This window comes from Pectinophora gossypiella, chromosome 2 (assembly GCF_024362695.1).
Source record: "Pectinophora gossypiella chromosome 2, ilPecGoss1.1, whole genome shotgun sequence".
In the NCBI taxonomy this organism is placed as follows: Eukaryota; Metazoa; Arthropoda; class Insecta; order Lepidoptera; family Gelechiidae; genus Pectinophora; species Pectinophora gossypiella.
The window spans coordinates 18,159,153-18,231,241 of record NC_065405.1 but is presented as its reverse complement, the minus strand read 5'-3'; the positions used below and the strand labels follow the sequence as shown (position 1 = coordinate 18,231,241).

The 72,089-nt window shown below is 43.6% G+C and overlaps 4 protein-coding genes and 1 long non-coding RNA gene across 5 annotated transcripts; 2 read left to right on the top strand and 3 right to left on the bottom strand.

Moving 5' to 3' along the window:
- The first annotated feature begins 24,127 nt into the window (after positions 1–24,127).
- Positions 24,128–34,045, top strand: LOC126375900 (Down syndrome cell adhesion molecule-like protein Dscam2). Its single transcript, XM_050022992.1, has 18 exons — positions 24,128–24,441; positions 28,842–29,019; positions 29,102–29,223; positions 29,442–29,603; positions 29,799–29,924; positions 29,997–30,114; positions 30,181–30,394; positions 30,475–30,709; positions 30,794–30,947; positions 31,161–31,312; positions 31,429–31,519; positions 31,597–31,793; positions 31,942–32,087; positions 32,287–32,422; positions 32,491–32,805; positions 33,178–33,328; positions 33,593–33,744; positions 33,864–34,045. Exons 1-18 carry the CDS (start codon positions 24,330–24,332, stop codon positions 34,043–34,045), a joined length of 2,943 nt encoding a protein of 980 aa, XP_049878949.1. The 5' UTR covers positions 24,128–24,329.
- Positions 34,046–34,161: 116 nt separating this feature from the next.
- Positions 34,162–34,609, top strand: LOC126379132 (uncharacterized). Its single transcript, XR_007568265.1, has 3 exons — positions 34,162–34,251; positions 34,375–34,445; positions 34,524–34,609. It is a non-coding gene; the product is annotated as an uncharacterized LOC126379132 (long non-coding RNA).
- A 6,110-nt stretch (positions 34,610–40,719) lies between these two features.
- On the bottom strand, positions 40,720–43,432 carry LOC126375892 (odorant receptor 4-like). Its single transcript, XM_050022980.1, has 9 exons — positions 43,253–43,432; positions 43,051–43,180; positions 42,782–42,980; positions 41,943–42,065; positions 41,729–41,851; positions 41,333–41,432; positions 41,158–41,262; positions 40,928–41,086; positions 40,720–40,770 (listed from the first exon to the last, which is right to left on the bottom strand). Exons 1-9 carry the CDS (start codon positions 43,430–43,432, stop codon positions 40,720–40,722), a joined length of 1,170 nt encoding a protein of 389 aa, XP_049878937.1.
- Positions 43,433–65,006: 21,574 nt separating this feature from the next.
- On the bottom strand, positions 65,007–66,939 carry LOC126375884 (uncharacterized). The gene has a single exon (XM_050022968.1). It carries the CDS (start codon positions 66,937–66,939, stop codon positions 65,173–65,175), a length of 1,767 nt encoding a protein of 588 aa, XP_049878925.1. The 3' UTR covers positions 65,007–65,172.
- Positions 66,940–68,686: 1,747 nt separating this feature from the next.
- LOC126375875 (uncharacterized) lies at positions 68,687–70,530 on the bottom strand. Its single transcript, XM_050022955.1, has 2 exons — positions 70,474–70,530; positions 68,687–70,023 (listed from the first exon to the last, which is right to left on the bottom strand). Exon 2 carries the CDS (start codon positions 69,998–70,000, stop codon positions 68,687–68,689), a length of 1,314 nt encoding a protein of 437 aa, XP_049878912.1. The 5' UTR covers positions 70,001–70,023; positions 70,474–70,530.
- Between the last annotated feature and the right edge of the window lie 1,559 nt (positions 70,531–72,089).

Genomic DNA, 72,089 nt, shown 5'->3' with positions numbered 1-72,089 from the left:
TCATTTGTAGTCTGACTGGGTTCTTTGTTCGGTCATCAATGGTGTATTTGGCTGCTATATCGGAATATTTTTGTTAAGATTTTTTTTGTTGTGTAGTCATAAAATACTACTGTTGGGTTCTTTAAACAAAATAAAAAGATACTTGAAGTAAGAGCCATGACAGCCCTGTTTCGGAGAACGTGTGATTTACATCGTAGTGTCACGGGTTTGAATCCCGGCTTGGGCTCTAAATCGCGGAATTCGACTTTATGAGTTTGAATTCAAGTTTGTATCATAGGTAATAATTCAAATCACGTGGTTTCTAGTATCTGTGCCCGGTCAGTGGCAATGGGCTCGCTCCCTATTACATGGAACTGCCGAGGAGTGGGTGTATATAGTTTATGCTATGTTAAAATATAAACGTGCATTATTACGTCCTGCACACAGACAGACTGTAGTTTGCTGTCATCTTTACTACTTATCAATGTAGGTATCTCAGGAAACTAACAGCGGCGCGAGGAGCCGCGTCCTGACGAGAGTGATCAATTAACGTTTATGAAAGTGACGTCACGAGCACTGTCGGTGAGGCTGGCGGTGACGGACGGTCCGAGCCCCCGACAGTTATTGAAATTATAATTTATGTGTGAAGGTGATAGGATTTTGAGCGTTATTATTCTTTTTTTAATCAATTGGGTTTGCTCTATTTTATTTGTAACAGTCCTTTTGAACGTTATTCATTAATGTAGTGTAATAATTTGAAGATAAGAAATGTGTTAAAGCTCAGATAGATTTTTTATCTATTGTAGAATTGCCTTTATGATATAAATTAATATTTAAAGGAATACCTATGTAACACAGACAATCTTAACCCGCACCTAGGATCGTTTTTGAGGGCATAGGAGCGGGGGTTGGTGTGTAGATGAAATGCAATAGACTAACTTTAATATTACAATATAATTTCCACTTCAGGAGTTAAGTCTTCAGAACATTATCCCGCTTCCTTTATTGTACCTGTTACGATCCACATTTCAAATAGTGTAAGTACCTTCCGTATAAGTGTATTTAAATTCCATACAATTAAAGTACATAGCTTAACATACGTCCCACTGCTGGGAAAAGGCTTCCCCTTAATCAAACGGGGAGGGTATGGAGCATACACCACTACGCTGCTCCACTGCGGTTTGTTGAAGGTGTTTTTTCGGTTAATAGCCGGGCCCAAGCGTTAACTATAAGTGCAATACGAAATATTCAAATAATATTTACCCAGCGCCCGCCGTTCCAAATAAACGAAAACAAAAAACAAGCTCTCAAATAAAAAGTAATACCGTCAGTTGAATTTCCATAAAGCTGCAGTTACAGCGTTTACAACCGATTATATCAGCGGTACAGCGGCGCTACACTGGTGCTACAGCGGAGTTGAAAACAAAGGGTCATAGAGTCGTTTGGTTGGGCGACGCGAGCCTACATTGAGCGGACGATCCAGGGACTACTCTAAATTTGTCTAATAGTGTTTCATTGTGTAATTATTTCAATGAGGGACATTCCAGGCTGCGTTCTTCAAAAAATAACATAGATGGCGTAGTCGAGATTTAACGTGATAATTACCTATTTGCCCATTACTCGGCTACATAACTATTCAAAAATACAATGTAGTAATAGAAGGATATATAACAATAATTGTTGCTTGATATTTGGATGACAATACAATATAATGTTTAAAATGATGTTGCTACCTATATCGCTTATCTTTATTTTGATCAAAATAATAATGGGTGGAACATGTAATTGTGCCTGGGTGTGATAAAAGGGTCATCCTTTATACCCAAAAACAAAGATAAAAGATGCATATACATATATTATGTTTTTTATCCAAGGAACAAAAGAAACAAATTAGAAGGTAAAGGTTAAGGATGGAAAATCTTTACAACGCCATTTATAATGTATTTGAGGAATGTAACCTGGAAAATGCCTCATTGAGTTAATACGAGTACCTAAATATTTTTAGTCATTCAATTTTTTTTCTTTGATTCTTTTAATGAAGATTATTGGAGTAAAACAAAATCGTAGGAAATAAAATACTTAATTTAACTATTAATATATAATACCATTATGAAACTTTAAGTTATTATATTATTTTCCTAAGTCAAAATAACAGAAAAATAACAGTTTACTTTTGTTCTTTCAAGAACACTGTTTATTATTTTGAAACTTTGCTTAAAGTTCTCAAAGTACGTATATGACAAGAACAACAACTCACTCGAGCAGTGGTCGGCCATCACTCCTCACGACATGCTTCACCACTCAGTCATATCAACTATTCACCAAGTTTGTTCACGCGCGAAATACTTTCCGCGTCGTAGCGTTACAGCTACGCGTTACGTCGTAGAGCGACCGCGCGACTACGCTGCTACACCACGAGTGACGGCCCGACCAATTCGGCTCCATACAGCGCGACACAGACTAATCAAAACCTAACACAAAATGTTCCCAACCCGCAGCTAGTCCACTGGACTACTGTTCATTAACTGTTCGTATTTAGTTATTATGTGCCCGGCAGACATACAGCTCATTACGTATTCGCGTGCTCCGGACATAATTGAATGTGAGCGGTGTTTTGCGCAGATTAACGCCCCTTTGTTTCGTTTCATTGTGAGAACGTCAATTAATAATTAAATTAGGTTCTAGTAGGCTGTTCATAATAACTACGCAGTGAATTTTATTCAATGAACGGCTTTTGTGTTCTAAGCATGAGCTGGACAATTAAATGTTAAATATATATTATAGTAACCGGTTACTGCAGCAACGAACGAAAATATAATATGAGATTTCAATAAGGAAAGAAGTTTCAAGTTTAAGGAAAGTTGAACATCAATTTGAATGTGAAGTGGAAAGTGGAGTAAAGTGCGGGTGTCAGGGGAGCAGTCAGTAGCACCCGCGCCGGCACGTCGCCGCCACCTGTTACTGAGTTATTATTAGCTTACTCTAAGTAAGTTATTTCTTTCAAACACTTTAAATTTAATTTACATACACAAGCAATTGTCCTAATATAAAAATAAAATAAAATTAAACTACAGGTCGTCGGAAACTTGCTTTTAATATTTGTGTATTATTAAAACAAAATAATGCGCAAAGAATGAGCGCATTTGTATATATAAAATATTTATTATATATGTACTATATATCGTACATAAGGAATACTGTACTTAATAACTAAAAAATATTACAGTATTCTTTATATACGTACAATACACCAGCTCATTATATGTTCATAATGCCAGTCAAGTACAGTGACCATGCCTGATGCCGTCGTGGGCGTGAAACAAACAGTCGTAACCGTCCTTACACATTAAATTAACAAAGTTACTGCTATCCGTTTAACCTTTCCCGCTCATAAACAATCTGCCGGCATCAAAGATCGGCAGAACATGATAACGTTAATATTTTACGGTGTGGAGTCCAAACTTTATATCGAGATTGTTTAATGTTGGTATACCGTAGGTAATGAAATGATAACAGTGGGTGCACTACATAGTAAGCGATTAGGCAGCACACGCCATGACAACAACTTCAATGGTACGTACTTTATCTTCGACTGTTATTCAACATTTAATTTCTTGTTCTGTAACTAGTATACTACGAAGGCGGACCACTAGTTTGACTGTCAACTTTGTTTTATTTCATCATCACACGTAATGTTTCTGCCCATCACTACCATTGTCGGCTAGCATGACATTTTATTTGTACACAAATAATGTCCTGAAAGACCTCTCCGAATAATGATCCATCATCGGCGAGTTCAATACACAGCTCATCAGCGGCCATGTTAATTGCCTTTTCACACACATACACGCGTGTTCACACACGCACACAGCTTCACAGACACTATTTACCCTCAATTGGAATGGAACGCGATATGTATTTGCTCTGCAATCGCGTCCATATTTCACGCTCGGACGATCATATCGGATAGCGACGCACTCGCCGGTTTATTTCAATTGATTGTGTTTACTAGAATTATTAGCAAATTCAATGAACTGTGAAGTTATACGAACGTTGAGTCAACCAAAACACACTTAAATAATTAGCCTAAAATATAACTCAGCAACAAGTTCTGTTGGTTTGTTCAATTCCCATATATTTAATTTCAAATAAGACAATTTTAAATGAAACAAGCAGAAATTTAAACTGCATAAAAGCGAACTCTGCCAAACTCTGCAATAGGTGTCGCTAAATACAAAGAGAGCTTGATTAAAATGAATACCACGCATGCACACATTCTCCTCGTGACTATGTGCACGAATAATTCCATGAATTCAAGTTTTATATAGCATGTACACACACATACAGCACACATATTCATACGACGTACCTTGTACGTAGGTAGTAAGTGCTAGTGTCTATTCTCAAGCATTCAGGAACCCGTACATCAATATTAGCTGGGCTAGGATTAGCTAGACTCATCGATATTCAGCGATTATGGCCGTGAATGGTGTAGCGCGGTATTAGTGGCGCTACGGAGTAATCCCACGTGGGACACCGGCGGGGGTGAGGCGTGAAGGGGGGATTATCATTATGAATAACACACAATATAAGTACCTAAGTGCTGTAAATTACCACGGCTCGGCGCCGCCCGCGCCCGCGCCGCCGTCTGACGCGGCTTATCCAATGCGGGTACTACTGACGGCACCATTGTTCTAAATACACAACTCACTTGCCAGAATTTAATTCACAATGAATAATATCTAGCTCGTACCAAGATAACATTATTGTGCAATTTAGTGTATGCACTGCTAGAAAATGAATATTTTAAATGTACAATGCTCATTATTTCGGGAGTTCGTGATGTAGCGACCTATAGTGATGTTATTCAGTGATTGAATATAAAGTTGTCAGTATTATAACTGGTCATATTTAACATCCAGTGTTCAAGAGAAACCTGTATTTATCTGGCTTTACACACTCAGCAACAAATACGGAAGTCACAACACCTATGGAAGAATAAAATATATTAAATCTTTGGAATGTCGACTCATCACGTTTACGCCGTCCGTGTTCCTTATTACCTTTGTAATATAGAACTGATGTCTCGCAGTACGTGAGACGCCCTAATAGTAGTTAGATAGTTCGCCGACACGCCGTCGGGTAGTCTGGTGTTCCCGCGGGATGACTAGGGCTGGAGGAATGTTTGAGATCTTCCTAGTTCCACACCGCCACACCTGATTTGATCAAAATAGCTCAACGTAAGAACTACGAACTATTCAGTGAAGAGTTCACTATTTGAGTACTTAACTGTCCATAATGTACGTCATTCAACATTCTCAATTTCAAATACAGCTCACTATCGAACACTACAGTCGATGTTGCGTCTGACCACCTGACACGTTGGTCTAATAAAGCTCAGTGAAACGCGAGTTCATCATGCTATAGCTGCGTGGATACCTTTAAGTACCCCATTTTTAGTTTAAATATATATTCTGCCGCGTAGCGTCTGAATACGAAAGAATATAATAAAGTTAAGAGATTATATATTTAATTTTCTTAATTCAAATAAAACATTTCATTTGGTAAATTATTTGGTGGCCCTTTTGCTCTACAGCATTGTCTTACCGATCAGTAATAGGAAATAGTTGTCAATATTGAATAGTAGCGTATTACTGTGGACACGTGGCGGTGACAATGACCACCCTGTGTCGGTGTATCTGCGCGGGAAGCGTGTTTGCGTCACTGTCTCCGCATCTTTACAAGCGTCGAGCAAATGTTTGCCGCAACCTGAAAGAGTTGTCCCGGGATTGTCAGATACGTTATTATCGAAAAATTTAACTCAATTCCAAGTGTCTTATTCTATCTTTATTTTGCAACTTCTTTCACTTTATTTTCTTTATTTATTAAAAGATTTATAGCCTGGTCTTAAGCAACGATGTGGTCTAAGGTGGAGCACGCAAACTCAAATAGGGCCTATTTGCGTATTTTATTACATATTTACTTTATTTCCCTTCGTCGTAAAATTTCCACGTTGGAAGTTACTTGACGTGATAATGTTTACAATATTTTCTTTCCTACATTGACCACACTGGAAAACCGAACCTGGTACCTCTATTTTATAGAGGATCAAAGAATCTTATAAAGCGACCTCTCGGCCCGCGCTACAGTATTGTGACCTCAGTACGTGCGGTGGCAGTCGCAATTAAATCGCTGCCGAATTTCCCCCGAGTACACGCAAAGCTCAGGCTGCACTTACGACGCCAATACTCGTCGGCGGAAGCCTCTTAACTTGCCATCACTTTGCTAGGACTTACTTCCAACTTACCTGCTCACCGGTGACGTAATCAGCACTCTCTAAGGAGTTACGTGAACTATGTTCAAATATAGTGTTTATATTGAATATATATTCAACAAAATGCCGAGAATCTGCAAAGAATGAAAAGTTGGTTCCTTATCAGTCTCACAATGCGGGCTTCATACAAAAGACATCAACGAGTTCCTTATTTTTCTTAGTATTTTTTAAAGATTGTCTAACAACCTTGAATTAATAGTAACAGTTTCAATTACATAATAATGTCTTAATAATACCCAATCTTCTACAGCCTCGGTGGATAAATATTAGTTACAAATAATATTGCATTTTCAATTAATTCTAGTTAGGTTAAAAGTTGGCATTTAGGTACTTATATAATATGATATTTGTAAAACCCAATAATATTGACGTGGTGTAACGTAATTAAATAAATCCGGCTGCAGCGCTCCAGTGCCGATGCCATCGGGTGCAATGGTCACGCGAGAGACGCGCGACGCGTGACGCGGACCAATCATGATTGCATGATTGTATTTACAAACCCGCCTACAACACTCTCCTCACTGTTCCCACTAAAATAATAATCAAAACGTTTACGTCAGACATACATTCACTTACACAATTAAACAATAGTATTACCACGTTTATTATTACTGGCAATACAAAAATATTTCTTCTAATTTAAACATATTATTTAATATATTTAGTTGCAGGATATTATCTGCGTAACTACTATTATAGTACCTACACGTTTTATTGATGAAAGCTGCCAATGAATACTCCAGTTCACACGGCCTAGTTACCGCGTTTAATCAATAGTTATTGCGTCGGGAGCACTGTCACGGCTGTGCGTGTAATTACGTGCGGCCGCCGGCCGGCTGCCGGGCCGCTGTCGAGATGTGCACGACACTTTTAATAACGTGACTTACTGTAGATTTGTCGCAAATGACATTAACTGCTTACTGAGGGCTCTCACTTAAAGAATTAATCGACCCTAGTGGCCGATAGCGATAAGCACTGAATGAGGCAAATCGTCGACCGCGCCGGCGGGGTCGCTGTTGGGGTTCTGAACTATTTGTTGTCACGAGCTGATTGGCCGCCTCTATGGTTAGAGTAATCAGGTCGTCAAGATTGTATATTACGTCCTTCAGGCGCCGATACTTTTCAGTGCGGTCCCTAAAGTGCACGACACATGTGTCAATTAACTTACGTAAAATCTTGTTAATGGAACTTCTGCTCAGGGAGTCAAACCCATCATATAGGACGCGACGTCGTGATGAAATTTTGCTTAATAAATACATCGTGGCAGTGCCCGACCTCGGGTCGTGTATTATTTGCATTGTCCCAAACGTAACTGGATACCTATATGTTTGCAGGCACGTTATGGTACATGCGATCAACCACTGCAGTCTACATTACGCTCAAACACCAGTTTTAATCGGAGATCCTACCAACATTTTCACATTTTCTTCTTCTTCTATCGTGCGGATTGTGAGGTGGATTACTAACTTCAGCCACCCTGGTGTCAGGGTTATTACTGAGTCTGACACGGCTCATGTAACATCTATACAACACATTCTCACACACATGCGTATTGCAAGCTATGTTGCGTCGGTGACGTCACAAACACGCTTCTTATAAGCTTCGAAAGGGTGCAGACGATGAGAAAGCGGAATAATGTATACAAGTCATGTCAGAGACATTTGCATAGTGTCCGCGATACGTGTACAGTTTGATACTGTCGCAACTTGTCGATTATATATGTATGGAGGAGTGTAGGGTTCAGAGGCTGGTGGTGTAATTGAACTAGTGGAATAATATTACCGCTGCGAGGGGGCGCGGGGGCGGGGTTGGACGACGTCGGCGGTCAATTTGCTTAATCTAATGATGTTACACCACACAGGATCCGAACGACAAGATAAAATTGCTGCGTCGTGATAATACGAAAGGTTATTTATTATGAACAGATAATGAGTATTTTCGAACAGTACAATCTGGATGTAAATTGAGATGGTGTTATTGTTTGGAAGATATTCATATAACGGTCGCTGCATGGCTGGTAGCGTATGTTCTTACTGTAGAGAATGATGTCGACGATGCTGTCACGGGGCTGGAAAGAGGTAAGCTGATGTAGTGCGCTCGTAATGCTTATCGGCGTGGGAAGGACCACAAATAGCTAACAACTGGCTATTATAGGTATTGGCTTCCTATAAGTTAGATTATGAAAAATTGCTTATTTTGATAGATTATCGACTTTTACGATGATAAGAATGTTCAGGATGATGGACAGTATGAAACATTCTTATATTTCTTAGATCATGTATTGATCCTGATCCTGATTAGGACTGCTATAGCTGTAGAGATGCTCCCAGAGTAAACACAGCGAGCTGATAAATGTAATATTAGGACAAAGGTATCTGTCCGCGCGTCTCACCTAGAAACGTTATTAATAATATCAAAGCCTTTGATGAGGAGCCTTTGAGGTGTAGTATGTGACATGTAGTGCGGTGTAGTATGTGACGAGCCCGGCCGGCGGCTATCAATCAGGACCCAGCTATATCCGCGGAGCTGCTTCCATAGTTTGTTCACTAGATCATTACCATGTTAACTAGTTCAGTCTCTTTAGCAACTACATTTTCTAATATTTTGGTGCAATGAAGTATATTTGAATTTGTACACAATCCTCTGCTCATACGTATGTATATACATAGCATCACGCGTGTATCCGCAAAAGGGTAAGCAGAGAAGTGTATAGTATACCCAATACTCGCCAGTTACTCATAAATGTGTTAGGGTTTGCATAATGTTTACATAGCTGTGGAAATGTAAAAGGTTTCAACAGCGTCTACTGCTGACTAGAGTTTAATGCACTGTTACGGTGTCGGGAAGTCGGTTTCGGTTTGGGAACTCCAGCGCGAGTGCAGCTTGAACAAACACGAACACCATAAACCTACAGCTCTTAATACGCTCCCGGTGCCGCCACCTCTGTATGCATTAAGATACGTATACATATGTATACAAGGGCACGTTACACACGCTAAGCAGCGCGTACGTGGTCAAGTGGCGTATGTCACGAGAACAAGTTTAGCATTACTAATGAAGGAAGTGTAATCGAGGTGATTGTTGTGTAATCCAGCGTTTACGCAAATCATAGTTCACAATGCAGCTCCTATGACGTCATACGGCACACAAAGCACACGTTACTCGGGCAGAGTCCGTTGAGCTGCACGTTACAGCCGCGTGTGTCCGCAATCACGCTGCCACGCTCCAGCGCTGGCGGTGATGCTGAGTGGAGCAAGTGACTAAAAGTGTCAATTTCACGGCATAAAAAGTTTATTCACATCTGGGGCTTCTAAGCTATAAACTTTGTCACAGTAGCATTAAACTATGACAAATATTATAAACGTGTTTTTGTAAAAACAAGTTCGTATATTCGTTCTTTATTAATGAACAGCAATTTGGAATATTTGCTGTGGCTGCATATTATATTTCCAATACCATAATCAGGATGCAGGGCGTATTTGCAATTATAATGGGCAGGTTATAATCCGCGGCGTGGGCCGAGTGCGGCCTGTGTGGCCAGCGGGGCGAGAGGGACGCAGGCGTAATTATCTGCTGCATTCGAAATGTTATTGATATGGATGGTCCATGCCCCGCCCCGCCCCCCGCGCCGCGGCCCGCGCTCTGTGATTGCAAGCACGATGAATTTATTGATAATATCACTCATACGTACTGAACAGTGGAAACGAACATTCGTAATTGAGTGGGTACTCCACTCGATACGTAATTTACGTGGATCGCTTTGTTTAAGTGGATATCGTACATTTGTTAATTTCACATTTCCATGACACCTGACCGAGTTAGTATGTATTTTTAAACACATATCAAGTACTTCAACGAACAGGAAACTGCCGTTACTTAATGTCGCCCCTGAAGAAACGTTCCGTCGGAGAAACTCCGCGCAGCCGGAGAATGCTTAGGAAACTAATTAATAAAGGAGGAGGGTAATCTTTAAGTCGTTAAGTGCGAACTCGTCGTGTCGTCGCCAACTTCCAAACAGTTTAATCTGCGTCTTACTAGTTCGTCATTAATTCCGACGAGGAAATAATTAAGCGACAATGAGCGGCATAGCGCGCCCCGCCCTGTGACGTCATCCCATGCTACTGCTGTTTTAGAAACATTGACGTGTCCAACTGCGGTGTAACGTCAACTACATGTTACCTGTACTCTGCTATGCAGCGCACGTGACCGTATGGTAAGTTTATCGCGAGCAGTTAGCAGTAACGTCGTCCGCAGTCGCCGCTCGCTGTAATCGCCGCGTGTAAAACTAAACGAGTGCAATTTCATTACAGGAAAGAGCCACAGCACCATGTACTTTAGTCTGTATACTGTGTACAGCGTAGTGGGACCAACTTCCAGACAGCTGTAAAGTATTTACGCTTGCCTTGTGTACACAGCAGTAATTAGCACTCGCGCCCCCGGGACTGTGCCGCCAGCCACCACTCCACAGGCACTGTACTGTCACGTGTGAGCTCCCACGCTCTGCTGACACCACTGATGTTTAGATACTATTTGGAGAACGTTGGGTTACACGACTACCTAGTATAACAAGTGTTTAAAATGTAAATGGTTTAGGCATTTACGAAAGTACGAGGTAATTAGCATAGCCTCACATAATTATGTCTTCTCCCACGTAGGAAGGTGTTTGTCGTAAACAATGAATTCAAATTAACAAGAAGTTCAGATTACCGCAACCGAACAAAACTCCTGCCACCGCCTTCTAAAAAGACGAGAAAATATTCCCATTTGAAAATAAATAAATCAAAAGTAAAAAGAAATGAAATGCCAGTGTCAAACACAGAATCACGACTTTATTCCGCCTGTTGTTAGTTATTCAATCTAATAATCAATAAATAATCATAACGGACACATGGACCTCAACGAAATCCCTGACTCCGTGGCAATCGCTTGCGGACCTTCCTTTCCCATAGCTTCTTGACACTACTGACACGGATTGATTGCTTTAGCGAGCTATTTGAACGCTGGAATTGATTACTTAGATTGTCTTTGTCTTATATCTATGTAATGGTGTGCCAATTAATGATATTATACGTAATTATATTGTGTTTCTTGTAGATAGGTGTCTAGTATGTACACATTTAATGTAAGTCGCCACTGCATTGAGTGGGTTCAGATACAATCAGCTATTAAGATGTCATTACTGATGTGGCGGATGTTACAATATGCCAGTTACCGTGTTACCCACATCATTGATCGATAATTGTGTGACGTTATTAGGAGAAGGAGTAAGTTATTAAATAAATAACAATAAAATACTTTATTACACCCAAATACAATGTAAATAGCGATTTCAAAATGAAGTACATATAAAACTAAAAATATTGTATAACCAGTGTCCCAGGTACGTCGGCCCGGGCCGGCGCGCGCGTTAGTGTCGAACAAACACGAAATAGAAATAAATCGTGCAACAAGTGCCGGCGCAGAACAACGCAAGACAAGGAAATATAAATCCGCTTCACGGTCCGCCGCATCGCTGTCTATTTAACATACTCATTCGGGAAATATGGGCTGTGGTAATATTTCTAGCTCATAACATACACAGCCTTTAATACCTCCCACTGCTGGGCACAGATCTCCCCTCTTCAGAACATCGAAACCTAAACCTTCTACTAGTACTAGAACTAGCCATAAAGATAAAAGAAATAAAAAAATGATTGTTATATACCGGTTATCGTGAGGTATCCTTCCGGACTGTCTAATAAACTTACCTGTGTATTATAAACAAACAATAATAATAATTATGCAAATGCAAATAGAATTCCATAGTCTCTGCTTACCCCGGTGGGAAATAGGCGTGATTTTATGTACGTATGTATGTGTGTGTCATTCTAATTATAGAGGTGGTTAATAAAAATGTAATTTCTTGTAATTGTACCTTAGTTACGGATGTGAGTTGTATGTATGTATGATGGATGACGTAGCAGCTGGTGTAGTCGTGTACAGCATGGATGTGATTGCGATATTGGCGGCACGGGGCCGGCAGCGAGATCACCGGCTAATTGAAATGGTAATCCTTTGTTTGCTAACTCGGCCCACCATCGTCGCCCGGCCGCCGCTCAATCAATACCTGCCAGAACTTGAACATTAATAGAAACGTGTTCTACCATCAGTTACGGTCTGTACTTGACGGCAATGCTGACTGCAGCACTAGCGCGCGAATGCTGGAGTCGAAAGTGGTTTGTAGTAACTGCCTTTACCAATTAAGCACAACGAGAATAGATAAGGTCATGGTAAGTTATAACGTAACTTTAATTATATTATAGTCAAATACATTACATACCTATCATTACACTCATAGACGTATATTTTTTACGCCTGCAATAAACTAAAAAAATTCGTGACATCGCCAATGGTATCTTGATTCTTTTCTGTTATCACTTGAAGCTCCATCTGGTTAAATATTGCAGAAACTTTCAACCCTCGAACACCAATTGGAAACTATCCCGACGACCCCAGAACTGTATTGCCAACGCCATCTTCACGCATGTGACAGAACTAACTCCCCCGCGGCCACAGGGAGGGATGCTAACACAAGTTGGGGTGCTATGAAGGTTTACGACTTTCCGTACGACTCCATAGATTGCGTTGCTAGCATGACTTTCATTGTTTCATATAAAACCAGTTCGGACTAATATCCCAAATGGAGTTGTCAGAGGTACATTTATTGCAAGATGAACTAAGTACCCACACCTCACCGAGCTTTTTGGTAGATCGACGTGATAGGTGGTGGTGGTGATCTAGATACACGAGAAACAGTATATTGTGTCTGCTGTTTCGACAGATCAGATGAACATACTGTTCATCGTGTGCCGGAGGGGGCAGAAATACGTATAGCTACTACTATCCACACTGCTCAACTGGGGTTCGTGTAGAATTTCCTTAGAGAATTTCATAGACCTCTGAATATGTTCTCGAACTTCTTCCCTCTGTTATTTATTTAAATAAGCTTAGAATTGTGCAATATTAACCTGGCACCATATTGTAGAAGTTAATTGGGAGATCACGTTCAGCCCGTGACCTCAATCGTTCAAGTGTCACCGGCCATAATGAACTTGTCGGCGGGAATAGATCCCTGACCAGCCCCGCCCCGCTCCCGCCCCGCCGCCGCCGCGCCCCGCGCCCCGCTTATCTCCTGAAAAATACTGACAGCTTTAAAAATACGACATTCCGAACGAATTCAGTCGACAGGTGCTATATACCTACGTAAGTACTGCGAATTTTTATTTTTGTACTTCTTCACATACCATACACATACCTTCTAAAATTATATATGTTGATTAATTTCTTCTTTTTTTTCTCGGGTTGATTGAGGGGAAGCCTGTGCCAAGCAGTGGGACTTATAAAAGCTGTTTTTGTTTATGTTAAATTTTATGTAATTTTCTTTTGTTTTAGATAACAAACTGTGTAGTTTACATTTAAATGTTAATTAGAAAACAATGTAGAGAAGCAGTTTCACCGAATATTTATTAAGAAAGAAAGAAAGAAAGTTACAAATTACAAAACAAATACAAATATTTGAGTAAGAGCAGCATTCGAAACAGTAAAGGAGCTACTGAAAATTATAGCCAGAAGACGAGAATATATTACATGTACCTCCAGAATATATTATAAAGCATTTCATCTGAATAATTCAGATTCATGTAAAATTACCACGACAACACAAAACCGTACGTAGAGTCAAATGTCAAATACCAACTAAAATAAGCTACAAACAAACTGCGGCGCAAAACAGCGGTCAACCGTCAACACAACAAAACGCAATCACTAATGAACCCAGCTGCACAGCGCCGCGGTCGCTCGCGCGGTCATTAATTATCATTTAATTACCGCGCGCGGGCAAGTGATTACTGCAATTAGATTGTTACTAGAATCAAGCGCAGCCCGTTGCCATGCGAGCAAGATATAAAGTAATTTTCTATTTAATTTTCTCTTTATTTAAAGGTGGTTCACGTTTACTTATTCCGGAAACAGATTGCATGTTAAATCAAATCACATGTGAAATAATATAATGTATTGTAAGCAACGAACTTGTTTCATATTGTGGATATTTTACAGCATAGTAGTGGTGGTAGGGGTGTCAGCTGTCTCGGGACGCAGTTTGCTGACCAGATTAATTAGCCGCTTGCAATGCACACGGATGTAGAGGAACAGACAGAAATGGAAGATATAAAATAGTTGCTTCACGCCTGAGTTTCAGCTAGTCGCGTGGAATTGTCAATTGTTTGACACCCTGGCGATGAATGACTGGTATTGTTTTTATTTAAATGCAATATGCTTAGGTAGGTAAAATCAAAACCACGCTCGCATTGTGGGTGAATTTGCACTATCTAGTATATCTCACCAAAAACACTGTCATGTAAAATAATAGTAGAGATCATGTCGATCTCAATGTTAAATACTTATCAGATCTGTCATATTATCATGATATAGATGGATTTCCAAATACCCTAAATGAAAAATACGAGCGGTCAGCAGGCAAATGTTCGACTCCGTACCCTCTGAACACCTAAGGCGTATGCCAGCTTTTGCTCTGCGCACCCTCTTATCGTCCTGGACGTGTTAGTCAGCAATTTACCAAAAGAAGGGCCGACTTCACCTTTATGCACAGCGACATTTAATAGCGAAGCGCTGTCAACCAAGCTACGGAGCAGCAAACTTATTTCTTCACTTCGTTCAATACAATTGTTATACAACTCGACCGCATTTATAATATTGTCTCTGTTGAAAATTCGAAAGGAGAATGGGCGAATCTGGTCCAAGAACCTCCACTGATGAGACTTATATGTAATGAAAGCTTATGCTTTCTCTATGAATCTGGCAAAGTTCTATCAGATTCTGTCCCGGGGTTCTTTTTTACGGCCATGTTTGTCCTGGCTAAAAATGTGATAAAATACAGTGGGAGCTAAAATCGGCTCAAGATTTGTTGCTGGATAACTAAGTCTACATAAATAATTATGTATCATATTGTATATCATTTTAAAGAGGATCTTTTCCAGAATCCGAAACATAAAAAAAAAACAAAAAAAATCTTTTTGTAAGCGAATTATAGTCAATTTATATCTGCAGCGCCATTGTTTCTCGGTAGCTAAGTTCAAGTTTCATGCCCTGTTTTACCCCTTCCAAAAGTATCTTACCGATTTTTTTTATATTGCTTCCGGAATTTGATCTGAGTGATAATAACAAGAAAAATAAATAAACACCTCTCCGATAGAGACCGGCTAAGCTATTGCCTATTGCAAGAAATCGTCATCATTAGCAAGTCATTACGGTATTGCATATTATAAGCTTATCAGCAACTTGGAACTTGGTCCAAGAACCTCCACTGGTGAGACTTGCATGTAATGATAGCTTATACTTGTCCTATGATTCTGGCAAAGTTCTATCAAACTCTGTCCTAGGGTTTTTTTACGGCCATGTTTGTCCTGAGTGTACAGTAGTGGACTGCAAAATCACCTCAGGATTTGTTGTCGAAAAACTATTTAACTAAGTCTATATACATAATTATATATCATAATGTATATCAATTTTAAAGGGGAAGGTTATCAGAATCTGAAACACAAATAAAAAAAATGCATTATGTAAACGACTTTTAGCCAACTCACGTCCGCGCGTAGCAGCATTTTTCTCAGCAGCTACGTACGAGTTTCGCGCCTTCCAACCTTTCCAAAGGAGCCCAATCATTTTTTTCCTTCTTCTGATATTGCATTCTTAACCTGACAAGTGACAACAAAGAAAAAAAAAATAGATACCATTCCGATAGAGGCCGCGTAAGCTATGGACCTATTGCAAGATAACGTACTCAAAGGCTAGTCATTATAATCCAACAGACGTAACATGATTAGAATGCGGCGGGACGGAAATGTAGTACATCGCCTTATGCGAAAGAGACGAAATATGTGTCTCTTCAACACTAACAGCAATACAACTATTCAACTATACAGCTTAGTACGAGAGAAACAAGAAATAAGTCATTCTAATCAAGATGCAATACAATGACTCTATTGTATACAAAAGAAACACATTTATTAAACAAGTTCAGGCAATAACTGGTGCAAAAGGCGGCTTTATTGCCAAGGTAGCAATTACTACCAGGCAACCTTACGTTTACGATACGTTTGTTGTACCATTCGGCATTGTTTATAAGACAAGATATAAGCCTGGATTAATAAAACAAGATTGTGGTGAAAGAAAACATACTGCATTTGCGTCCTCCCGCATTCTAATCATGTTACGTCTGTTGGATTATAATGACTAGCCTTTGAGTACGTTATCTTACAATAGGTCCATAGCTTACGCGGCCTCTATCGGAATGGTATCTATTTTATTTCTTGTTGTTGTCACTTAGTCTTGTCAGGTTAAGAATGCAATATCAGAAGAAGGAAAAAATGATTGGGCTTCTTTGGAAAGGTTGGAGGGCGCGAAACTCGTACGTAGCTGCTGAGAAAAATGATGCTACGGACGTGAGTTGGCTAAAAGTCGTTTACATACTTAATGCATTTTTTTATTTGTGTTTCAGATTCTGATAACCTTCCCCTTTAAAATTGATATAAGTACATTATGATATATAATTATGTATATAGACTTAGTTAAATAGTTTTTCGACAACAAATCCTGAGGTGATTTTGCAGTCCACTACTGTACACTCAGGACAAACATGGCCGTAAAAAAACCCTAGGACAGAGTTTGATAGAACTTTGCCAGAATCATAGGACAAGTATAAGCTATCATTACATGCAAGTCTCACCAGTGGAGGTTCTTGGACCAAGTTCCAAGTTGCTGATAAGCTTATAATATGCAATACCGTAATGACTTGCTAATGATGACGATTTCTTGCAATAGGCAATAGCTTAGCCGGTCTCTATCGGAGAGGTGTTTATTTATTTTTCTTGTTATTATCACTCAGATCAAATTCCGGAAGCAATATAAAAAAAATCGGTAAGATACTTTTGGAAGGGGTAAAAGACATGAAACTTGAACTTAGCTACCGAGAAACAATGGCGCTGCAGATATAAATTGACTATAATTCGCTTACAAAAAGATTTTTTTTTGTTTTTTTTTTTTATGTTTCGGATTCTGGAAAAGATCTTCTTTAAAATGATATACAATATGATACATAATTATTTATGTAGACTTAGTTATCCAGCAACAAATCTTGAGTCGATTTTAGCTCCCACTGTATTTTATCACATTTTTAGCCAGGACAAACATGGCCGTAAAAAAAGAACCCCGGGACAGAATCTGATAGGACTTTGCCAGAATCATAGGGAAAGCATAAGCTTTCATTACATATAAGTCTCATCAGTGGAGGTTCTTGGACCAAGTTTCATACAAAAGTGCCCATTGTCATTTTTGAATTTTCTTGTTGTTTGTGTACTACAACTAGCTTACATTCCAAATGTCAGCCTTCTAAGATATCTGAAAGTACCTTTTAATTATGATGATCGTTAGTAAGTGTGTCAATGAGTCAGTCCCCATTTTTTTTATATCAATAAATTCGAAAGTATGATAGCTATGCATTTGAAACTTTTAATAAGTCTACTGCCGACAATATATCATGAGAATTTTGTTTATCTGGTATAATTCACAGCAGAGTTATAAGTGTTCAAAAACCGTCGAAATGTATCGAGAAATGGTAAGTAGTGGCCTTACCTTTGCACTTCGCTTTGCTCGTCTTGGCGGGAACACTCCCGTACCCCCAAAACTGTGACCGTCGTGTCGGTACTGCAGTTATCACTCCACTTGACAGAGCGGCAGGATAATGTTGCAAATGTTGCACAGCTGGGCAAAAGACGCTGGCCGAAGTCACTGATGTTATTAACAGGTAAATGATATTTGTAGGTCGCTAAATAAATAGATAACACTTTAATCTTTAAAACTGCCCCACCCACACTTTGACAAAGGGCCCTGTTTTCTTAGATATAAAGGGTACCTCGTCTGGGGTGTTTTGTCCGGCCAAGTAGTTAATGCCATCTGCGGCAAATGTACAATAAGTCCCGTCAAAAAAAAATCGTCTGGGGTGCGCGGTTGGTTGCCCACTTAGTAGAGCTCTATCTCACAAACACCATGGTGTTAATACGTAGGCACAGTAACACGCGGTATGGGAACTCGAAGCTGTACGTGAAGTAAACAGCTTGCAGTGACTATTTAATTAAACAACAATAATATTGTAAAGTTACGATAACTACGGAGCCTACTGTTGGGGGAGGGGTTTGGGGTTGTGGAAGGTGGTGTAGGCTCCGCGAGGCCGCTGCTGCCCGCTCACAATATGTGTGCTACAGGGTTCAGTAAATTGATTTTGTTTTCTCTCACTTAAGTAAGATATTAAAAACTTTTTCTACGTAAAGCCTTGCACTAGGTGATTTTTTTTTCCATACTTGCTTGGCAATTTCAATATCGCACTGCTTTTGACATTATATTTTAGTGTTCCAGAAACATAAAACTAAATATTATGCTGATTTATCTAAAATCAAACACAGTGCATCTAAGGTTTTACAGTTTTTAGATTCTGTATATTTTTTGGGACACCTACATCAACCGTGGACCACACTCCCCCCTTCCCCCTGCTGCCCTAACCCCACCCCCGCCATGGACACAAAGGCTCCTTATCTGCGTACTCATAACTCGCCGGATTTATCCATTCCAGCGATAGCTTTCTTTGTACTTTCTGGTTTGCGTGCCATCTACATTGTGTTTGTGGACTCGCTCTGTGCTAACTCTATGGCCCAATGTCAAGTGTAACGAATCCTAAATTATTACGTAAGTACATTATTATAAAGTCACGGAGACTTATCAAAAGAAGACAATCTGCAACCGATGAAATGTTAAACCGCACGTTGCACAGGAGATCACCTTAATAGACGGTTTATCAAATAAAGCAGATGATCCATAGGCATACCCGCCATTTCCAAGATGATATTTCCGATGTACATATTATATATTCGGTTTTTTCTTTGCAACTTATTAGTTCAGCAAAGCAGGAAGTGTGTACTTTTTGTTTTATTATATTTTTTCCCTCAGAGATTGAATTGTAAGTATATTGTTTAAGAGCAGCTATTATTATATTAATAATAGCAAAACTATAAAAGCAAGTATATCAAGTAGAGCGTGCATCAATATCCGGTGCGCTCGCTTCCGGCGGAAGTAACGAGCGACTGTATTAGTATCTGCCCGCCCCCGTGTGTTGACTCGCCGTGTTTGCCATACATTACAACAACAACATAGCTTGCGATCATACCAGCTTATTGTTTTGATTACCTACATCTTGTTATTTCCGCTCCGTTTAATTCATATATCTTTCAATATCAGTTCAGCATTATATTTATATCAATGCTTCAACCCTTATTAATTGTTAACACGAGAATCAAACCAAATAAAATAATATATATCTTGAAAATAATTTCTTGAAGACACACTAAGCCCAAATCATCATCACACACACACACAAATAATTGTTTCGGATGGGGATCAATCCCACCTCTACTTACATCCTCACTTGCTGCTCCGTGTCGCGTGCTCCCACATCCTGTGTCCGCGAAAGATACCAGCAATTTTCATGAAAGGTTTCCATTCAAACGTGACGTCACAATGCAGGCGATTAGCCGCGCCCGTCGCCGGCAGCCGTGCGCCTGCTAACTCAATTTCCCGCCGAACCGGACCGGATCACGGCCGGAGCTCATTCCGGTCTGATCACACCGGATGACTCTGTCTCCTCGTCAAACAACTAATGAGAGCAACTTCAAAGGCAACAAAAGCTTTAATCAAAGGTTGCCCCCGTTGAATCGGAAGCTTGGAAAGAAAGCGATTTGTTTGTTTGTGGCGCGATGCAAATAGTGGAATGTTCTTTGATCAAATATCGAAGTGGTTTAATTTTCGATGAACTTAGACATTCATTTTAAATCAAGATTCTGTCTCTCTTCTTCTAATATACTATTTCTATTTAGGAAACCTATTATTTATCGCTTTGGCACTGCTCAACAAATAGTTTCGTGGCCTTACTAAAAATTAAAGTATGTAACTAGGTACTGAATTTGATCATGGCACAAAAATACAAATCCAGTTTAGTTGTGAACTTATTTCAGGTTATAGTCCTTGACATTTAATAAATGAATAAATAAAGGCCCACTGCTGGGCGTCGTAAGGCTGATGATGATTACTGACGTGCCATGTTTGATGGTCGCACGCGCGCCCGTGTGTGCCAGGTACTACAATGACCCTCCCCCGGCGACCCCTCGCCCCGCATCCCCGCCATTGTCTCCACTCGCAAGTTTCCCACGATAAATTGTCCACTTTCAACTTTAATCTCTTTACCCGGGATTTGATCCCCAACTTTTAATAACTTTCATCATACGTCAGAAGTGAACATATCCATCTTACTCGGACGGACTCCACTTGGTACTTAGTCGTGTGCAAGTTGTCTCCAGTGGCTTTTGGTTCTGTCTCTTTTTATGAGTTGTCATCTCTTGTCGTATAGAGCTGACAACTTCGTTGCAGAAGCGAACAAGGGGCCCGGGCTACGTGTCGTGGCGGTGTGGAGGCAGGACATGAGACCCACATCTAAATAAGGACATTGTTTACTGAAAAAATTGTCATGAGAAAGAACATTTTATTACATTTAATGCAAGTTGAATCACTTATTCTGTGTGTTACAGCGTGTGTGGTCGCCGCGAGTGGTGCCTGGATTCCGCGCGAGATGGCTTGCGCGCTCGGGGTGCTCCGACTAATGTTATTGTCACGGCCCTCCGCTCCAGCCAGCTTTGTTCTCGAGCACATGCTTTAAAGAGTAAAAGCATTTTGTTGAAAGTATTCCTAAAATAAAAAGTAACGATTGACAAGGGAAGGTCTGGTGCACTGAGAGCCGCGCCAAGAACGTTACATGCTCCAAATAGTTTAGGCTCGTCACAGATCACTGACTGTATTTTTCTCGGAGAAATACTTGGAGCTTGTATTTTAAGACGGTGGTGGTGACAATAGCCACAACGACAATAAGTCGTCGTGAGCGGCAGCGTCGAGCAACCCGCGGCAATCTGCGCCAGTCTGGAGCAATCTGGAGCAATCTGCCGGCGCGAGCATTGTGTCAGCGCCGGTACATCCGTTGCTTGGGGAACATTCCCGGGAGAAAAACTACATCTGCTGTGTCGCAGTCTGCACACTGCTGAGACACTATCCCGCTAGTACTGATTAATTCGCCTAGCCTGCTTTGTGAACAATACTACTAGCTTTACAGATACTTTCTTTTTTAATGAACAGAGGAACATTCTCATTGCTTGAAGAAAATAGCCGCGTTTTCATCACAATTATTATTATCAAATAAGAGATATTTGAAAAATTGCTTCTTATTGTTTTCATTTGGTGGAAAATATCTTATTTCAATATACGTTGAAGCTATTGAGTTAACTAAGCCGGGCTCTTAACAAAGATATTTTTGCGAGGGTAGGCTTGAAGCCGACATGTGAGTTAATTGATTTCACCGGAGTAGTGGAGTTAGTGCACCCGCCGGGGCGGGGGGGTGGAGGAGGCGCGGCGGAGGGAGGGCGGGAAGCTATTCCACGCTCCACGGCGTTCTCCAGGACCGCTTCAGCACATTAAAGACGAGACATTGTATTTTATTTTGCTGCTTTCTATTTATTGTGCTCAGTTACCTTCTAGTTACGAGAGATACGATATTATTATATTTTAAATCAATTTCGTTGCGATTTTATTTATCCGTCGATCTCAATACAGTAGAAATATTCTTTATTGAAAACAAAGAACAACATACAAAGTCAATAAACATCAGGGAAGAGGCATAACGGACAGCTTTATTGGTTTATTGTAAACGCTTATGTAAATGAGCTTCTTGGTAGAAGGACAGCTGCTTACCCGACATATTATGTTAGATCTGCCTACCTCAGTACGGCTTGCAGGCGCGAGTTTATATACGTTAGTATTTACTTACATCTCCGCACAGCTAAGAAATCACATAACGTAAAAGTTATTATATTTACCTTGTTTTGTGCGAGGAAGACCTAGAAGGACGTACATTGACCAAATTGGAGATGTCCTTAGAAACGGTTCAGTATGATCCACCCTGAACCGACGTGTATGTAACAGTGTCAGGATCGAAGGAAATGGAATTCCATAGTGTCTCCTTACCCTGGTGGGAAAAGGGCGTGAGTGTATGTATGTATGAGTATGCAACAAGAAGCTTCAGTTAAATTATTTAAGTACACATTTTGGGGAGCTGTTTTGGTCAGCGTGGCAGTCGGACGGCATCAGTATGCGGCACAGCGCAGTCGACACGGCTGCGCCAGCAATAACTTCTCTGCTCGCCCCGCTACACCGCTGCGCCGTGAGCGCGCTACACCCCACTGCTCATACGTTATTGTAACACCTTCGTTTCCGAAGTAGGCCACAGATAATGTTAGTATTTTCTTATGTAATATTTTTTTCTTTATTTGTGCCACCTTACGATTCCTCAAGCTTAGGATTTCAGGAACAGTGGCTGTAAGTTTTCTTCCGGCTATTATTGTGGCTCTGCTCATCCCATTACGGTATAAGTAACGTTATGCGTTCTACCTCCTCTACTAATAATGAGAATAATATGTACCAAATGTTAGCAATTCAGAGTCATTAGTAAATTAATTGTGCCATAATGTAACTTATACGTTTATAGTCAAGCTATCAGCCGTAATTTAGTGAAGTTCGTATCGCCTTGTATGAAATTGAGATAGTTTGGAAGTAATCCCTTTGTCGCGGCTCGCTCGTTGATGGATGAGCTCATTTATTATGCTCTCTCTCTCGCTCGCGCGGTGACGGGGACATCCATACTCTGCATGTGAACATTACTCTTGGCGATTGGATCATAACAAAATAGCTATATTAATTACCGCAATCGAGCGAACGCTACATATTAGTTTAATGAATCCCGCGCCGCCGGCTGCACAAAGCTTGGTGCGCGTTATCGCTTCGCTCGACCCGCAGCGTAACGTTTCCGTAGCAAAGTGCTACGCCAGAGTGGTAGTGCCAACTTATTTAACAATGGCCTCAGATTTACGACGGTTTTATATTCCATTATACAGTCACACGAGCCGCGTTGCGGCTGCTGTGCGGGGAGTGCGGGGAGTGCGGGGGGCGGGGAGCGGCGTGGGGGTCCATTACATCGCGCGCTCCAAACAAAGAGAAAATTATAACACTAATGGAGCGCTGTGGAATGTTAAATTGATGATGATGAAATTAAAGGCAGGGAAGTGATAACGTTGACTTGATGGTTCCTTTCAAAATCGTTATCATCCGACAAAAAAAAACAAACAGGAAAAAACAAAACAAAAGAAAAATAAAATGAGTACAATAGGCGGCCTTATTGCTAAGTAGCAATCTCTTCCAGGCGACCTTATTCGGCATTTGTATTATTTCGAAATTGTTTTAAGTATGTGAATACTCTAAATCTAAGATAATCTAAGATAAGAGGTACGTAGGTATATAATAGTCCGTCAGGCTCCAATCTACGAGCAACAAGAGTGCGGCTCTATGGACTTAAGGTAGCAGGTAACTGATTCGAGGATAGAGCGAGTGTTCCGACTAATTAATTCATATTGTTAGTAATTAAAAATATTTCGGACAACGTCAGAAATATTTAAACAATCCTCCGCTCCACTACCACTACCGGTCGCGCGCCCATGGCCGCCGTCGTCTTTTCTGCATATCACAAATAGTGTTGAATAAAGTATTAAGTAGTTCTTTATTATTATTTATTTATCTTTATAATTTCGCCTACTAATCTATATCCAACCTGAAGGATTATTCTTAGTATTGCTGAAATAATTTTATAAGTCCGATTAGTTATTTCAGAGATCCCAACACATTGCTCGTCGATCAGTACAGCCGCCGCGCGGAGAAGCAGCCATTTTAATTAGAGCGTCCCGCGCCGGCACCGGCTCCGTTTCAATTTGGATTCCGCGATCTTTGAGATGTGTTTTTTGCTCGAGTCGAATGAATAACAATGGATTCCTCGGATAAAGGATGGACTCGAGGACCTGCAACCGGATATTACTGCCGCAACGCCCCCGCTCTGCGCCCCGCACCGCGCCCCGCCGTCGCCTGTCGATGTCGGGGTACGTGGATGGAAACTATTTTTTGTTTCGAAAGTAAAAAAAAGGGAATTCTTGACAAGATTTACTATTATTGCTTACTAACATTGATTATAAAAAAAGAAAGTAGTCACACATTAAATTTTTTAGAGCTAAGATAGTGTATGAAAAGCAAACAATATCTGAACTATTGTTTCGTAATTACAAATCGACTAAACTTGTTGAAGTTGGACTAAACTGTCATCAGCTGAGAGAAGCAGTCCGCCGCGTGAACGGCGCGCGCGACGTTCGGTCACCCGAAGGTCCGTCTTGATTCACCGCAACATGTGACTATATTCCATACAAACGAGGCAATATTGCAACTGTATATCGCATACATAATACAACTCTTAATAAAACGTTTACTTTATCTGGTGTCGGCCGCGAGCCGCATGATTGTGTAGTGAAGTATCATCTACAAGTACAATATGCGCGGGCGCTCACTGCCGCGTCGTTAGCGACCAGTCTGAAAATAGTAAAAAGAAAACAGTAGGTATAGTACTAGGGCGTGTATAGCCTACCAGTGTAGTTTAGCAGAACGCTTTCCTACTAGATATAATAATCTAAAAAAACCCCACCGCAAGATCTCGGGATGTTAGAATTATCTACAGATTTAAGCATTCCAACACATTAACCAGGTGCCTGCATCTACTGTTCTCTATTGACTGTGGCGCGGGGCTCAGCTCTCACAGCTCTTTCACATCTCTGAATGCGTCGCGTCGCTATTATAACAAGTTTTATAATGAGCAAGTCAGTTCTCATTCATGAAACATATTTAAATAAGATTACAAGTGTACCGGTTTCTGCGTTAATTACATTTGCTGTGTAGATGGGGTCGCAGCTCCTTTATAATTGTCTAGGAAATGATTAAAATAATTATGAACCTGAACTTATTAATATAGAGTACAAGAAAACAACCGAATGTTGAGCAATTTCCTCCCGAGAGCCAACCCCGGGCGCCGACCCCGGGAGCCAACCCTGGGCGCCGACCCCGGGAGCCAACCCCGGGCGCCGACCCCGGGAGCCAACCTCGGACGCCGACCCCGGGAGCCAACCTCGGACGCCGACCCCTGGCGCAGCAGCCACTCCACGGCGGTGCTTAGCACATGCTGTTAAAGTTAAAATATGTCCATAAAATTTCGAGACTATACTCGGTAAAAAATACTGATAACTTATTGGTAACTCATTCAGTAAACAGTTAGACAGTTAGTGGTTACATTCGGAAAATACTACATAGAAATTTTATATTCCATTAGTATTACAAGTAAAGCAATCTAATAATAATAATATTTTACAAGCAAATCCAAGCAAATTACTCATAACTTTTTTTGAAAATGTCTTTTTCACCAATGTTCTCGTTGTGCTCAAATTTTTGTTTGTTTCGTTTGTCGTTGTGGTTGTCACCTAAAGTCTGAGTTTCTATTCTATTTCATACAATAACTTTGTCTTCTTGGTTTCTTACTTCAAAATTCGAAACTTTATACAATTTTTACTCACTGACTCGTCTATAATGGGCAATGTATCTATTAGTTTTAGTGTCCTAAAATAACAAAAAAAGATACTTATAAAATCATAATAGTAATGTATTTAAAGGAAAGTTCTAATTTTCAACATACAAGATGGGCTGCGAGTAAGGAAACTGACATTATATTTGTTTGGCCGTACAAGCCAACTGGGACACATAACATACGAATGTCCTACTCACAGTCTCTTGGATGGTCTCCTCTCAGAATGAAGGACATAATTTATATTAGAACTTCGAGCTGCCTTGGCGATACTCCCTCACTCTACGTACTTCGATATCCCCATTAAAGCTACAGGCGCGGATTATGTTACTTCCGTTATTGATTTATTTATGATTCAAGTTACAATTGGCAGTGCAATGTATGTTTACACATGTATGGGCCATAATGAAGATTTCTCGTGACGTCACTGTCACAGATTGACGCCGGATTACCTGTCAGCGACATAGCCTGCGGGGCGCGGGGGGACGGGGGAGGTTATTGCTAGCTATATTGTCCTGTCTACTGTGATGGACATGTTCGTATTGCTTGAAAATCTTGACAAATGACGAATGAGAAGATCGATATAGCAACACAGTTGGATTATATTGTTGCCTCCGTTGAAACTGTGCAGCTTGTGATTTAAGCATAACAGAGCAGGAACACGAAACACGTGAGCGCGGGCGGGTGTCGCAGCGCGCAACCTGCTGCGACACCGCCCCCGCAGGAGCCTGTGGCAGCGGGCGAGGGCGCGCGTCCATTATGTATTGAAAGGGCGATGTGAAGGATAACGCGGTGCCGCTGCAATCAGCTAATGGCGCGCGCCGCCGCCTCCGCGATCTAACTAAATAATGTTTCACAAAACATAAATGAAACGAGAATAAACCCCCGGAGCTCTCCACCGTAATGTAATGAGAGTCCGACGTCTAAATTGGCTCCACTTGTGTCCACTCCGCTCCGCCCCTCGTTGCCTTCTTATTCCGAATGTTACGTTCAATTCCTAGTTTCCGCGACGTACCCATTACAAAATGATTTTATTTTCTGCATCGTAAAACGAACGTTTTTCACGAATAATTTGATAAAGTCCAAATAAAGATCTGTTCTCTTTCGTTTTTCTTATCTTTATGCGTTTATTACCTGTTTATCTAATTACTTACTAAGCAGTGGTGAAAGGTAACGATAACAAGCTCATTTTCTCCAATTGATAATTCTTCACTGACAGCATGGTTGGTGAGGTCGGCCATCGACCTCACAATCTACACGAGGTCATGTATGCGGCAGCGCAACACACAGTGCGGTGTGATTGTTTGTGTAAAACCCCCGCCGCGCGGCGTCGCCTGCCAGCTGTCTCTCTATCAGTTCTAAACTACGAAATACACAAAGACACTCTGACACACTCAAATTCAAATATGTCTTTATTCAGTAGGTCTCGTAAAACCTTAGCACAGGACCCTAAATGTTCTTTAAAAAAAACATAACATAAATATTGTTATACAATTTAGTAATTTAGCTGCATAATATCCATTCCCAAACAATTAATCATATGCATTCGTATCTTCTAAATAATTACTAACATTAAAACATCATTTTTACAAAGTTTCTGTTTAATTATTGTCTTAATTATGTTCACTAAAACTGTTAAAGATTTCCGTCAGTGTCCCATATTATCATTTCGACATTTTAATACCACTTTAATACGAATACTCAAATTAAACAGACAGTGACTTCATGAAAGTAATAAAGATGTCCACCGACGGGCACCCTTTGAAATGTGATTTTGAATAATAATTAAAATGAGCCTGTCTTACTATAATAATTACGTCATTATTTTATCTTTTACAGTATTATCTATTTACTTATTTTTAAAATGCTACTTTTTTTCTCTATGTTGAATAAAAAAATTGGAAAAAAAATAACTTGAATTGAAATGCAGTGCGCGCCGCCGCGCCGCCCCCGGCCGCAGTCGGTCCGCGTTCGGCGCCCCTAGCACTCGCTGCTACGTAGCGCTACGACGTGCTTCTCCACGCTACACGAAAGATAACTAGTTTGAGCAACTTTGCGTATTGCAAAACAGGCCCGGTGTTTGAAACTATTAAGAAGTCATGACTTGAGAAACGATAATTATAATGTAGTCAAAACTAAAATGTGTACAAAATATACGTTGAATATTTCTAGGGAGATTAATTTTGTAACGACGGTGTAAGAAGCACATGGCAAAATCGCTTTTACTATTGTTACTACTTGCTTGTAAGTTATTTGCTACAAAGCCAAACATTATTCAAGCGAATTCACAAAAAATATAATAAAATTATATTTTATTCATTGTTTTATACAATATAAGCTAGGGTTAAATAATTAGGGTGGAGCGGATGAGAATAATAGGATTACAATGCGGTACATAAGGTGAATCTTGTTGATAGGGCTGGCAGGGGAATCCCTAGAAGAAGAACGTACATTAACCAAATTAGAGACGTCCCTAAAAAAAGGTTCAGCACGATCTACCCTGAACGGGAGCGCGTGTATGAAACGATTGATGAATGTGAATGTCAGAGTAATCCCACACCTTTTGCTTCTCCTGATGCAAAATAGGCGGGAATTTATGTGCATGTATGTATATTATTTGGTGAAATCTAACACATTTCTCACAAGTTTGTTATTCGAAAAATTTGTTTGTCGGGGGAGAGCCCCCGATTAGTGACTGCAGTTGAGTAAACTGTACGTCAGAATAATCCATCAAAATGTTGTGGATTGATTTCCTTCTTCGACATGGGTACTCAGAATGACAAGCAGCTGAACGCATTGAATCTATTTTAAAAGGATTCTCTTTTTCTGTAAGTACAAATATTTAAAAGTCTTTTATAAGTTCTTTTCTGTGCATCATAGTATTAAGCATTAGCGGTGGTGAGTGGGAGAAGGGACAGGCGTGGCTGGAAACACCAACGGTCAGCGCGCGGACAGTCGGCGCCGGCCAGCACGCCACATGCCGCGCATCTGGGCATCCGGCGCCGACACTGGGCTGGGTCGGCGCCGATTACGCGCCACTGCCCGCCGACGCTAATAGGTGCGTTCTTCTCATGGAAGATGAATGAGTAAAGTTGAGTCTAAGAACATTTGTAAGATCTTCAACGACATAATATGTTCAGAGTGGTGTCGGACAACGGCTCGCTGCTGGTGCGGGCGGGCGCGGGCGCGGCGCTCACGGTGCGCTGCCGGGCGCACAACAGCCGCGGGGCGGTCGTCTCCGCGCCGCTCACTCTCTCGCCCGGTCAGTTTTGTACATATACCAAACTTGGCGTTATATAGACTGTATGTCACCCCTCCACTCTTACATTCTATAACGGATTATCATCATCAATTTAAGAGCCACGCTCTTGTCAGTGTAGCATTTTCCATGCTACTTTTTAGGGAAAAATAGAACAGTGGTTTCCCTCTCGCCTTCCGCCGCAAACGGATTACATGAAACATAAAACTTGTCATATTCAGTATGGAGCGTAGAACCGACACGTGTAGAAGCGGAAACGACTCAGGCGAGTGGCATGGCGGCGCTGCACTGCGTGGGTCAACTTGTCGGCGCCGACCACGCCGACGACGCCGTGCGCTGGTGGAGAAATGATTCGCCACTCGAAGTTTCTACGCCTACTCCAGGTTCATTATATTATTCATTTTTCTTATGCCTTATATTTTAATAAGTTAGCATTTTTCATCAAAGAAACTGTCTATCTTTCAATAAGTTAGCCATAATTTATCTTTCGACAATTGTCTGCAATTTACTTACTAAATGTTTTTTGCTCACCCCGTTAGGGTTTACGGCCATAAATAATGATTGTTTGTATCCAACAGAATCCGAGTACATATCTGCGGGCGAGCGCGGTGAGTGGTTGCTGGTGTCGAGCGCGGTGCTTGGTCAGCGGTACGCGTGCCAGCCACCCGCCGGGCCGCGCTCGCCAGACCTGCAGCTCAACTTCGGTGCATTACACTACTACAAGTTTAAACGAGTAGCTCTTTATTAGAGTAATAAAACAAACGTCATAATGTCAGTGAGTGCAGACGCTGCGGCGTCGCGGCTGTCGGCCACAAGCGGCCCAGTGCGGGCGCGCGCCGGTGCCGCCGTGTGCCTGCCGTGCGCCGCGCCGCTGCTGCCGCCGCCGCACTACACGTGAGTGACACGCGCCAGGCGGGCCGCTGTAGTGGTATGGCACGCTCCACGTGTGTGTGTCCGCAGCTGGTACCGCGGGCGCGGCGGGCGCGTGCAGGCGGCGGCGGAGGCGGGCGGCTGGCTGTGGCGCGGCGGCGCGGCGCTGTGCTGGGCGCGCGTGGCCGCCGCGGCCGCGGGCGGCTGGACCTGCCGCGCCGCCACGAGCCGCGGGGACGCCACCGCCCGAGTCGCGCTCACCGTCACCGCACCTATTAGGCTCAAGCTCGTGCCGCAGTTAACGGTTAGTATCCGACCGGACTTAGCGCACGTTTAACTCGTTCTACTCACTAACGACTAGTATTTACGATACAAAATAACCAGGTGGCGCGCGGCGGCGATGCGGTGCGACTCGAATGCCGTGCGGAGGACGCGGCTGCGACGCTGGCGTGGCTGCACCAGGGCGCGCCGGCCACGCTGGCAGCGCTGGGCGCACACGCGGCCGCGGCCGGCGCCGCGCTGCTGCTGCGCGCCTCGCCCGCCACGCGCGGCTTCTGGCAGTGCGAAGCCACGAGCGGCACAGATGTGCAGCTCGCCACTGCGGAGCTGCGGTTGGCCGGTTCGTAATCTTGCACTCGATACACTTAGCGAGCAGATAAGTGTCATGGTTAATGTCTGAAATGATAATGTCTGATGTGATCAGAGGCGTCGCCGGAGTTACGCTACACGTTCATCGAGCAGGCGCTACGTGCGGGCGCTCGCGTGTCACTGCGCTGCACGGCGGGAGGCGCGCCGCGGCCGCGGTTCTCCTGGAGCCGCGACGGGGTTGCGCTCGAAGCCACGGGCATGCCTCACAGGTAGGGGGATATTTTTATTATTAGTTCGATAATTAGAATATTTTATAACCACCTATTACGTTCGTCTAACAGAAAACTCGGTGAAACGTGGGTACTCAGATCGAATAGCGATAAATTTTATGTACTTACCTCAAGAAATTTAAGTTCCATTAGGAATATACTTGCGAGGTTATGTTATGTTATAAATAATAAATAAATGTTCTATGTAAACAGATACTCGATTAGCGAGGAGGCGCTGGACGAAAGCGAGACAGCGTCAACGCTTAACGTGACCGCGGCGGCGCCCGAGGACGGCGGCCGCTACACGTGCCGCGCGGCCAACCGCCTCGGACACGCCGACCACTCCGCGCGCCTCAACATATACGGTGAGCTCAGAAGCGCTGAAAAATTCGAATTCAACCAATCAGCGAGTCGTATCGAATGTGGTTAGTAACGCAAAGATTATTTATCTTAATAAATTAAGTACACGTCGCATCTTTAGGTCCGCCGATGGTGCGCACATTGCCGCCGCAGCGCGTGTTGGCGGGAGAGAACGCTACCATACTATGTCCTTACGCCGGGTATCCCATCAGGTCGGTACATCGCCCGGTTAATTTATTTAATGAAAATTGAAACGATGTCGCGGTGACGTATGAGTGAGGTTGTGCAGCGCGGTGTGGTGGTGGCGCGGCGCGGGCGGCGCGGGCGGCGCGGCGGAGCGCGTCGGCGCGGCGGGCCGCGTGGCGGCGGCGGGCGGCGCGCTGGCCTTGCGGCCCGCCGCGCCGCACGACGCCGGCCTCTACACGTGCGTCGCCGCCGCGCCCGCCGGGGCCAGCGCCAGCGCCGACGTTCACGTGCTTGTCCTCAGTAAGTATACTACCTCCGGAAAATGGGCAGGGATAGCAATAGGTGCTTAATTGTAAAAAGAAACGTCTCACCAACCTCGATATTCGTTCTCATATCTCATCTAATTTTAGTAATTCTTATGAATTAAATAGGTCGGGTTTCCCCGCAGGCCCGCCGCAGATCTCCCCGTTCTCGTTCTCCCCGGAGCTGTCGGCGGGCGCGCGGCCGCGCGTGCTGTGCGGTGTGGTGGCGGGCGAGCGGCCGCTCTCCTTCGCCTGGCTCAAGGACGCCGCGCCGCTGCCGCGACACCTGCACGTACGGACGTCACACGCAAAACACCTCATCATACCTTACATATTATAATTGTTTAAGAAACTGCGTGTTCCCAAAAAATATATACCACTAAGGAACAAATAACAGATATGTCACAAAATGATTACCTATAGATATGGACGAGAGTACGTAGAGATATCTGTGCCCGTAACTGTACGCGTGATAAAATTCCTGTGTTCAGATAGAAGAGACAAGCATGGAAGACTTCTCTATGCTGAAGTTCGCCGAGCTGACGGCGCAGCACAGCGGCAACTACACGTGCCGCGTCACCAACCGCGCCGCCAGCGTCGACTACACTGCCACGCTCAACGTCAAAGGTGACAATACGATTGCATCCCACGCACTCATAATCGCTCGTACTTCTCCAGCAACGTGCGTTGTTTAGTTCCGCCGGTGTGGACGCACGAGCCGATGGACGCGGGCGTGGCCGCGGGCGCGGAGCTGCGCGTCCAGTGTGCGGCCAGCGGCCAGCCGACGCCGACCGTGGCGTGGCAGCGGCGACGGCCGTGCACTGTGCCGAGCAACCACGCCGGCTGCGGCGACTGGCACGCGCTGGGAGGCGCCGCCTCGTCCGCGGTCGGCGCCGCCCAGGATTTGTGGCTGCCATCCGCCACGCCCGCCGACCGCGGCCTCTATCGCTGCAGCGCAGATAATAGCGTCGGACCGCCGCTGATCAAGATCATTAACCTTACCATCTATGGTAGGTGAACAGTTATAATTAACATAGTAGCATCTTATGCTGAATACAGAAGGCCATTTATAATTCCTCGCGGATAGGCGATATTTTATCGTAAAGATCTGAGCAGACGACGGGACGGGGCGGACCGAACTATTTCGCCGCGAACGTTAGAACGAAGACAATCGTATATACTGCACCGCCAAATCCCACTGGGTACGCACCTTTTTATTGCTTTGCGGTAAAAAGACCTGGGTATACGACCCGTTACTTATTATCATGTTGTTTTATTTTATTAACACCAATGCCATTTATAATGAGATCAGTGACCGTAGTGTTGTGATTTGTAGTTGTCTCTCTTATGTCTCTCTCAATTTGATTAATATTGCCTTCCAGAACCAGCACTAGTGGAATCGTCGAATGAGACTGTGAACGTATCTTGCGTGAGCGCTCCGAGTTCTGAGTGTGCGCTGTGGTGCGTCGTGCGCGGCGCCGCGCCGCTCAGCGTCACGTGGACGCGGGACGGGGGCGGGGTCGGCGCCGACCGGTGAGGCCCGCTCTCGGTGCAGAAGAATCTGGTTGACATAATCATGTTATTATCGTCTGGTAAAGCTGGAGAGCCTCGATTACCGGCTTGCTCGATAACCTGGTTGCTTGTTTATCAATATTTAAGATTATTTTGAAGATAATTATTGAAGAAGCGAAAGAGGTGTGTCATGATTGCAGTAAGTGGAATTCCGTAGTCTCTGCCTACCCCGACTTATGTATTTATGTGTATCGCATTGAATTTAGAAATTACTTCCTACGGCAGGTGGACGGTGTCCCAGTCCCAGGCCGCGTCGGGCCCGCTGCGGTCCGAGCTGCGCGCGCGCCGCCTCGACTCCAGCGACGCCGGACACTACCGTTGCCTCGCAAACAACGCTCACGGACGCAGCCAGAGATCGTTCGTCCTGCACGTCGAAGGTGATTGTTTATCGTTATTTATTGCAATAACTTTAGGTCTTTGTTTACGAAACGAGTGCAAACTCACACAACTCTATACATTGGTTTTTATTTGTTTATGTTTTATTGTATGTCATCAGAGTCCCCGGCGGCGCCGCAGCAGCTGCGGCTGTGGGGCCGCGGCAGCACGTGGGCGCGGCTGCGCTGGCGCGGCGACAGCGGCCTGCGGTACTCCGCGCGACCCACGCTGCTGCCGCCGCACGCCTCGCACGCGGACCCAGACGAACTACCGCTGGACGCATCCGAGTATGGCATCATTTAGGTTTTAAAATCGGATTTAATTTGTCTTTGTTATTTGTCGTGGCGACGTGTTGATGGGCGGGTGTGGCAGGTGCGGCGCCGGTTGCGTGTGCGCCGTGCTGGGCGGGCTGCGGCCGGGCGCCGCCTACTCGCTGCGGCTGCGGGCCGCGGGCCGAGGGGGGCGGTCCCCGCCCTCGGCGCCGCTGCTCGTCACCACGCTCGAAGACGGTTACACTTTTTAGTTTTCTTTTTGGTTTTTGAGTTATGGTGCTGCGAACGTATTAATATACGTACATTTCATAACTGCAACGTAGTAGGGCCATAAGTCAAAATTAAATCATGTTTGTGCAGCTCCGTCGGAAGCCCCGCGAGACGTTCGCGTCATCAACGGGGGTGGAAATGAAGTAACAGTCTCGTGGTCGGTGAGTTCCTATGGTTTGGCATCGATAACATACGAGTCGATTCCGACCAGTCAAATGACGGGAAATGTCTGTCGGCAGCCGCCGGCGCCAGAGTCCTGGAACGGCGAGTTGCTGGGGTACGCGGTGCAGTGGCGGGCCGTGGGAGGCCCGGGGGAACTGCCGGGGGATGGGGAGGAGGAGGAGGGGACATCGGGGTCGGGGCGGGCGGTGACACGGGGCGGCACGCTGCAACTTCGGCTGCAGTTGCACCCGCGAAGACAGTATGACGTCACCGTACGCGCTTTCACCCGAGCTGGCGCCGGCCCGACCTCTCCCGCGCTCATCGTGCTCCTTCCGGATGGAGGTACCTACCAAAAAACACATGTAATCTCATCTTCATTATTATAATCTTTAAATGTTTGAATAACTCTATCTCGAATCCCGTCAGAACCGGCAGCGCCGCGCGACGTGAGCTGCGCGAGCGTGTCCCCGCGCGAGCTGCGCGTGTCGTGGTCGGCGGCGGGCCCGCGCGACCGGCTGCAGCTGCTGCTGGTGCCGGCGCCGCCCGCGCCGCGTCAGTATCCCCGCCCGCGGCCCGCGTCGCCCGCGGCCGGCCCGCTCCAACCGCTCGTTGCCTGCTTGCAGCCGCGTGGCGCGCGGACGAGGAGGCGGAGGCGGTCCGCGACGAGGCGGCGCGCGGCGCCGGGCAGGCGCTGGTGGGCGGCCTGCGGCCCGGCCGGCGCTACGGCGTGTGGCTGCGGCCGGCGGGGGGGCCGCCTGCGCCGCCGGTCTACTGCGCCACGCCGCTAGAAGGTATGGTTATTTTAATGAATGCAAATTTTATCGCAGCACGGTAATGGTGATGTTTTTTTATCGCATTCTATGTATATAATACCTAAAACGTGTGTACCCCGCCCGCAGCGCCGGCGCTGCAGCAGCTGCGCGCGCAGCCCGCGGGCGCGGCCGCCGTGCGCCTGGCGTGGCGCGCCCCGCCGCGCTGGGCGGACGTCACGCACTACACGCTGCACGCGCGCGACCTCACGGGGTAATGGGTGGGGCTCTTTTCGAAGACAAAGGATTGCTTAGGATAGTGAATGATGAGGTTGGAATAGGAAAGCCCAGGCGTACATGCCGCAAACAAACCCCAGAAGTTTTCAATGAGGGTCAGGTCACGATTACTCTAAGACTTTGATGAGAGTGGAAGAAGCGAATTGTAGGAAGTGGAATTCCGTGTCTCTGCCTCCTCCAGCGGAAAAAAGGCGTGATTTTATGTATGTGTTATCTTTTTATTTTTCGTTCACATTCTCATCGTCATCATCTCCGTAGCATTATCCCGTTTACCACAGGGTCCGCTTACCTAACCTGTAGCTTTTTTACAGAAGCGACTGCCTGTCTGACCTTCCGACCCGCGAAGGGAAAACCAGTCTAATACGGGTTAGGTCACATATCTCCGAAAACGCATTTCTCAGGAATATGGGTTTCCTCACGATGTTTATTTTCCGTTCACATCGTAACGAATTACTTGTCTAAACAAATAATTATAATAGAGCGGACGGTGAGCGGACGCAGCGGGTGGAGGCGGCGCAGGACGCGGATGGCACGGAGACGACCCTGCTGGCGGGGCTCAGGCCGGGCGCACGGCTGCGGCTGTGGCTGCGGGCGCACAGCGCGGCCGGCGCCGGGCCCGCCTCGCGGCCCGTGGTCGCCGAGCCGCAGCGTCTCGGTACGGCACCGGCCACGTTCTTCCGTAATGCCGATCTCGCGTCGTGATTCCAGTTTGTTTAAAATGAATTCTCGTAGACGGGCCGCGCATCTGGACGCTGGCGCAGGCGATAGTGGTGGCCGAGGGCGAGAGCGTGCGGCTGCGCTGCGGCGCGGACGCTGCGGGCCCGCTGCGGCGCTCGTGGTCGCCGCTGCCGCCCGGGGCCGTGCCCACCGACGCCGGCGACCTGGTGCTTATAGGTCAGTGGCGCCCTCGAGTGGGCGGCGTGCCGGCCGCTCGCGTCACTGCCCTCTGTGTGTCTCGAACTGTAATCAGTTCTCGAATTTAAATAATAAAATTCATAATAATATTAAAATGCAGTCAATATTCAGATTATTCAAAAACAGATCTGAGCAGAAATAACAGTGCGTTTTCAGATAAAATAATCAACAACAGTTTTATCAGATTTCCTGTCGATGCGCAGGAAGAATAATACTTAATAATACTTATATATTTTCCTAATTACTTAGGTATCAGTTATGCTATATTTGTATAATCCGATACAGACATATTATTACCAAAGAGAATAACAGACAGTAAACAGTAAAACAAGGAGTAAAACATTGCAGTAGGTAATATCGTTGTGGTGATTTATCAGGTAATGAGATGAATTTATCAATGCAATCAGGTGGACAGTAGGGATGGCTGTAAGGGGCGGTTCGAGGCCATCCGCGGGGTTTCACCCCATATTCTAACATCGTGGGTTTTTTACCCTATATTCACACAGCTATGGGCACGTTGCCCATTTGTGGGTATTTTCCCCATAGGTATTTCATTATAACTATGACACATTTCAGTTTTGGAATGTGGTAAACGCGGTAAGAACCCGTTATTATGTGATTTAATTTGGAATGTGATTCAGAATTGAGATAATTCGTGACCTTACATGATTATTTACGGTTCACGACACTGTGTGTGCAGGCGTGCGCAGCGCGTGGGCCGGCAACTACACGTGCGTGGCGCGCGGCGCCGGCGCGGCGGACGCCGTGACGCACTCGCTGCGCGCGCAGCCCGCGCCCGAGGCGCCGCCCGCGCCGCCGCCGCCGCGGCTGCTGCGCGCCTCGCCCGCCAGCGTCCACCTGGCGTGGGACCCTCCGCCCGCCGTCCATCCACCCGTATTAGGTAAGCGGGCTGTCGCTGGACACGAGCCACGACGCTCCCCGCGGTGACGCTTGGACGTGTGGCAGGCTACTCGCTGGAGTGGCGGCGGGCGGCGGCGGGGGTCGCGCCGGCGCTGGGCGGCGGCGGCGGGCGCGGCGGCCGAGCTGCGCGGGCTGGCGTGCGGCGGCCGCTACCGCGTGCTGCTGCGGGCGCACAGCGCCGCGGGCGCCTCGCCGCCCGCCGCTCCGGTGCTCGTGCGCGCCGCCGGCGACGGTATGTGACCGATTTCGAAAGCACCTACGGAAAACAGTTCGACTCCTTTTCTAAAAACCGGAGGCCGTGCTCTAGTGCCGACGCCGGCGACGGCGAACGAGTTCGTGTGGAGCAATAGCAGCGCCCTGAGGCTGAACTTGCTGACGTGGGCGGGAAGCTGCTCGGCGCACGCGTGGCGGCTGGCCCTGCGGCCCGCCGGCGCCGGCGCTTGGACCGCGCTGCCCGAGCCGGCGCCCAGCGACCACGTCGTCGAGGTGAGCGCACAGAGACGACGAGGGAAAGCGGCGATGTCTTTCCCTCGCTCCCTCTCTTCAGACGCGGTAACGCGGGACACTTCATACACGTTGACATTATCAACACGTGCAATTGTGTGTGTGTGACGTCTGGGGGCTGCCAATTACACTACCTAATTTAACTGTTGTTACTTACTTAGGTAGGTATGAGTAGTACCACTTACGAAAGATGATTTTATAAAAATCAGTTAATATTTATTTATTTACCACACAAATCACAAACACGATGGACAATGAAGGTTCACAATATAAATAAATAGGCTTTATACTTGACTTAAAAATCACTGCACTAATTAATTACATTCACGTCATTTTTACATAAAGCACTTAGCCTAAGTTAAATTTTATTGCAAATTATTAGCATGTTTTGATAAACAATCACAATTACTGTGAGATCAAATATTCGAATCAGACGAAAGAACATCGACATCCAATTTCAAAATTCGAACATGTAAACTAAACTGATAAAAAATAAAAGCATCAGTCCGCGCGCAGCTTTCACGATTCAAGTCTAAACTATGTTCGCGGGGGGTCGAGGTAAGCCAAGCTCAGACGCTGGTGGGGGTTGCCGTTGTATACGCAGCATTATTGGTGGCTGTATGGCCGCAGGTGTCCCCGCTGGCGCCGGGCGCGTGGTTCGAGCTGCGCGTCACGGCGCTGTCCTCGGCGGGCGCCGCCAGCGCGCGCTACCGCGTCGCCACGCTCTCCGCCGACGGAGGTGGGGACTCACCACTTTGTTCTTAGTTCGTGTATTTTTATCGAACGTCATTTGTGTATCATATCCCGTATGCGAGCAGAAGCTATAGGCGCCGGCAGTATGGAGACGGAGGCGGGCCCAGGAGCGACGGCGGGCGGGCCGCTGGGCGCCGCCCTGGCCGCGCTGGCCGCCCTGGCCGCGCTGGCCACGCTGCTCGCGCTCACTGTAGCGGTACGACATTACAACTCCGCTCCCTAATTACACCATACGTCACAATACTCTAATTGAACATACTAGTAGAGTAAATAAAGCCCGAGCTTCCTAATTTGCCAGGACAGATCCGAAGATAAATAGTAAAAATCTCAAAAAGTTGAAAATGTTGGAGGGTCCTTTCATCCTTTCCTTTCCATTAATGAAACAATTTTTTCAATGTCTTCTTTTTCTTACTTTGTAGAAAAACGATAACTTACATTTATTTACATTTAATACCTATGAGCGTCAAACTAAGAGCCCTAGTAGTTAGAGTATATTCTAAAGTATAAAATAAAAAAAATAAAGATTATAAAAGAGAGTTGAGCGCCATATTTTCAAAACACCAAAAAAATACCATCATCTTCTTGTATTAGCTCTATTATAATACACATAAGCGTCCAACTTGGTGTCACAATAGAGTTAACTGTATAGTGAAATAACAAATAAAAAAAACTTCAAAGTTGAAAAAATAAGTGGGTTGTTTTCTTTCGAAGTGTTTTTATTCTTGCCTTTTAATGAGAAATTAAATAAATATAAAAACTGGTGTAATAATAATTCTATATTAAGCCAACAAATAATAAAATCAAGCCAAGTGTGAGTTGGGCTCGGGCTCCCGAAGGATTCCGAATTGTATGAAAGGAAACACAAATATTTTGGTAAGTGAATGTAGCACAATGAGTACAAACCCTCGGCCCGACCTGCACTTGACCACATTTAGCTATTATTTATTTTCAATTCAATAAAAGTATATTCAAACTTGTTAACAAAAAAACTTTTACAAACTGTTAAAAACATATACTTATATGATTTTTTTATTCAATTTTTTTTTACGTTGTCGATATATAATATAAGATATAAAAAAACTATGCTTACAAAAGGAAAAACATCAAAATCGAACCTGTCTCTGGCAAGTTAGAAGTGAAACCCTTCATTGACTCCACTATACTTATTCCTGTGGTCGCTTACTCAAATTGAAGATGCATGCAATTATCGGAGCTAACGGAAGCTCCTGTCTGCTAATGAGCTTTGAATTCTATGTTTAATTAATTAATGTAATATTATGTTAATATATTTTTTAATTCTTTTTATTTTTTTATTGAAACGTATGTACGTACGTATGTGTATATACAAATATAATATTGTAATGTATTGTATCGGTCAGGTGCGGCACGTGTGGTCCCGCCGCAAGCGCAACGCAGCGGCGCGGCCGCCGCGGCCGCCCGCGCTGCCGCCGCCGCCGCCGCTCCAATACACCGAACCGGTTAAATACCATATCACAGGTTTGTTCTCACTTACAGTGAGTAGGTTTTGAAGGCACGCGTCAGTAGTACTGACTACGGAACTGAGGCACTAACACGTAGGCCGTGTGCAGATGCCGCGCCGGCGCCGCGCTGGCCGGACAGCGCGTCCGACTCCAGCGGCTCGCCGTGCGCCGCCTGCCGCCGCCAGCACCACGCCCAGCGCCACAGGTACACCGCTGCACCTCCCGCAGGATGACACTGTGGCATCGTACACCTCTGCCTACCCCTATGTTTGTTGTTTGTTGAAATTCCATATTTATTAATAATTACATCATCTTTCCCAAGCTACCGTTTCTGAAGAAATGTGGTGGACTCGTAGACCGCAACTTACCTCTCCACCTCTGGAAGTGCAACCGCTGCCTATAGACAGCTTAGAGCGATACGGGCCTCCGCGACAGAAAATGCAACGAAGCCACTCCACTTCTACTAATTAATAGAAATGATTAATTGTAAATTAGTATAATTATGTTTCATTCTGTTATTTTCTACTATTAAAATATTTCAGTAAAACCTGGATTAATTTTATTTAGGGTTGGGGGATTACAAAGTACTAACAATAAAAAGTAAAACAAGCAAAACTATTCTAATAATTTATTGGGTGTTCCGTTTCCAACTTTCACTTGGTCTGTCGCAGCACAGCGTAGAAGGTATACGACGACTTTATGATCTGAAACAGTCAAGAGAGGGTTGAATGTAGGTGAGTCCGCGAATCGGGCAACAGCCGGCGGCGAGGCGGGGGCCGGCGGCGGCGGGGCGCGGCACAGGCGCCGCCCGCCGCCGGCGGCCGCGGCCTCGCGGCCTCGTAGCGGTGGTTACGGGTGGACCTTGAGGAAGGTGTCGAGCGAGAGCGGCACGATCCAGGCGGCGGCCCGCAGCGGGCGCTGCGCGCGCTCGCGGGCCAGCAGCAGCCCGCGCCGCGCCCGCCGCCCGCCCGCGCTGCGCTCCCAGCCGCACGCGTACAGCGCCGCCTGCAGCCGCTGGCTCTGCAACAGCCACACCGCTGCACATCACCGCGCACGCGCCCCGCGCCCCAAGCACCGCCTCTGTCGCCTACCTCGTAGGTGAGCTCGTTGCCGTAGTAGCAGTAGAGGAACAGCTCGGTGAGGATGCACACCACGAACAGGTTCATGGAGACGAACTCCACGCTCAGGACGTTGAGCTGCGGACACACAGACGACGTCGGTGAGCGAGCGGCCTCGTCGGGGAGGGATCCCCGCGCGGATACTCACGCTGACCAGCTTGTACGCCGCCATGCACAGGATCCACCCGCCGATCGCGAACTGGAACAGGATCGCTGTACCAAAAATATCCTGCAGTAAACTCGCTATCCTGCAAAGAACGAACCCGTTTATTAATTACATCTTTTCTCCATGAGTTGCTGTACTTACTGTAGGTACATCGATAAAATTGTGATAAATCACACATGCGTAGGTGACGCCACTATCCTTGACGGGTGTAACATGACAACTCATAGCCACTTCGGATAATATTTTCTCCTGTGATAAGATTATTTCGAACCGAAGGGTGACAGCTCATCACCCCATCAGCCAACCTATCGATCAATTATCATTAGCAGTTCTATAATAAAAATAGTTTGCCAAATAAGTAGGAAGTCGTCCACTCACTCGCATATTTTATTATAATGAGAGAGACATTCGTAAAACAGTTTTAGAAAAACAGATTCAAAGTCCTCGCCGGTCTGTTGCCGGACTTCGTCAGTTCTGTCGGAGAGAGTCTCCAGATTTTTCCTGAAATGGAATACATACATAAAATACTCGTAGGTAGGTTCATAGTAATTTAAAAGGGAGCTTGATAGAACATGCGAAGTTTGATACCGACTGCAGTACAGTGAGCTGCGTGGTGCACTGGTAGAGCACGGTGCCGACAAAGGCGTCCATGGTGGTGTTGGCGATGCCCACCAGAGTCGTCACGTAGTACGAGTACACCAGAACCGCACAGAACCTGCCACACACCACACACTGTCACAGGGTGCCACAGGACGAAGTGGCGCCCACAGAGCAACACGAGCCCAGGCTGCCTGGAGGTGTTGCCAGATCTGGTCGATCGTCAAAAAATAGATTATCCCCAACAGTCTCCGGAAGACCAATGCGGAGAGGAATGACTGTCCAATCATAAGGCACTTAATTTATGATACTAAGTCCCCCGTTGAATATAAGTACACACACCAACATAACACAACATAGTTTTTAAGAGTAAACTAACAGTATTTTGGATGTATTTGTTGTCCGTAAATAAAGAATTATTATTATTATTAGCTTATAATCTACTTGGAGAATTCTGCACAAAACAAAATAAAAATGCTATTACAAAAATACAAACTGAATATGAGGCGAAGCGGCTAATGTGGTTGGCATAACATATAAAAAATAAATTACTTTTTTTATTGATCAGATACAAACTAATCCATAACTCTATATTCATGATTAACACCTAGGTGCGATGCAGTATGATTATGAAGCGTAGAACTTATTTCGCGCTAACTCGGATCATAAACGTGATCGGGTGGAAAAAAATGGAATCACATGTTTTTAGTCTCATCGAATCATTATGATCCGATGGGAACGTTTTATGTGATCCGTTGAACCGCCAACAAATCATACGATCCGTTGGGAATAATCCATTATAAGTGTTAAAATTGATCAAATACTGTGACTGACGCGGCGACGTGGTCCGGCGGCGCTGGCAGCCAGAAAGGGAAGTCGACGGGCAGCCCGCGGGCGTAGCGCGCCACCGGGAACACGAGCCACAGCGTGCACGTGACCACGGCAGTGCCCGAGTACAGCCGCTGCAGCCACCGCGCCGCGCGAGCCGTGCGCGCCAGCGCCGCCGCCGCCTCCGCCGCGTTGAACACCGCCGCTGCAACCCACAGCGGCGCTCTCACATCACACGACACGCGGGCGTACGCTACTGCGAGCACCAGCCTCACCATCGAACTCGGCGACCAGTGTGTCGATACGGTGCGCATCCGTGTGGAACACCAGCTGCTTAGCGAGAGACGTCACGTGACACAGCAGCAGGAACATCACGCGCGACAGCTTCTCCATATCCGCGCGTTCCTGGTGAGACACCGTAACGTTCAACCATCTTAATAGATAGTCAATTAGCAGTATTGGTGACAAGCACGGTACCTGATATGCATAGACGCACTCCTGTGCCAGGTAGACGGAGCAGGAGGCGAGGGCGAAGAGACGGTAGAGGTAGTGCGCGGCCTGCTGGTAGCGAGGCGTGCCGGGGGACAGGCGGCAGAACCCCACCCAGCGCAGGCAACGCAGGTGCGGCGCCACGCACGCTCCCGCCGGGGACCACATCCTGCTGCTGGCGCCAGTGGGATGAGCGCGGACGACGGCCGCGTGTCCACGTCCCGCGGGGCGGGGCCTAATGACAGGCTACGGACGGCCGGGATCATTTAATTATGGGGCCGGGGCGGCGCTCGTCGCATGCTTTATTAAACAGGTATTTCAGTGTTAATTAACCTGTCGATCTATCATTTTAGGTATGTAGTAATTACATAACATGAAATATTAAGTACCTATTTCATGAAAAATTTACGAACGAGTACGAGGAGTAGTAAGTCAAAAACTGGTAATAAAAATGTTTTTATTTGCTAGATAAATCTGCCTAAGTTTCGTAAAACTCTTTTCTCGCGACGACATATTAATGAAACCTCAAAGATTTCTCTGATATTCTTCAGAATAGTGATGTTTAGAAAATAACCGTGGTCGTATGCCGTGGTAAGCGAACCCTACCTACCTATTTTCTTGTTTCATACTTTTCAGAGCGTGATTTTCCCGTAGTCGAGTTTTAGTGTTTAAACTTACTTTTTTATTTAGATTGTTTAGGGGTCTTATTTATTAAGATTTAGTACTTCCGACACGTGTTTTATGCAAGATTTAGAGATAATAGCTATTCGAAACATTATTATATGAGCAGCCATGTTACCAATTCAACGTAATTATCGAGTAAATACGAGCAAACTCGCGGATAAAAGCTAGTAATATATACTTGTATATTTGAAATATACTTAAGTCCTTTCATTTTATATATCCATTTGGTCCACAGTTAACGTCCTCTAGGGGGCGCCACGGTGCATTTAGCGTAGCGCCACATAGCCTACATGTATATGTGTATAACTTCTAAACCACCTGTCAGAATTTAACAAATGAGGTGACACTTGTGACATACATAATATGAATGTATGTATACTTACATACATAGCGGTTAAACACATAACCCTCCTTTTTGCTTAATGAGGATAACAACTAAAGCTCAAATGTAGGCGGCACCACTGGTGAGTGTTCCTACATTTTAACAGTTCTCCGTAACGTCCAGCTAAAATTCGTTAGGTATAAATTGCTATAAATTGTGGAGCAATATAAAGTGTATCTCATCTGAAGGACAAGTTACGAAAAAGAAAAGCCAGTTATAAAAAGGCAGTTTGAAAATAATGTTTTTCTAAGTTTTCTTCTTTCCGATCTTTATAACACTATTATTTTGCAGTTCAACGCTACGCAAAGGGTATAGTGTAAAAATATAACCAAAACAATAATAAATATGTTTGTTTACTCAAATAATATCAAAAATGAAGCACACACACCTGATGGGAGAAATATGCAGTTTTATCCTCATTATTAAGTCAAGGCTGTATGGTCGTCAAATCTTTGCCTGCCTTAGTTAGGACGAATTTAAACATCAACAAGACTCATGTCATCAATTATATTCTCTCAAGGAGAATTTAATCGTTGATTCTCTTTGATTTTATTATTGTGTTATTGCTATCATTTTTATAAATAGTTCGTTTTTAGTTTATTTTAATTGTTAAAATAAAATGTAACGCGTTTTTGAGAGCATAATGCAATCCGATCGTATCAATTACCGTCAAAGCGAAATATCGATCCCAGAAGATGTGGTGATCAAAGACGATCATTACAAGCTGGCGCAGGAGGCTCTAGAGGACGACGAGGACGATGACGCCAACGAGCCCATACGCTGGATCAACATCATCTTCCTGCCCTTCCAGTTCTGGTGGCAGATGATCATACTATGCACGGTGTTAATGAAGTGTGTCATAGTAGGTTCTGTTCATATGGTTACGACTGCACTTTAATCATTGATTGATAGAGTTCATGTGTTTAGCTGGGAACACCTGAACACGTTGACATCTAAACACGCGGCAGCGTGTCAAGCCAATTTCAAGTAACAGAACTGGCGAGCAACACCGTGTGTAATATTACACGAACCAGTAGGAGCCACTTTTAACCCCCTCATAATTGTGCTTGCCACTAGGAGTCAACACAACGTGTCCTTCGTTGCACCTCCGCATTAAAATAAAGAATGATACTTACTGCATACAACACATAGACGTGACGGCACATGTAGCTCGCCCATTTGCACACACCTCGTTTTACACATACACTTGACATCTGCGCCCATACCATTGAAGACCAAAGTAAGAGGGTGGGGGGGCAAGAGGGGGGTGAGGTAAACCTAGCTCAGCCGCTGGTGGGGAACGTAGAGTTGCCGTTCTATATTATGTGGTATTATTCCTTTTTTTATGCCACTGTCGACGCGATTATTTACACGAAATATTCTACTGTGTTCGCTTTGTCCCAGGTCAATCATGAAACTTTAATTAAATTCACTTGTTTATTTACATTATTGTATTTTCAGGGTCCTTTAATGGCGATATTTCCGTTTTTCCGATGTCCAAAAGCTCCACCATTAATTTCAGTTCATTTGGAATTTATCTACACCTATATTTTGGATCTATTGTACATTATTGATACATTTTTATACATTGTACATAGGTAAGATTATTGATTGACTTGCGAATATTGTTTCACTAATGGGCAAAGAGCCCGCATATCGATCGTGACGCGACAAAATTGGAACACCGTTTTTGTCTACGCTTGTAGTCGCGGGCTCCATTCTTCGACTACATCATAATGCGTACTATAGATTGTTTCATCAAATTTCAGACAAGTAACGGATGAAGCTATGAAGAAGGAGCACCTTCCGAAGCCTGCATATCAGATCATGCTCGATATATTCTCACTGATTCCGTTGTACACAATGTTTGCTGCCGATACATGCGTCAATGATCTATTGTGGCCAAATATTTTAAAATTCAATGAATTTTTACTGTGAGTGTTTAAACTGCTCCATCAGAGCGGAGTCAGACATCGCACTATTTATTGTACTAATTTAATCGAGGTGTCATAGCAACGTCACTTTCTTCACAAACAAATTCATAGTTTTAACAAAATGAAGTTGCATTTAAAATGTACTTTAGTAATAGGCGTATCCCACAAACTCTTAACCGGTTATTCTGTTAACTTTTAATCATTCACGTCACGTCCGCCGTATAAACGACTGTAGACTCCCGAAGTTCACTTTGTACTCGGAACTGGAAGAGGCGAGTGGGAAGCGTAAACGCGGGGCGGGGGGGCGGTACAAGGACGTGTTGAGACGTAACCTGACCGCCAGCGACATGTTCACTGAACGCTGAAGGACCTTGCTGCTTTAAGGCCTGAGTGGCGTCACTGTAAATGCAGTCGCTGCAGCCGAGCACGTTATGGATGACAATAATGTTATGATGTATCGTTTGCGTACGTAGGTACCTACTGTACAATTAGTACGTACTTTTATGTATATTTTTTTATGTTGCAGTATTTACAGAGTGGCAAATATATTTTCATTAAATACTTCTCATCACTATGGCAAGTTAATAATCGGCTATAGCGTGTTGTTCTTCCTGATGATGCACGCGCTGACGTGTTTCTACATACTGCTGACGAACTACGGGCTGTGCGACACGTGCGGCAACCCCAGCGTGCCCGACTGGTACGACTGGCGCGTGCACATGCAGCACCACGTACGCACCGTCTCGCTCTATCGCTCATTGCATACACTCACGTCAACTTAGACGCACTCCACCACGCTCGGGCTCGGCCCGGGCCCCAGAGCTATTCCAACAGTGTTTCTAATGACAATCACCATAACACATTTTAGGTACTTCCTGCCACAGAGCGCAGTATCGTCTCGCTCGTTCCGAATATAATTTTATTCCGTACTTAGTGACTTCTTATTGTGTGGGTTGTGAGGTGGAATACCAACCTCATCAACCCTGGTGTCAGGGTTATTATTGAGCCGCCAAAGGACCCTGACATGGTTCATGTAACGATTACTCACTTACATCAGTAAATAGTAACCGGAACCAATGGCTTAACGTGCCTTCCGGAGCACGGATCATCTTACTTTCGGGCAATCAGCTGATCAGCCTGTAATGACTCTGTGACTTCTCAACGTTAACGAATTATAACTTCTCCATTTCAGCTGAATCATGCAAAACATAAAGATCTATTTGCGTATTTATTTTCATTTTGTCTTCTCACGGGAACGATGTTACAAAGCTCGTACACGGACTACAGGCCTTATAATTACTCGGAATTGGTTTTATTTGTTTTTATAATAATGCTTAGCTGTATTATTATGTTTTATATCATATTGCCAAAATTATTTGCCGAAGCTCAAATGCGATTGAAGAGAATTTATACTTTTCATCCACGTGTAAAGAGAATTATAGAGGAGACTAAAAGAAGGAATCCTTCGCCGACGGCATATGTTAACGTAGAAACATTCTATTCTATGATTTGGACTAGACAACACGGTATTATTACGATGCCAAAAGGAATAAATGAATTACCGGAGGATTTGAGATTGGATATAAGACAAGACCTGGTGTGGTCGGTGTTCTACCACAGCCCGACGTTCAAGAAGACGAGCCTGCCGTACCAGCGCTGGCTGTGCCAGCACGTGACGGTGGCGTACAAGCAGCCCGGCGAGCGGTTCTTCACGGGCCCGCACTGCTACACCAACCTGTACTACATCAAGAGCGGCATCGTGCAGCTGCTCTCCTCCGACGACACCACGTCCGCGCTGCTCTCGCTGGCCGGCGGCTCGCTCGTCGGCGACATCAGCTTCCTCGTGCCGCCCATCAACCGCAAGGTCATGGCGCGCTGCCTCACGTACTGTGAGGTCTTCTCTATCGCCCGGGCTACCATCGTTACTTCTTTACATAAATTCCCCGAAGACCGGAGCAACATCATGCAATCATGTAGGAACAGACTGCAACATGCACACGACTTATTTGACATCAAACGCAGCAAGCGAGGCGTGGACAGGACAGAAGATGAGGGTATCGGTTGGGTCAAACGTCGATGGTGGGAAATATTTGATTTTATCGCCAAGTGGAAGGCGTCTGTGAGCAAAAGTAGACATAAATTCGAGTTGCCGCCGGAAGAATGTAATTACCATTGTGCCAAATATATCGGACAAATGGTATTATGCAAAGATATTAAACTGCAAAGAAAGTCGTTATTTGTGAAAGTGACGTTTCCGTGGATCCTGGCGCCGCACACGCGGCTGGTGAAGGTGTGGCGGCGCGGCGTGCTGCTGACGGTGGCGCTGGTGCTGCTGCTGCTGCCGCCCAGCTTGGTGCGCCAAGTGTTCGAGATGCCGTCCTGGCACATGTACTTCCAGTACATCGTGGACATCGTATACATCGCAGACATTGTCGTCACTCTACTCACAGGAATAGAAATCAATAAAAAAATGGAAACTAATTTGATCATTTTAGCAGTAAAACGATGCAAAAATATTTACTTTATAATGGACGTGCTTTCGACTCCCTGGGTCGGGTTTGTTGCCCAGGTGATATGGGAAGATGACCGCATCTCCCACTTTTGGAACTACAATCGGCTAATAAAGACGTACATGTTGTTCGTCGGCAGCGACCAGCGCAGCTGGAGGGTGAGCTACGAGCCCATGACCACAGTCGTGTACATCGTGGCGATGGTCTCATTCTGCTACATGTACGTTCCTGCCTTTGTCCTGTATATACCTATTAATATTATGTTTGACACTAATGAAGTAGTGTTTTACGGCCATATATGCTACTTTTTAAAAAACTGCTATTCGACATACAGAGAAACGTATGGTATTCTATCCATAGCGATCGGGTGGTTGGTAGAGACGATCTTCCACATGCGCTCGAGTGGAGAACTAAGCGATATACTCCTTGGCACTGCCAAAACAATTTCAAGTTTTATCGTGTTCTATTATATCAAGTATAAAATGATTTCTGCTTTGTATTTGAAATATCGGGACAGCGTAAGCTACCAATTTTTTGTAACAAATCTCAAGAATCACTACATTAGTCTCAATATCCACCCAGATCTGCTAAAGAGGCTCGACAAATACTTGGACTGTCACTGGAGGTATTACAAGGGGATGGATATACTGCATGAGACCCTAATAAAGGACGAGCCGTTCGACATCTACTGGAAGCTGCACGGAGACACGGCGGAGAAGCTGATCAGCGAGTCGGCGGCCTTCCTCGGCGCCGACCCCGCGCTCGTCAAGGAGCTCGCGCGCAAGTCCAAGTTCCTCATACTGCCGCAAGACTCCACACTCATTATGTTTGGAGTCGAATTAGAAAATGTCATTTGGATAGCGAGTGTAAGTGTTGCCATTGCTTCATTCAATCAGGACAGATTATTTTAATCATTATATAGAGTACATTCGTGTATGTGTTTCATATCATCTCAGGGTGTCATACGGTGTGAATATCATGACGATAAAGGAGAAAAGACACAAATGTACATGCGAGGCGGGCACATGCTGGCGCAGCCGTCCGTGTTCCTGGGCCGCCCGCCCATGCGCACCTACTCCTCCGCCAGCGACGTCGAGGTGACCTCACACACCATACCACACCATGCCCACATTATCTACACATATTATTATATCAATAACTATAACTTGCAAATAATAATAAAAAATGTCAAGAAGGCCAGGCGAATAACAAACATGTATGTGCTAGCAATAGCGGTTCCAGCTAGTAAAACACGTAGTCCACACGTAGTCCACACGTGTGACTGCCGGGTATCAACTTGCATTTTACTTTCTCATTTGCAGATTCTTTACATCAAATTAATTGACTTTTTTGCTGTCCTCCGGCGGTACCCGGTCGAGTCGGCTTACTTTAAACAATGTGAAGAAGAATTTGCTCCTATTTACGATAAAATGTTTATTTCTTACGTCAAGCAGCATAAGGATGTAAATATATTTTATATATTTATTAATAAAATAAGATACTAAATAATGTACAATTAGAGAAAGCAATCTATACCTATCCAACATGATGGATAATGGCGGATAGGCTGGTACCTTGTCACCACGAGCATCTGAAGAAATACCTCATAAAATGTGTTGCTAGTTTGGTTACCCTTACGTCAATGGTCGGATCACAAAACGATACATTCTGGTGATATTATGGTCTCTTCCCTGAAGCTACATAATGAGTTGTAGATTATGAGCTACTATTTTCGATCAAATTAATGATGTTTAATGATCATTCGTTTGCATAGTTGTTGCGAGTGTCGAAGGCAGCCGGCACGCCCGCGGTCGTGTACACGTCTGACCGCAGCCGCGCCCGCGCCTAAGGGAGCTGCGACAACTAAAATAACGGCTCTTTTTTTGCTAAATAATTTTTTTATTTATTTATTACTATTACTATAATTTCAGTATCAAAAGAACCTGCGGCAACAGATATTTCACGCGAGAAAGTCCGTAGTAGCGTTCCTTGCACCTGATATAAAAACGTTAAAATCAGAATTCCAATACATCCAAATACCTGATTTTTTAAAGCAGTTTAGAAGTAACCCAGAATCAACGTAAGTTTTTCAAACGATCCCATATTTGTGAATATACCGAAGGCCGCAGGTGCGGTGACACCCACATGGGTGTGGGTCGTGTCTCGTGAGTGACACGGCCGTTGTTGATCTTTTGTTTGAAAACTGACACGGCATTGATGAGTAATTTAATTTTAACATTTTTTTTTTATTAATTGATTATACCCTGAATCTATGCAAATGTTCCAATTGGTAAAATGTTTACTTAGCGCCCAGTGTCCAATACAAATTCCAAATATAACCTACCTCATCATCACCAGCCCATTAACGTCCCCACTACTGGGGCACGGGCCTTCCCTATGGATGGATAGGGAGATCGGGCCTTAAACCATCACGCGGGCCCAGTGCGGATTGATGGTTATTAACGACTTAGCTGCTAATTTAGCCGGGACCAACGGCTTAACATGCCATCCGAAGCACGGAGGCTCGGAGCTCGAGATGAAAACTTTGTTTTTGTGGTTACCCATCCTATGACCAGCCTTTGCGAAAGTTGCTTAACTTCAACAATCGCAGACCGAGCACGTTAACCCCTGCGCCACCGAGCTCCTCATAACCTACCTACTATCATAATTATATTAATATTGTTATATTTTCAGTTTCTTGCAATACTGGGCAGGATTTAGAGCCCTGGCGGTGCTTACGTTGATGGTCACGCAAGCGTTAAACGGTAAGATTACTACCATCAAAAACATAGTGTGAAATGAGAGCCAAGTTGGTTGGTTTATGTCTTGGTTGCTGACTTCAATGACAAAAGAAGTGAGATCTAAATGGGTGCCAGGTTCAATGGTCAGTCCTGAAATTTATTTTTAACAACACAAACTATCATTTCTGTTTATAACTTAAGATAATATATTGTAGCCCACCTAAGGTCTGACTTGGCGTTACTTATGAGGATGACAGTTAGGTAGAGCAAGATCGTCATAGCAGTGTGTTGGCCAAGTTCGTTAAAGAAAACTAACCACTTGATTATTGATGGTATTCACACACTTATAAAGTTGAGATTAACCAGTGTGTTATAGGTATTTGTCTGTTAATTATAGTAGTTGTAATTATCGTTTCATATCGGGTGGAAAGGGCTATACATGATACGTATAAATTGTCAAATTGAGTACAGCGTAGCGCACACGCGCGGTGCGGGGTGTCGCACGTGGCAAGTGTGCTGTATGCGGTTGTTGTTACTGCGCAGGCGCCAGTCTGCGCGGGCTGTACGAGCCGCTGCTGGTCGTGCACAACTTCTGCGACGCGTTCAGGGTCGTCGACGTCGCCATGAAGTTTTTTGTAAGTCGCATACAAATTATGTTTGTATTTGTACGTCTATTATTACCCGACTTCCGAAAAGGGTTATGTGTTTCACGCGTAATGTATTTATGTGGATTTCTTTATATCCTAGAAACATACCAACGGTTAATTCTGTGGATAATATTAAAGAGATCTTTTTAGTTTGCTTTTACGCAGTCGGGATTTTTTCGTACTCGAATTCAAAAACATCTAAATATAGATGACAATTAAATACTTAATTTTATTTATTTTCTTATTCTTCTAATTTATCTTACGAGCAATTTTTACTAACACAGTTAACTCGACCATTATAGACTGCGATGCGTCTCCACCACCTATCATATTGGTTTTTAACAAAAAGCTCGGTGAGGTGTGGGTACTTAGTTCATCTTGCATGGATGTACCTCTGACTACCCCAATTGGAATATGGTGGTGGGCTTATGTAATGTTGTTCCTTATTTACAGGTGCCGTATTACGACGACAGAGGCTTAATAATATCGAAGATAAGTAAGTGTGCGGTGCACTACCTGTCGCGCAGCTTCGTGCTGGACTTCATCAGCATTGTGTTCGGGTGGCCCAGCGTCGTCAGCAACGTGTTCGCCTTCAAGTCCGACCAAGTGTCCAAAGTGTTGCAGACGTGCTCCTCATACCTCAGCATATACCTGCTCACTGGCTACTTGGACTACGTCACCGACAAGGCATCGTCCTATTCTTTAATTGTTGTGGTACGGTCCACTTTACAAATATGCTTTATTTATTGTACATGAAAAGACACAATCTAAGCACAAACAACAACTTATTGCTCTACAGAAATGTATTCCAAGCAACTTGTAGCAGTAAATTCAATGAATATTTCAGTTGTTGAAGTGGCAGTTGCAAACAGTGTTATTTGCTATTTCTGTCGGCTGCCTGATGATAGATTTTTGCATCGATAAGGATGCAGAGGGGTACCTGTTGGACGCGAACATCATACCGACCTGCTGGATGCCGACATACTTCGGGTTGAAGAACATCACCTCTATCGACGACTGGCATTTGGTGAGCAAAGATTATCTCACAAGTTTGGCATTTATTGCCTTCGTATGTTCTATCTTGAATGTGTTTGTGCCCATTCATTGGGCTCTTAGTGAGGTTTTAAATATATGTACACATAACATAAATAGCCTATATACGTCCCACTGCTGGGCACTGGCCTCCTCTCAATCAACCGGAGAGGGTAAATCAAATCAAATCAATTTATTTGCGAGAACACATAGATACAATAAAGGTGGTAAAATAATTTAAATAACAATGTTGTGATGTGTTCGGCCTGCATGCATGGTATGGAGCATACTCCACCACGCTGCTCCACTGCGGGTTGGTGGAGGTGTTTTTACGGCTAATAGCCGGGACCAACGGCTTAACGTGCCCTCCGAAGCACGGAATCAACTTACTTACTACTCTTACTTACTTTTTAAAGATATACATTATTGTTTTTAATTACAATGCAAATTAAATTGTTTTTTATTATTCATTATTATTTAATTTTTAGGTGTTTATTGAAAGTATAAGTCTAGTGCAGTGTATGTTTATGGGCACGTACTTGGGGCATTTTGAGATGTCTCACTGGCCTCTTATAAATACAGCATTTAATGTTGTCTGCGAGTCTATTTTCTGGTAAGTGGTGGTAGTTGTATGGATTTACATAAATGTTGATAAGCACAATACAAAATTATGTAAAATAAATATACATACCGAGTCTGAATCTGCGCACCTTCCTGCTACTGCAACCCTGCAAGTTTCATCACGATGGAATCTCCAATTACAAAAGAGACGAAACGAGCCGACGAAGCAGGACCGACGAAAGAAATCTCCGCTATTTCGCTGCAAATGACAATTCATTTCACTACGCGAATGGAGTCTTTTATTTGCTAGGTGTAAGACCCCATTACACCTACAGACGCAACCATAATATCCGGATAGCTAAATAATGGTAAAAAATATTATAATCAAAGTCAAAATATTTAGGTACTTATGCTATAGTAAAGTGAGCGCACAATGAATGAAACATTTGGTGCAATAAATTATGAAAACAAAATGACTGGTTCAAAATACAAAGCAGCAACTTTACTTCGCTGCCGGCGCCGGCGCATGCAGGCAGAGACGTAAACGTCATCTGTAATTGCAGGTATTTGACCAGCTTCAGTGAAGTGTTTATAATCCTGGCGTATCGCGGCGACACGCTGTTTCAACATGGAATTAACCAACTGAAATCATTTCTAACCGGAGAAAGGGTCGAAAAACATATTATACAAAATGCCATCGAACATTTCACTTACTGGTGGAAAAGGTAATTTGTACCTTATGTGAAGTTTGGATGCCTTATTTAAAAGAAACGACTTGAGTCCCACTATAAAAGCGAACTTTGTGTTAATGTACCCAATCGCAGGGGATAATATTGTTCCAGCTTCCGCCGCACTGCAGCCGAGGGCTGTCGTACAGCCATCTATAAATATTTGTTTAATCTACGTATAGCCAACATAATGTTTATATTTGCAGAACTGCAGGCGTCGATATGAAAGTTCTAATGAATGAACGTGTTGGAGTCGTATTTCGACAAGATTTGTGTTATTACTTTTTTAAAAGGTAACGTTAACTAATTGATTTTTGTGCGAGATTAGAGCAAAGTGTGACAGCGTGCGTGTGGCAGTGTGGGTGCAGTGTGGGTGCGGTGTGGGGTGCAGTGTGGGGGTGTGGGTGAGCAATGTGTGGTGTGTGTGCAGGACGTTCCAAGCAGTAGACAAGTTGCTGCAGGGCGGCGATGCGCTGGAGCGCGCGCTGGCCAGCTGTACGGTGGAGCTGCACCACTTGGCCGGCGAGCACGTGTGCCGCGAAATGGACCTCTGCACCAACATCTTCATCGTGCACCGCGGGAAAATTGCCATCTCCAGAAATGAAACGGAAATTGCTGTTCTCACCAAGGTATAGTTTGTTACGCACCTCGAATTACAATTTATTGATGTAAACTCACTCGAGTCAAAATATAAACAGTAACAGTAGTGTCCCATGAATGTTTGGAGCACACGAGAGTAGTGTGGTGGTGGTACTACTGTTGTGTCGCGCGTGTGCCGCAGGGCTCCATCTTCGGCCAGCTGGAGGGGTCGCAGGTGCGCCCGCTCCGCATCACGGGCCGCGCCCTCGAGCGCGCCGACCTGCTCGTCGTCTCCTTGCAACAGTTTCAACTAATTATTACACACAAAGTAAGTAATAAACTGTGACAGTCTCATCCCATTAATTGGATATTTTAGTAATCTTAAATAATGAAATTAAATGTTATCTTTATTTGTAGGTCCGGCAGTATATTGCATCAAATCCGCAATCTAAACTTGATTACATGACTTTAGACCATCCATTAGAGGACAACCCGTACAACAGTATTGAGTACATAATGCGAGGAAGCAAAGTAATAAAACTTCCCGTGAGTATGACGCTCTACAAGTGACATACTATAATGACAATGAAGTCCTAGCTTCGACGTCCTTGAACCGACGTCGTAACAATACACTCAAAATATTTTATCTAACCTAACCTACCGATTCGTTTCGTTAGGGAATGTGAGCTTGTAGTATGTATAATATATGTATGTGTGTGTGTGTGTGTGTTGCAGTGGATGAAGGAGGCGAAGACGGCGGAGACGAGCGTGTGGTACGGGCGCTGGCTGCTGGCGGTGTGGGCGGTGGGCCCCATGGCGACGGCGTTCCTGGTGCTGCTGCTGGCCACCCGGCCCACCCTCGAGCTGGACGCCGCGCTCGCCGTGCTCGTGCTGCTCGACGCGCTGCACCTCGCATACCTCTACACTGAGTTCTACACGGTCCTTACGCTACACTGCTCTCATTATACCGTTTTAGGGTTCCGAACCTCAAAAGGTTAAACGGAACCCTTACAGGATGACTTTGTTGTCCGTTCGTCCGTCTGTCTGTCAAGACCTTTTTCTCGGAAACGCGTGGAGGTATCAAGTTGAAATTAACATGTAATGCTTATGTCCGCGGTCTTATGAAGCTGTATAAAAATCAAGCTTCTAAATCATTGCAAACTTTGCAAACCAAAGATACCTGTTTTTGCATTTACAAACTTATATTTGCAGTTGGTTGACTAATCGCAACGTTGTCGATGTATGAAGACAACTGTTTGAGCCACTTATTCTGTCTTTTTATATTTCTGTTAATACGCCTAGCTACCCAAGGGAAACACACCAAAAAGACTTTATGAATTAAAAAAAAAACAAATAATTACAAACTTTTTACTTGTTGTGTGTGTAAACCCCGACGGTGACAGTGACGTTTTGTTCTCCTTTTGTTTTTATCTGTAATACGTTTTTTTTCTGCAAACATTTTAAATAATCGTAAATGTACCGCCGCCGCTGAGTAATTGTAAATAAAGAGACTGCTGTGATTGCTACTTGTGCTGTCAACAAAACCAGACCTGGTAAGAAGAATACAGAAGCTGATTACGTGAGTGTTTCCCTTTTTCTTTGAGCTGGGCTATTTTCAGGTGTATAGGGACAGCGCAAGTGGTTATGATTCTTCCTTTCCTTCATCTTTTTCTTTTCCATAGGTATTTGTTTTTTCTTTTTTTACATTCCGCGTTAATGTGTATCAAACGACAGTTTTTCAACAGCGAAAAAATAGTTTAACAGCATAACATAGCATCACGCCTGTATTCCCAAAGGCGTAGGCAGAGGTGTATAGTATTATATATACACCCACTCCTGGTCAGCTATATATCGCTATCGACCCACTATGGTCGATTAATTCTTTCAAATATTTCTCCTCTCAGACGACGCCCTGAGCCGAGGTTCGCGCCCAACCGGGCACCCTCAGGCCTGTTGTCTTAAAACGTTGTACCGGGTGAGAGCCTTCAGCGCTCCCCATTTGTCCGGCCAAATAGTTAATGCCCCTGCGGCAAATCTCAATAAGTCACGTCAAAAATAAAATAACGTCACCTATGTTACGTGCGTGCGTGTGTTGCGTTTATCGTGTTATGTCTTTGATTGTTGTGCTATTTTTTTCAAAGACAAAGTCAATTTGTTTGCGACGACGCAACGCAGAGGGATGTTGTAAGTTTCATCCATTTGTCTACGACTATGTATCGTAGCTCCAGAACGCAGGGTTCGATTTAGATGCAGTCAGGGTCTGATGATCACCAGGTAGTAATAGGATAGTAAAATGACGCAAGTCCTTTGAGTTTGGGCTTGTTTAATTAGTATTTTGGAACTCTGGCCCTAGATGGTTGGTATTCAGCATCTGATGTTGAATTCGACATTAAAATGACGTAACCCCTCGAGTTTGAGCTTGTTTAGTTTGTCTTGATAAGCAATCTGGTCCTAGGTGGTTGGCATTCAGAGTCTGATAATGTTCAGATGACAATTTGCGCGGAACCCTTGATGCGCGAGTCAGACTCGCACTTGACCGGATTTTTTACTACCTACTGTTTTTCTATTTTACATTTGTTGACATTGCGCAGTTACTTTTCTGCGCAAATGTCAAAATATCAAATTGCAATACTGCTTTTATAGATGCATTACTTTGGTGTGGCTTTTTTAAACCCCTTTGTCTATTATTTAATTTTCAGATGGAACTCGTAGTGGAAGGCGCGAAGTGTGAGTATAAATACATCCAGTGGATGATCTTCAAGAACGGCTGGGTGTACGTGGACGTGTGCTCGGTGGCGCTGCCGTACGCCAGCGTCATCTGGGTGTCGCCCCTCACCAGCCAGCTGTTCCGGCTGCTGCGCTTCTACACCCTCTACTTCTTCCACAGAGACTTCTGCGGCAAGTTCCAGGTGCCATACTCCACAAACAAACACCCCCTACAATGATCATTATTACACTTGCTTACTTTTTACATAGGCTTACTTTTTAATCGATTTCTGTACGCGCTTTTCGTGCTGTAGAGGTGAATTTTCTATTTAGCAATAAGACCGCCGATGCCTGTTGTACTTTTTTGTACTTCTGTTGTTATTCCGTAATAATTACCCTAATTACATTATTTTATATTGTATTGTAAATACAGGGTGTTAGTGACATCGTAACGAAAAAAAAAATGGAACGCCTATTTTATTGTACTAAAAACGATGGTGGGTGTTTTTCTTGTCGCAAATGTTTAATTAAGATTTTCAATTTTTACTGTGCCGCAATGTAAGTCGAACAACGCGCCACACAGACGCTAAACTTACGCGCGGCTACGTTACGCGTGTGAGATACGATGTTGATATCTAGGTAGGAGTTTTCATTCTCTTGTATTTAGATGCTTAGTAGTGGTTCAACGTTTAAAAATGTTGTTTGTTGAAGTAGAACACCTACTGCCACGATTTTTCACGCACGGTACCTACCTACCAGTTATTAAAACGTTCCTAACTTATTAACAATAAAAACCCTACTCTTGCCTTACCTTAATTGTTATTCCTTCGGATGAAGTACCTAGGTAGGTACCCTAGAACATGTCACGTCACGTAGGAATGCAACATCGCGTTTCCTCCGCGGTAGGTAGGTATCACACGCACTCACAAACACAACACCTTGCTCTTTAATAAACATCAACAATCTTCCATACTTTTGCGCAGTAAATGGTCTATGATCTATCATCATAGTCGACACTACTCATTTACAGAATGAAACAAACACTCACAAACACGAAAAAAATATCCTCGAAAAACATCACGCGATTCGGGTCAAGCTTAGTATTCGACTGAGCGGAAGCGCGCGGCGGCGGCGTTAGCGCAAAGCATCAAAGGCGCCGACTAAGGGCGCCGACGACGCACTGGCCGCGGCCGAGTCGAGCCGACGACTAGAGAGGGAGAGAGAGTATGTTTATGGTGCAAGTGACAGAGAAAGAAATAGTATCTGTTCGTATGCCTACTTTATTGGCGAGCGTTGCCCTTGACCCGTGCGCCGGCTATTCACCTGCGCATAGCTGAAGTTGTAGATACGTTATTATTATTATTGATGACATTGATAAAATTTAATAATTAGTAATTTTTATTTGTTTATTTTAAATGTGCGTTCTATGCAGCTTAAAACACAATATGGGACTGAAAAAAATCTATTATTTTTATGAATTTGGCGACAGGAAACTTCACTTGATACCTATCAACTCAAAGAAATACCTAGTATCTGTTCGTAATGCCTACTTTATTGGCGCGCGTTGCCCTTGATCCGTGAGGCTATTCACGTCCGAGTATCCATCAAGACAGATCAAACAAGCCCTAACTCGGAGGTCTTGCGTCCCAGGATCCTTTAATTATGTCTTAGAACCTTCTTGGCCTATGTGGTCCAGTGGTTGAGCGATGGGATGCGGAGGGTCCGGGTTCGTATTCCGGTGGGGACATATCACAAAAATCTGTTTATAAGGCCTTTGGTTGGGACGTTACAGGCTGATCACCTGATTGTCCGAAAGTAAAATGATCCGTGCTTCGGAAGGTACGTTAAGTCGTTGCTCCTGTCTACTAGGTACTTATGTAAGCACGTAGCCGTTACATGAATATTGAACACAGAACAGGATAGGTTTAATTAGTTCTTTACTGATGATTTAACAATGAGATTTAAAACTACGAATAACTTAGTACTTAGTACCTCGGTACGGTACCAACATGTAACAAGAAAAATAAGATCACTCCACTCGGACAATTTTTTTCTTTGAACATGCCGACATTGCCTACGCGGCGGAGTTGCCGAACTATCGATAGGTAGATTATCAATTGTTGAACTTGAAAATTGTCTAAACTATCGAAAGTAGTGATAGTACATTTAGATCGATACTAGCGATAGTACCGATAGGTCTTGCTTTGTAACAATAATGGGTATTGATCTAAAAGATTTATTTATTTATTTATTTTCGATTTTTGTGTAGCGAGGTTTTGCGTAGGTACTTACATACTAAGTTGGTGGATGGTTGACATAGTAGGTAACTAATTACCTAATCTGTGGTGGTTGTGTTAGTTGGTTGTTAGTTATTCTAATGACAACAAAGAATACAATTATTTACTGTTTCAACTGTTTTAGGTAGATAATGGCCCTGATTCCTATGAGTAAATGAATGAATAACCCGGTCGAATCAAAAAGGTATCTCGCTGGTAACTTAATTCTGTCGGTTGTTTTAGATTTCTGCTTAAAATTGACGTGTATTCCATAAATTTTATGCCTGTTGATTATCCGTCCATTTAAGAATAAGAATAAAATAAATTTATAATTTACGATAGACAGAGAAAGAAATAGGATCGGTTCGTAGTGCCTACTTTGTAGGCCGCGCCGCCGCCGCGCCGCCGGCGTGCGGCGCGGGGCGCGCGGAGCGGGGCGTGCGGAGCGGGGCGCGCGGCGCGGTGCGTGTGGCCGTTGACCCGTTCGAGCAGCTGTTGTCTCCATTACATCGAAAATTTTCGATAATTTGTCATTATTGTTTTTTTTATTGAAATTTGGGTTCTATGCAGCTAAAAGCACAATATGGAATTGAAAATAATTAAAAACAAAACTCAAAATTTCATGAATTTTGCGACGGAAAATTCCACTAGATATTAACTCAGAATCATGGTCTGAATCATCCCTTTCAGTATTCGTTACGATGTCACTAACACCCGGTATAATTATTATTTGCAAATCAAAGTATCAATATAATTTTATTAACTAAGTCACAATTTTTTTTAGGCAAAAACGAAAGCGAATATTTTGAAAATTGTTTTGTGTTTGCTGTTCATCCACGCCATGGTGTGCGGCTGGATCCTCGCTAACTGCAGGGATGGTATGACCCTTGCCCGGAACATGTGACACAAACAGAACAGTGGGAGAGAAGGCCAAGTTCGGAACAAAGAGGAAGTGATAACCTAACTGGCTTTACGGAGGTTCCTTGACAATTTGGGGATTTGGGAATAAGTAAACGGTTTTACTAGACATGCAAAATTGTAAGGGTGTAGTTAGTTTAAAATAACTTTCGAAACACGATATGTGTCGGCTTGTATGTATGCCTCATCCGTTTCCTTCGCGAACTTTGAATTACTCTTAGAGAATTTGTATTACATACTGATGAAACGCATTTCTAAGGAGCCGCAAACTTCCAATATAAGCATATTTTATTTTCAGACGGCTACTTCCCCCTAGAAGTGCATTCACCAACAATAAATACATCAAATGCCCATCTTGACATATCACAATTCAACTACGTCAACAAGGGCAGAAAAAATGGTATTTATTATTTGATTAATTTAAAATAATAAGAGGTGCACGACCCAACGTGAAGGCGTGATGATGGATGACGTCGCAGCAGCGTGTAGCCACCTCCTGCCGGTCGTCCTCGAATTACTGGCCACGACAAAATTTCTTTTGATTTACAGTGCGGCCTAAAATAAATATAAGAAAGAAAAATATCAAGAATAAGTAGTACTTACCAAAAACTAAGCAGATAATTATTGACTTGAACTAGTAGAGATGAAGCCTGAGCTAGCCAGGGGTCTACCCGACTACCCGGCCCTGGCCCGCCGCAGCTACACTTTTTGTGCGTCTGTGGAACTCCTAACAGACGTAAACTTAAATCCTGCGCAATGAGCCAACTGCTCTAAACGTCAATTAATGTGTTTTTTAATTAATATTGAACAGGATGCCCCCGGCGTGATATCGTGTATCACGGGACACACCAGAAGTCGTTCCCAGCGTTTGTGAGGCCCGCCACGTGGCTGGGAGACTACCTGCTTATTTTGATGTTCTTTATGACCCTCCTCACCAACAGTAACGAAGATTACGTGAGTACATCTAACGGCAATACGCAGGACGGGTTGTTGAGGTACTGCGCGCGCGCACTTCGAACACTATTTATACCGCCGTTTCGAGCTTATAAGTTTGTATTTGGATACACATCTCAAATTAACACTTGGTTATGTTATACTCGGTCTCGTCCAGCGTAACGTAAGTATGACCTACATAGATCCTGAGATATGGACAACCCACACGGCGTCGTAAGTATATCATTAAGTTTTCGATCAATCTTAAGCATCTCTGAAAGGGATTAATTTACGATTACAAAAAAGCTGAACAGAACAGAATGCACACGCCTAATAATATAATTATAATGATGTATAACTGTGTATAACTAATATAATTCCAGGTTACGCCAATAAAGACCGAAGAAGTTTATTATAAAATAATTGTATGGCATTTACTATACTTGCTTCGGCTGTGGATCAGCTGCGTGTGTGTCAGCTTCGTTTATACAAAATATCGTGAAATGTACCACTTCAACTACGACGTGGAGTCCTTGCTGAAATATTTGAAATATAACGATGTGTCCCCGTACGTACGGAACACAGTAAGGACGTATACGGACCTGCTGTGGAAGAGGCAGTGTGGTGAGTTGTGTTGCTGCGCCCCGTCGTTAGCGTTACCATCCTTACCTCCACACTAATGGGGAGCCGGGTCCGGGGGCTGGCCAGCCGTGGGACGGGACTCGAGTCTTGTTGGTCACAAGGTTTCGGTTTATGTGCAAGGAACAATAACGTCGGCGTCGCTTGTTTAGGAGACAGTGGAGACAATCGCGTACATAATGACTTGTAGGTAACTGGCTGCCGGAGATCACGCAGCAGGCGCCGTACTGCCTGCGGCAGGACATCCTGTCGTCGCTGTACATGCACCACCTGCTGGGCCCGCCGCTGCTGCGCTCGCTGCCCGCCTACTTCCTGCGGCAGCTCGCCATCAAGCTCAAGCGGGTCGTCGTATTCCCTGGTTACTACTTCGTTTAATAATATCATCTTTTTGAGGAGTAGTCTATATGTCGCCAAAGACAAACTGCAGAATATATGCGCTGAATGGGGGAACAACCCGACGTTCTAGTACGATTTTGGCGTGAATCTAGTTTCTTTGTTTGTCTGTTTACTTATTTAGACTATAATGATTTTGTTTTAGGAAGGTATGTCGTGAAAGAAGGTGACATTCATCCGTTCATGTACTTCATACATGAAGGTGAAGTGGAAAAGTGGTACACGGATCGCAAGTTAGTACTGCCTACTTCTAGGTTTTTTTACGTAATTCAGTAGACCTGCCCCAGATGGTATACACCACCTGCTTGGGTAACAATAACTACATCGTGTTTAAGGGGAACATCATTGTGTTATTGTATTGCGTGTCGCCAGAAACAACTCTCGTTTTTACTTATTTAACCATTTTCTATAACCGATTCCGTCTCCGAAGTAACTAGTACGTAGTTGTGCTGCTATGTATGGATCCGCAAAATGCGTGAATCGAATTTTGATATAATAATAATAACATATTTGCATTTGAAAGATAAAATCATAAAATAATGGTACATACAAACAAGTTCCTCCAACTTAGCTATTTACAATAAAATGCAAATATTACTGATACAAGTAGATCATGCAATAATTAGAAAAATACAATCATGTCACGCGTATCGACATGAAACAAAAGATACAATATCAAAGTCACAATATTCGTAGTCATCATAATTGACATTTTTTTTTCCAGTGGAGATAGTCGCTTGGCAGCAGTCCTGATCATCAACGGAGTTTTCGGAATTATCCCGGGCCTCTTCCCTAACACGGCGTATCAGTACTCGTACTACACCCGCACGGTGCGTACTGCCTGCCTCTGTTCCTCGCGCAACGTATTTGTTAGATCGCATTAGTACCTAATATCATACATAATCGCATTCTGAAAAGTTGATTATTGTAATTGATTTCTTCGTATCCCATAGTACAGTCGTGACTAGTATCTCTGTAGTAACACGGGTGATAACATCTTCTCGCAGTAGCGCCAAGCGGCCCACTGTGTATCTATTGAACAGATTATGATAATGAGATTTCCACTAGTCTGGTAAATTTACAAAGAAATTTGTGTTTCCTACAACAGAAATCCATTCGTTACAATTTAGGCAAACGATTTCTGGTAATGTATTTTTACTTTGGCTTACTTCATTTTCAAATATTTCCAGGTTGTGGATCTCGTGTATTTGCATTACTATGATTGGCAAGACCTACTGGACGGGTACCCGGACGTGAAGTACGACCTGTACGTGGCCGCCATGCAGATGAAGCGGGACATCCTGCTGGCGTCGTCACGCACCTCGCTGCGCGGCGGGCCCTCGCGCATGTCGCTCAAGAGAGAGACCTCGCTTGGGTCCTCCAAGACGGAGCGCCGCCCGCTGGCCAGGGCAGACCAGTCGAGAACGAGCACCCTTAAAGGGGGACTCTCGAGAGCATCTTTAAGATCTAACTATTAACTATCTTTTAAACAATATTGTTACTAAATTATACTTAATGTTATGTAAAACCTCTTTCCTTTTTGCATACAACAAGATGAAACGATATTCACCCAGTTACCCTCTAAAGTAATAATTTACCAAAAAAAAAAAATTAAAAAAAAAGCTCACATAAGGTTTACAAAGCCAGCAAAGAATGCGACTTAGTTTTTGTACAAGTGGTTCCTGGGATTTGTTATAGGGTAGGGCAAGCAAGCGAGCAAGCGAGCAAGCGAGCAAGCAAGCAAGCAAGCTTAGCTGTCCTGTGACGTCATCAATAAAAGCGGTCAAACATCGTACTCGTTGTTAAATTCATACATAATTTTCTAAAAATTAAGCAAAATTAAAAATTTTGGAAAAACCCACGACGGTAAAAATATCATCGAAAAAGAATAAAATAACTCAAAACCCCCGACTTAACCCAATTATTATGTAACGAAATATTATATTAGACTTAAAAATACTTTCTAAAAAAGAGTTGATATCTCGAGACATCGGTAATAGATATGTTGTGAATTAACTTGATTTGAAATGGATTTAGCGCTATAGGTATTCCAGAAGATTTTCAAAAAATAAATACAACTTGCACGTTCTGATGACTTGTTTATTGTGAGGGGGGTTGAACCACGCCCTAAAACACAGGAAGAAAGCGCCTGCAGGAAAAGTAATATCTACACTTAATTAAATGAGTTGCTCCGCATACGACGACAGGCGCTTCAACATGCCCCCCGGCGTTGAAAACAGCGTTTTCAACAAACTTCTGAAGAAATAGGCAGCGGGCAAAGCTTACTAAATGCTCTCCGAATAATTCCAGTCGTCGTTCGAATGTCAGCCACGCGGACGATGCCATCGGGACCCGGATGAACTGCGACGATTCTGCCCAACCTCCATTTAAGCGGCGGTAACTGGTCGTCTTTCACCACAACCAGAGAATCCAATTTCAACTCGTTCTTGCACGATCGCCACTTTACTCGATGCTGCAACTCTGCAATATATTCTTTACTCCACCGGTTCCAAAATTGGTGGCGAAGCTGCTCGATGCGTTGAAAACGTGACAGAGAGTGAATGGGTCGGTCCTGGTGATCCGGTTGAGGCAAACAAGTCAGCGGTCTTCCGATTAAAAAGTGTCCCGGCGTCAAAGGAGTGCAGTCTGCAGGATTGGAAGATAATGGAGTCAGAGGCCGTGAATTCAAAATGGCTTCGATTTGCGTCAGTGTGGTGTTAAGCTCCTCATACGTTAAGTGACAATTTCCCAACACTCTTACTAAGTGGTACTTGGTTGACTTCACGCCCGCCTCCCAGAGGCCTCCGAAGTGAGGGGTATAAGATGGGATAAAATGGAACGTAATGCCATCATTGGATACACTCTCACCTAAACAATTGCAGTTAGCCTTCAAAAAATTGGAAATGTCTTTGTATGCACCAACAAACGAGGTACCGTTATCTGAATAGAGATTAACAGGTTTTCCTCTGCGCGATATGAATCGACGTAATGCCAGTAAGAAATGATTGCTCGTCAAGTTGCCCACTAACTCTAGATGTATAGCTTTAGTAGAAAAACAGATAAATACCGCAATATACACCTTCACCAATCTACATCCACGACCTTGACGACTAGCGCACATAATGGGACCCGCGTAATCGACGCCGACGTTCTCAAATGGAAATGATCCGGAAAGACGCTGCCGTGGTAAGTTTCCCATCAAAGGGTTAATAACCTTACCCTTCATACGACTGCATAACACGCATTTATAGTAGCAAGCCCTAGCCAAATTACGGCCCCCTATGGGCCAATAAGTTTCTCGAATAGATGCCAGTAGCAATTGAGGACCAGCATGCATCAATCGTTTGTGTTCAGATTCAAAAACTAGTCTAGTAACATAATGAGTGGACTGTAATAAGATAGGATGCTTTTTACTAAAAGAAAAATCGGAATTGTCAAGACGACCACCAACACGCATGATTTTATGCTCATCCAGATAAACATTGAATTTTAGTAACGGACTCTTTTTCGGTAAATCTTTATTATTTAATAGAAGTCTATATTCTGGAAAGGACTCGTCTTGACACTTCACGATGATCAAATTCAGCGCATTTTGTAACTCCTCACTACTCAAATAATCGGCCGACAATGACTGCTTTCTGCAGCGGTTAATAAACCGCAGAACGTAAGCTACGGTACGTACAAGCCGTGAGTAATTAGAAAATCGCGAAAAGTCAATTAATTCTTTACTGTTATCAGTAACAGTAACGTTCAATGTAGTCTCAAGTTTAGTCTCCGGTAATTTCCCAGAATGTGTGGGCTGAGAAGGCAATTGAATGGGTTCTTGTTTTAAAAAATCGGGACCTGTCCACCAGAACTCCGAATTAAGCATGGCACTAATATTCATACCGCGCGATATTAGGTCAGCAGGGTTCTTATCAGTTGGGACGTGAAGCCAAGTGCAGTTGCCTGCTTTATCTAAAATTTCAGCAACGCGATTGCGTACGAACGGTTGAAGTTTAGAAGGTAACATACGCAAGCAACCCAATACGATGGTAGAATCAGTCCACAAAAAAACTTCATCAATTGTAGCCCGAAGTGAACTACTTATCTTCTCAAACAATTGAGTACCCACGAGAGCACCACACAACTCAAGCCTCGGAATAGTCGTGGCTTTAATTGGGGCTACACGACTTTTAGCCATTAACAAGCGAACCAAAACTTGACCATCCCTATTAGTAGTGCGAATATACGCACACGCACCATACGCACGCTCTGACGCGTCAGTAAAAATGTGTAGTTGTAACAACTTATACATGTTACAAACAATTACACGAGGAATCCGAATGGTGTTCAATAATGGTAATGTCTTTAAAACTTCATCCCAAAGATTACGAATGCTTGGAGATAAGGGTTCATCCCATGAGACCTTCTCTAACCATAATTTCTGTAACAACATTTTCATAATGATCACACTTGGGGCTAATAAACCTAATGGATCGAAGATCTGTGCAATAACTGACAACACGTCACGCTTACTATTTCCATTTGGTAAACAAAAACCAATCGGGAAGCAAAGTTCATCCGAATCTGCGTGCCAACCAAGACCTAACAGCTTGCTAGGCTCATGAGTTCCTATATTTAAATCGAGGAGTGCGGTTTCACTATCGGGCACTAACTAAGATTCGTTAGATTTCCATTTTCTTAATGACATACCTGCCTGGGCAAATGCGTTAGTAATCTCTGTGCGTATATTAAGGGCCTCATTCAGTTCGTCAGCACCGGTAAGCAGGTCATCGACATAAAAGTCGTGCTTGATGATTTCAGCGATCCTATCATCCTTGCAATCGAGCCCGATCTGCCGCAAGCTTCGTGTGGCAAGATAAGGGGCACTAGCCGTGCCGTAGGTCACGGTATTGAGTTGAAAGATCTTGACAGGTTGACACGTATTATCGCGCCAGAGGACCTGTTGCAAATACCTATCAGACGGATGGACGACAATCTGTCTATACATTTTTTCGACATCTGCCGATAATATATATTTATGCTGTCTAAAACGAATCAGTATAGACAGGAGGTCGTCCTGAACCGTAGGTCCAACCATTTGGATGTCATTCATGGAAACCCCGGACGTTGTAGGACAACTTACGTTGTACACCACTCTGAGCTTAGTGGTTGTACTGCTTTCGCGTAAGACTCCGTGACGGGGTATAAAATAGGCATTGCAGTTCGAATCAGGTTGCTGACACTCAGACATATGACCTAACGATTGGTACTCTGCCATGAAGTCGTAATACATTTTACTCAAATCAGGTTTGCTTTTCAGTCTACGCTCCAGAGAATATAAACATTGGGCGGCTCGGTCAAATGATTTCCCTAAAACATCAGGATTTTGTTTCAATGGGATACGGACACAAAAACGACCATCATCGAGACGGGTACTCGTTTTAATAAAATGGTCCTCACATAATTTTTCACTGGGTGAAAAATGATTTGACTTGGAATCAATTTCCTCCAGCTGCCAAAACCGAGTTAAATCGATGCCACAATTATCAGTGCTACCAGGGCTGTGCGTCGTTTTAAGCAGATTACAGCGAATATCATTCGACAATAATGTAGCATGACAGCTAGAAACAGGACCTGATATAATCCAACCCAACTTGGTTTCGCAGAGGACAGGTTTTTTATTGCCTAACTTTATTTTCTGCGATCCTAACAGATCCCAGAAGAGATCGGCCCCAATCAACATATGCACATCAGCGGGCTTATAAAATGTTTCATCAATTTCCAGACGATAGTGTGCGACTTGAAGTGGAAGGCTCATTATAAGGTAAGTGAACATTCTCATTATGTGCATTTGCAATCGATTTATATTCAGTTGTATGCAACAATGTATTGTGACGACGTTTGCAGATTTTACACCCTTGTTTCCTACAACGATTTGCAAAATGACCGGCTGTCAAACAGTTGTAACATATTTTGAAAGTGGGGACTAACTTCAGCCGTTCTTCGTTGCTTAAGGCCAAAAAGGAAGAACAATCAGTTAAAGTATGATTACCCTTGCATTTAGGACAAACCTTAGATGACAATTGCGCATTAGAAGTGTTTTGCACACCGACCATAGACTTCAGTTTAGGATTGGACTTGTTGCAGGTACTTGCGGGACCACTGCGTGACATCTCTAACGTCTCAATCAAGTCCGCGCGATTACGTATGAACTTAATGAACTTTTTGAATGTGATAGGGTCATCCTCTTCTAAGCGGCCCTTGTACTCTTCCCATTCTCTAAAGGTTTTGAGGTCCAACTTTTGAGTCACAATGTAAATTAATAAGGTGTCCCAGTGCTCAACAGACTCACCTAAGGACTTTAAAGCCCGAATATTTTTATTAAGTTGGTCAATTAAACGTTTTAAATGAGCAGAAGACTCTTTGACATTTTCAATGTTGAATAACGCTGCGACGTGATTATGAATTAGCAGACGTTTATTGTCGAATCTTTCGCACAACAGTTTCCATGCCACTGAGTAATTACTAGCCGAGAACTCAATGGAATTAATTACCACGGCAGCAGAGCCTTCTAAACATGCGCGTAAATAGTGGAATTTATTTATTGCGTCAATGTCGTCGTTTGAGTGAACAAGACTAGTGAAAGTGTCACGAAACTCCAACCAACTCTCATAAACACCATTGAATTTTGGCAACTGTATTGTAGGCAACTTGACGAGCTGATTACGGTTACTTGTATGAGTGCTCTTATCACTACCCGCAGGTGCCGGCGGCTCATTAGCCTTATTAAATGTAGACAACATTTCTTCGGCGTCGGCTAAAGCACGGTAGTACTGCGAGTCAAACTCAGTACGTGCGGTATATTGAGGCTCAGGTTCTAACACTAAACATTCTATCTGCAACTGCACCTCGTCATATTGGTCATACAAAGACTGAAGTTTACTTAAACGCAACTGCAATTCCCTCGCGTCAGAACTAGTTAATTCTTTCTTAGATAACTCTGTGCAGAAGTTAATGAAACCAGTCAATCGTCCCTTAAAACTGCCTCGCTTTTTCACTAAATCCTTTACCACCTCATCCCCGGCCATTCTGGGAGTCGAACAACGTCAACCTGGAATGTAATTACAATGTTAATTACCTTAGAATGGGCAAATAAAGAATGTATACAGTACCAATTACAAATGGGGAACAAATATCTAACACATTCGGACCTACTTTGAAATATTAATCTTATATAATAAGTGTAATAACAATAATAAACGTTCAAGTAACACAGTAAATGACAATTGAAAATTACTAATACAATAAGTTTATGAAATAAATTATTTGGTGACTGCCACGAAAAAACACTTTTACATTTATAATGTACCTACGCAAAATAAATAACGTGAACGACTAATGAAATAATTATTATATATCTCTAAAAATGAATTGAAATCATGTAGCTAAGCTAACTATACCGATTTGACTAAAATTTTTCAACATTTGAGAACAAAATATCATTCACGATGCGCAATAACAATAATGGTACTAGTAAAAGGTTTAAATGCACTTTACTAACCTGATATACAAATGAGTAATTTCACATTTAGATAATACCTGATTAGAGTGCTGGGTTATTAAATAATCTTGACTTAACACCATATAATTGCCTCAATCGTCATAACCTCCAAACTGTTCCAAACTCCAAATTCCTATTGCTGATGATATCCACTCAACATCCAGCTTCGAAGGACCATGTTGTGAATTAACTTGATTTGAAATGGATTTAGCGCTATAGGTATTCCAGAAGGTTTTCAAAAAATAAATACAACTTGCACGTTCTGATGACTTGTTTATTGTGAGGGGGGTTGAACCACGCCCTAAAACACAGGAAGAAAGCGCCTGCAGAAAAAGTAATATCTACACTTAATTAAATGAGTTGCTCCGCATACGACGACAGGCGCTTCAACAAGATATACTTAAGTACCTAAACAATGAATATGGATGTTTACAGTTTTTTCCTAACGTGTCTGTTTCTCGAAGATATACTTAAATGTAGCGATAATAATTTTACCATAATACATAACCGAGCAATATCCGTCGGGGGCTGCCTTTTCTATATCAAATTTCAACAAAATTTAATCATACTCATAAGTGTATTTTATGTCGTCGTTAAACATCTACAATTCTTCAATAAGTGTATTCACGTCACTAGAAAAGGAGCAGTTTTCCAAGATCGAAAAGTTTTCCCGTACTCGACATGACGTTCCGATTAAAACTCCGTCCGTTATTATTAACTCCAAGCGGCTTTTTCCAGAAAAGCAAATTTTTTATGGCGGCAATCTTGTTTTTCCGCCATTTTGATTTTTTTTCATCGACGATAGATTTTGATCAAAACATTAATGGGATTCCATTTGTATTTATTTACTTTGATCATACTACAACCTACAATTTGTACGACGTTATGACCGGTTTTCCTTATGAAGAAATGTGACTTCGTCTACCTAACAAATCGCCACAGGGTGGGTGGGAGGGCAAAATTTTTGCGTTCCCGGCATCCTAGAGACACGGGAGTGGTCTTAAAATTTTCGGGGAGACCAGGGCTACCATATAATGCAATAAAATTAGTAGGCATCTCCAATAATTTGTAACAAAACCCAAACCAAACAAAACCCAAAACTTACAAAACCCAAACCTAAAAAAACCCAAACCTAACAAAACTCAAACCTAACAAAATCCAAACATAATAAAACCCAAACCTAAAAAAACCGAAACCAAACAAAACCCAAATAACAAAATACAAACCCAACAAAACCCAAACCCAACAAAACCCAAACCTAACAAAATTCAAACCCAACAAAACCCAAAGCTAATAAAACCCAAACCCAATAAAACCCAAACCCAACAAAATCCAAACCTAACAAAACCCAAATAACAAAATCAAAACCTAACAAAACCCAAACCCAACAAAACCCAAACCTAACAAAACCCAAACCAAACAAAACCCAAACCTAACAAAACCCAAACCAAACAAAACCCAAAACTTACAAAACCCAAACCTAAAAAAACCGAAACCTAACAAAACCCAAATAACAAAACCCAAACACAACAAAACCCAAACCCAACAAAACCCAAACCTAACAAAACCCAAATAACAAAATCAAAACCTAACAAAACGCAAACCCAACAAAACCC

Coding starts and splice junctions, on each gene's coding strand:
- LOC126375892 (XM_050022980.1), bottom strand. CDS start 43,432: ATGTGGTCCCCGGCGGGAGCGTGCGTGGCGCCGCACCTGCGTTGCCTG. Junction 43,181..43,252: donor AGTGCGTCTATGCATATCAG/GTACCGTGCTTG, acceptor GTGTCTCACCAG/GAACGCGCGGATATGGAGAA. Junction 41,852..41,942: donor ACGCAGCTCACTGTACTGCA/GTCGGTATCAAA, acceptor ATTCCATTTCAG/GAAAAATCTGGAGACTCTCT.
- LOC126375884 (XM_050022968.1), bottom strand. CDS start 66,939: ATGTTACCTTCTAAACTTCAACCGTTCGTACGCAATCGCGTTGCTGAA.
- LOC126375875 (XM_050022955.1), bottom strand. CDS start 70,000: ATGGCCGGGGATGAGGTGGTAAAGGATTTAGTGAAAAAGCGAGGCAGT.
- LOC126375900 (XM_050022992.1), top strand. CDS start 24,330: ATGGATTCCTCGGATAAAGGATGGACTCGAGGACCTGCAACCGGATAT. Junction 30,710..30,793: donor TGCGGAGCTGCGGTTGGCCG/GTTCGTAATCTT, acceptor TGATGTGATCAG/AGGCGTCGCCGGAGTTACGC. Junction 31,520..31,596: donor TACGCCGGGTATCCCATCAG/GTCGGTACATCG, acceptor GAGGTTGTGCAG/CGCGGTGTGGTGGTGGCGCG.